The sequence below is a fragment of the Durio zibethinus genome, chromosome 6, assembly GCF_047325235.1.
Source record: "Durio zibethinus cultivar Kanyao isolate XHJ-2024 chromosome 6, ASM4732523v1, whole genome shotgun sequence".
Classification (NCBI taxonomy): domain Eukaryota; kingdom Viridiplantae; phylum Streptophyta; class Magnoliopsida; order Malvales; family Malvaceae; genus Durio; species Durio zibethinus.
In genome coordinates this window covers 7,003,348-7,068,387 of record NC_143167.1, presented here as the reverse complement: position 1 = coordinate 7,068,387, position 65,040 = coordinate 7,003,348, and the positions used below count along the sequence as shown (strand labels likewise).

Below are 65,040 nucleotides of genomic sequence, written 5' to 3'. Positions count from 1 at the left end.
TTATATATCTTATATATACATGTATTTCGTGTTAAAAAATTAAAATAATAATATTTATTTTCATTCCAAGTTAATTTTTTATTAGATGAAAATGAATGTTATCGGTTAATCAATTTTAATTTAATAAAAATTTAATTGATAAAAAATTAAAAATAAATATTTAAAATTCTAATTGATTATTATAAAATAAAAAAATTAAATAATTATTGAATTTTATTTCTGAAACTTTTTAACCATTTTGCCATACTTTATTGTACTATATTTTGTAAACATGCTGCGTGACGATAAGCCTTTTTAATTGGAAGTGTGCAGTTGGATGGCCTACCGATTTTTTCTGGAGGATCCAATGCTATCGATTTTGTTTGAGAAGTCCTTGTAGTACGAAGAAGTTATTTCATTTTATTATTTCTATATATTTTAAGTTAAAATTATCAAAAATTGATTAATATTAATATATCACAAAATTATTAATCGAAAAAGTTGTTTTGACAACTGACTAATATAAATTATAATGGTAAAAATGTAAAATGTATATGTTATGAGAAAACAAATTTCATTTTTACATATTTATAACTCAAAATTAAACAATGAAATTTATATACCAAATAAAAATAAAATTATTATTCTACACATCAACGAAAAAAGTTTTTAATTGTAAATTTCTATAATTGTCACCTATTTATTCAATAATAAATACTCTTTCCTTCTTTTTTTTTTTTTTTTTAATCTTTTTGTAGATGTTTCAAAAAAATTTTTGAACGTTTAAAATTTTTATTTTTTATATTTTAGAATTACTTTTATGATTTTTTTATTTTTTGATATTAAAAATCATGAAATTTTAATTTTATAAAAATTTAAATTTTAATATTAAATACATTAAAATCAACTTTTTTTTTTAATTTCTTAAAAATTAATAACAACCGAACAATTTGAGAGGGAAAGAGTAATTTATTAATATACCTAAATAAACATGGTGACAACTCTTTAAAAATTTCATTGAAAATGTGTATTGGATGGTAATCCAATAAAATCATCTATTTGTATGGTCAGATAAAAAAAAATTGTGAATAATTCTTCCATCAATTTCACATCACAAAAAAATTAATTAAATATTGAACATGATAATCATAAGATAACAAGAAATTTGATGTATTTTTAATTTAATTTAATTAATTTATATAATTATCTAACAATTTTAATTTTTTTTTATTTTTAAGTTACTCTCTTTTATAAAAGAAATAGTAATGATCAAGAACAGCTAAAAAGGTCAAATGGAGATAACTTTGTCTCAATCGTTAGATATTTGATTTTGGTGGGAAAAGTAATAAGAGGAAGATGAACAGCTAAAGTCCTTCTCATAAAAGCAGGACACGTTGCTTCTTTCACATATTGGCAGAATGAATTTTCAACTTCAAATCATGGTTACACAAAAACCCAATTAACTGGAATCATTTCATATAATTTTCTATTATAATTTTATAATTAATCAATTATATTAAAAAATTATATAATAATTCATCACTTATAAATATAAATTTTATATAAAATTTTTATAAATCTTATATAATTTTAAATTAGTATTAATTAATTATATTATAATGATTATAAGTAATATGCTCTCAATCAACAAACATTAACTCAATTGTATCCTACCTTTTCTTTGTTATTTACATTTTTATGAAATACGATGAATTAGATATTAATATTAATGTCAAACATTTAATTATTATATGCTTTCTACATAATATCTAAAGTAATATTAAAGTGTTTGATTGGGTTGGTGTCGACACTAATTCAATTGGGAAAATTATAAAATAACCCAAATTAGTTATAATAAAATAAAATTAAAGATATTTATATTTTATTTTTAAAATTTATTATTCACTGACAGATCACTCTAATTTTTTTACATGTTTTTCTTTTAAAATACAATATTTTAATAGAAAATTATAAAGTTATAAATTAAAGTGGCATTCCAATTAACCAGTCTAACTCTGTCGCTATATGTTAACATGATATATCAAAATGGTGAATAAAGCATGTGAAAATAGCTATAATACGTGTTGTTTAAACCAATAAAAAAAAGCCGATTAATGAGAGTAATAGCTTTGATTACATTATTAAATCTCGTAGAATTTTGCACCGAACAATGATTAATGTGAACCTATGCTAACTTTTAGAAAAGAAGTTAAGTCTTCTTATTTTGAGATTAATTATCAAAATAATAATGCACTTCTAAAAGGTAACTCACTGTCAATCATGCAAGCAGGTGGGCTACTAATTAGGGCTGTGCAAACGGTTGAATAAGTTTTTGAAAATCAACTTAGTTGATTTAATATTTAATGATAACCGAATTGACCAATCATAATAAAATAATTAAAATTAATCGAATTGATTTATTTTTATCGATTTAATTTTTAAGTTGCATAAAATTTTAAACAAAAAAAGCAATCCACCTGAATCAAGACAACAATGATTGACAAGAAAAATCAGAGACATCCACAAGAGTCCAAACCCAAACCGAGAGACATAAAAAGCATTCAAAATAAAACACGATACTTTAGAGCTTGATTCCACTTTCCACTCAAAAATCTTTTTTTTTTTTTTTTTTGCTAATTAACAAATGTAAGAGTCCATATGCTAATTCAAGGCTAAGCGGTAAGCACACATGCAAATAAAACGAATTCTGCAGTGATTTAAAAGCCAATAAATAAAGCAAATAAAACAAAATTGTTGTTTAATTCACAACTTTTGATGGTCGGATGCAGTGATGCTTGCCTCTTGGTGCTGGATCCATCGTTTGGCTCTACTACTCTTCACTAGTGTCGCACTTACTGATGGAGGAAGAAAATATTACCGTCAATGGTGGTAGAGTAGTTTTTAGATTTGTGACTGTTGTCTGTCATGGCTATTGGGTGACTTAGAGAAACTGAAAAAGAGAAAATAGAAGAAGAAGGGCAAAAGGCTGGTGGTGTTATGGGCTGGTCACTGGTAGGATTGGGTGGTTGGTGGCTGCCCATTGTGAGATGAGACGAGAAGTGGAGACTGACAAATTAATCGGAGGAAATTAAAGGATGGACTAGGTTTTCAGTAAACAAAAGCCAAAAGGGGTGAACTAAAAAATATAAAACATATTATTAATATTTCAAAAATTAGTTTTTGGGTTGGCTCGATTTTAAATTCTAAAATAAAAAACCAATCAATTAAACTGTTTAAATTATGAGCCTAACCAAAATAATCTTATAATTCGATTGATCCGACTCGATTTTCTTTAAAATTTTGACCTTGGTCAATTTTTTTTTTCAATTTTAACCGAATTTTGCTATACCTTAAGCATCTTCAACATGTGACCCACCTATAGTATCTATTCATGCATAACTTTATATAAAACTTTGTTTATTAATCAAATACTGTTCAAGTATTAAATTTATGATTTAATTTAATTGATTTGCATAATTATTTTTAAAATATCACATTTAATAGGTTTAGTGTTTAAATTTTAATATTTATAATTTTTTTTTCTATATTCAAAATACAATCTCTTTAATAAAAAATCTCAATCATTAATTAATTATTAATTAAATAAAAATATGAAATCAACCATTAATTACATATTTTTTAAATATTATCTTAATCAGTGTCTAATACATTGATTAATATTTCTTTATTAAAATATAAAAATCTCGAATCCTAATTCTAAAATTAAAAACATAAAATAAAAAATTAAAACATACAAGTTTATATTGACGGGTGTTAACTGTCAATAAAAAAGTATAACGGTGAAACATATAACAGATGCTATATAACAGATATATATTTACTAACTGTCTTGAACCGTAAGTATATCTTTATAGACTATTTGGACACCTTAAAAACTATCAGTATAAATTTAAATCAACAAAGAATATATTGACGGTTAAAATTTATCAAAATACATATTTTAACCATCGGTGTATGGTTTATTATGTTATACTGACATATTTTGGGTTTTACCAATTTTTTTTAAGCATCATTATATGTCAGATTTTTTGTAGTGCAAGAATTATATGTATTGAAAAGGGATATAAATTGGAAGATTTTTTTAATTAGAGATTATGCTAGTAGACAAATTCAGGGTTCTAAAATACACACTTAATTTTTTTTTAAAGTAGTTTTCATTTTTTTTTTAAAATTTTGAGATAGTTAAAAATTAAAGTTGATTATTATCTTTCTAATAATATGACAAAGCGATGAGTACCCAAGATTCTTTGGTCTTTTTATCGATATTAATGTAATGTGGAATTGTTTTTTCTCTTCTCAAAATAGAAGCACAACTTCTTGGTATGACACTTGCAAATGCAAAGCAGAATTTAGTCTCTTTAAACTTTATATATATATATATATATATATATATATATATATATATAAAGAACGCAAGATCATATAGGTATAAAATTAATTTAATTTTACATTATTTTATAATTTTTATATAGTTTATATTTATTTAATTTAATCGTTCTATTTATATAAATAATGCATGTCAAATTTTTAATTATTTGTTGATATAAAAATTTCATCCATTAACTATGTTGTAAAATTTAACTATCAATTTTTAAAATAAAATCAATATTAAATTCAAAACAAAGTCTATAATTGAAAAGAAACATATCAACAATTTGAATTTTGAGATTTTATGTTCAAATTTTGTATTCAAATCTTAAAAAAGACATTATAAAATTTATCGAAAGAATTACTTTCAATCATATTATTATATAGCTTAAAGCCATCGTGTTCCAAATGAAAAGACTATTTTAAAGAACGTGTGAAAATTTTTTTTTACCAACGGTGCGTGTTATTTATAAGTAAAATGTTGAATCCAATCTATCACGGTATCAAATACGAAAACAGAAAGTGCCTTTTGAGCTTGCAATTTGCCCAAACAGGAAATGGAGCGTGAACATACATAAAGCTTGTAAAATGGTCACAGCCGTCACAGTAGAGGAAAAAGTCAGTACAACAAGAGGTCACAACCATGTGTAACCCTAACAATAGCTTTAATTAATTAGCTTTCAAACAAAATAAAAACAAAAATGAAAAATACTACCACTACTGTACTAGTAATAAAAAGGTGAAGATTCTACGTGCATGGAGGGCCCAAACACTGCCATTTCTGTTTCTCTTCAGTCTCTTACACAACGCATTCCAGTGGCCCCCCCCCCCTCCCCCTTTCTCATTCACAAAACTCCCCTTCCCAGAGTTCACTCGCTGCCGCTTCAATTCTTCCGAGTACTAACTCACCACTAATCTCCATTTTTGCTAGCTACAGCTCCTAATTTTCTTAAACATGCGAGCCTACTTAATTTAATAATGTAATTGCCCTCAAAGGCTAGCATGCAGCTTAATTATGCACTTTGAACTTGCTCTCCACCACGCTAAAGTGTAATCAACTCCATGGATGAACTGAACCCATTGATGCAAACTTGGCAAGCTCTTGTTGCAAGAATGGTTTGCTCGATTCGACTCCCACACCAAGAAAATCCCTGGTTAAGCTTGCTTCGACTTCATTTGAATTGCTGTTCAACTTTGATAGGACAGTTTGGCCACCTTGTTTTCCATTACCTTGCATCATCAGATTGTCCGCATTATTCTTGGTGGTATTACTGACAAATGAGCTCGAGTTTAAATCATCTAATGTAGACCCATCTTTCATAATGGCAGCTGCTTGAGTTGAAGACAATGAACTCACCAGTTCGTTTATGTTCTTGTAAACTTCATTCTTGTTCTGATAATAAGCATTGGAACTCGATATAGTTGTGGCGGATGAGCACATTAACCCAAAGCCGCTGTTATTGAAAGCTGGGCTGCTTCTTGTTGGTCCCATTTGGGCTGCTTTTTGCAGGAGTGCAGTGGCTGACATGTGAGTGTGGCTTTGTTGGAGATTATTCCGGGTATTGTTCGAATACAAAGATGTTATGGATTCAGACAAATCTTCCTTGTTCTCTTCTTCTTCTTTTGGCCCTCGTGGCAATGCTGACATATTGAGGTTGGCAACTGGAAATGATGCTTCTGGGTACTTGCTTAGCCATTGTGTCTGTAATAGTGATCCAAACATGTTCATTGGTGCTATTCCTAGGTCAGTCAAGCATGCAGATTTTGGTGCTAAGGAAGCGTTAGCATCACTTGGAACACCAACTGGGTTAAGTGGAGAATTAGCTGGGTCGAGCCATAATTGTAGCCTTGGCTTTTGCCCATTTGAATTCAGATTGTCGACGAGCTCTGAACCAGCAAACTCTGGCTTAAAGCCTGATGAAAACTGGTGCATCCCTGTGGGTTGAGCATTGTTATTGGCCCCATTTATCAAATCATGTCTAAAGGTTGCTGGATTCATAGTCGTTGAAACCGAAGTGAATCTGTCACTTTCTTCAGCTAAAGCATCGCAGAAAGCTCTATGAGTGATGAAGCTATCCTTTCTGTATGATAAAAAGAAAAAAGAAAGAAATACAAACCCATTTCAACTTGTTAATTGAGAGCTGATATATAGACCTTTTGGGTCAGACCTCATTAAATTTAAATGTTAAATCTATCACGAATGGCCTCAATATTGTTAGCATTTAGTTCTTCAACAAATTAATAATATGAAGTAGAAATAGATATAGTAATTAATTCAAACCAACAGAGATGCATAAACTATATATATTGAATTTGCATTACCTGGAAAAGAGAGTTCCACAGTCACATCTATACTCTCTAGTGCCACAAATCTTGCTATGAGCTTTCCAATCCGACTGGACTGCATACTTCTTTGAACATTTCTCACACTTCCATTTCTTTTCACCATGTTTCCGGCTAAAATGTTTCTTTATTCCTGTGAGATCTCCTAGTGCTCTCGATGGGTCATGGTGGACGCAGGTCCTTTCAGGGCAGATGTAAACCTTTTTTCTAACTTCTTTGTTTGTTCTTTGCTTGAGCTTCCAAGGCAGATTGTGACCTCTCCTATGGAGTTGTAAGTTCTGGTCCCTTTGAAAACCCTTGTTGCAGATTTCGCAGAGGAATCTGTTGGTTGCCATGAGAGATTTTGGGGACAAAGCTATCACTTCTGCATCTGGATCTGCTTAATTGAATTTAAAAAAAGCCATAAAAACAACAATTAAAGAAGATATAAGTTAACGGAGAAAATTAATAATATATAGACTTGCCTGGTGTCCCTGGCAAATTTCTTTTCTTCTTAACTGGATTAGCGGTAGGGTTAGGGTTTGGTTCTTGAGCTAACCCTGGGATAGTTGAGGGAATAGAAAGCCCGTCCTGAGACATCATTTCTGCTACTTTGACGAATTCAACTACTGTTCTATCCTAAAGTAGCTAAACATTATAAACCAACTCCCCAAACTGAATCAGCGTTGGGCAAACTATTACTTCAAAACTGATGATGATGATACTACAAACATAAGTTTTTGCAACAAAGAAAACGCAACCCAACAAATCTCTCTCTCTCTTCCTTTTTTTTTTTTAATTTTGAAACAAAAATACGATTGATTTTGAACTTGTTCTAACTCAGGGAAACAAATTTTTTTGGGGTTTGGCTGAAGAGCTTGTTCAGTTTTGGCTTAAAACCCAGAAGAAAGCACCAAAAAGAAAGGTAGCTGGAGAGAATATTTTCTTTCCCATCTCTTTCTCTCTCCTTATCTTACACGGCTTCTCTCTCGAAGTCAGTCAGCCATAGACTCAGCTGGACCACCTTTATATACAAAAGCTACTAATACTTCTATATATTTCTATATATTTGTTGTACTTGTATTAAAATGCTATGTGTAAGAGCAAGAAAAGGGATTAGATGGGGAGAAAAAAAAAGTGGGAACTACTAAAAACCAAAGGTTGAATAATGAGGCATGGGGAAAACCTGAAGCTAGGCTTGCATTATTATTTAAAGAAAGAGAAGAGAATTATCTAGAAAAGAATGTTTAGTAATGTAGAAAAGAGAGAAGTTGAAAAAGATTGAATCAAATTGATTTGAAAAGGGAGTGGTTGAGAGAGAGAGAGAGAGAGAGAGAGAGAGAGAGAGAGAGAGAGAGGGTGAAAGAAAAGTGAGTTGCCTTTACTGCCAGCCAGTTTGATAAGGTAAAAATGATTGTGCTATAATTGTAGCAAGAACCATGAAGATTTTCCTATCAAGAAAAAAAAAGATAAAGGTAAAAAGATCGAGAGGGGGGTGCGGCCCGTGAGAGGTGAGTGGGCAATGGCCAATGGCCAATGGGGAAGGGACCCACAAAAGAAAAGACATTGTCAGTGGGAAAGAAGATAGATACAAAGATAAGAGACATAGAGCAGCACACTCTCTCACTCACAATTTACTCTCTTGATATTCGCTACCTCACTTGCTGCCTAAGCCAAGCTTTGGGCTTTGGCTGCCAAAAAAATAATTGAGAGAATCTTGTACGAGTTGACTCGGTAATCCAGTTCATCCATTAAACTAGTTGGAGTAGTTGTTGTGGTACATAGTGTACGAGGATAAATATCCGTGTTTCTTTTTGGGATTTATATAAATTTAGATGTAATTTTTTATTGAATAAAATAATTTAAAAATATTTATTTTGAAATTTATATAATCTAATAAATGAATATCGTAATTTAAAAAAATATATAATCTATTTAATTTAGATATAATTTTTTTAAATAAACAAGATAATTGAAAAAAATCTTTGTGTTACATGTATTATTATGAAATACTTTATCATCATCAAAAAATAATTTCAATATCTTAAAGATATAAATAAAGAAAACTTTACTTTTTGTTCAAATCACTTTAAAATTAAAAAGGCGAATATATTAATTCATTTCACTTAATAGTTAGATTTCTCTCTTATTTCACAATTTGTCTTTCCATAATATGTAAATTATCCCATCATTTCAAAAATTTTCTAACATCAAATTTTAACTTATTAAGATTTCATTTGGATGAATAATAAGATTAATTTTAATTATATTAAAAAAAATAATAAAATTTATTGTAATTACGATTGAAAAAAATATTATAATTATGATTAAAAAATTTTAATAAAAAATTTATATTAATTTAATTTCATTAAAATTAATATTTAAATTTAATTAAAGATATAATAAATTTAATCGTACTGCACAAAAAATGCAATAGGATCTAAACAGCTACTAAATCATGTATACAACATTCATTTAATGGTTAGAGGTTAGATTAGATGTTACTTGACTCGTTTACTTTGGCTCACCTTTTGGCTGTGAAACACTGCTACTTACTCGATTTTACAAGTTACAACCTTGTTCATGTGTGTCTATCTCAAATGATTGAACAGATTTAATTACACTCAGCTAATCAACGAGTAGGGTCGGTTAATAAATTCCTTTGTCTCCACAATAAATGATTTCCTGTTCGTGTTTACATCGATGATACTTAATTTGTCTGATTAATATCGTAAAATATTTAATATAATAATAAAAATTTGAATTATAAATATGTTAATTAATATAATTCTTGTTTTTAATGTAATTAATTTTAAATGATAACAAATGATAAATAAACAACATTTCAAATATCTCATTAACAAATTAATAGTTTATATATCATAATAGAAAATTTTGAATTTTAAGTACCATATTAAAGATTTCAATATAATTTAGAAATCATTCATAAATTATCCATAATTTATTCATCATGTCTTAAAAGCCTAAGCAGTTCATCTATATCTGCTTTTTTTCTAAATTTTTGTTCACAATGAATTAAATTTTGGGTTAATTTAAGAATGTTGGCAAGCTTTTGTTGTTTTGTTTATATACTTGAATATTGTTGATGTAATTTATGATTTGATGAGAGTGGAGCTTGCTAAAAGTTGAATTAAAAAAAGCATTAAATCTATCACAAAAAATAAAATCAGAGAGCGTTTAGCATTTTGAGTTGCATTTAAATGCTCTCGTTAGCATGTGTTTTAAGAGGAAGGAAGCAAAGGTAGCATAGGGAACTAGAGAGACTGTAGAGTTGAGAATGTTGCTTGCTTGTTGCTAGGTGTGATTTTTCATTTATATCTCATGGATGACGATGTAGTTGAACTATCAATTTATCATAATAAATCAAGCTTTTAGAAAATTAGCTCCCAAATCAACCCTCCATAAATTGTGGTATTTCTTAGGTTTATTATCACTTGCATAGCAGCTATAAAATTAAAGGGAAATTATATTGTAAACAAACTCGACAAAAATATTACTCTTGGTCTTTTTAAGAGACAAATGGGGGGGCGAGAGAGAAGCTTCCTTTGCTAGCAAAAGTAGGCTTTGAATTTTAAATTTTCGAATGGGGAAAAATTGCTTTCAAACTTTATATAACAATGTTTCCTACGAGCTATAGCAAGAGGATTCAAATTTTCAAAAATGGTTTGTTTTTTATTCACATGCAGAATCCAACCAAATGTACTAACTATTCATATATGGATAGATGCTCTTTGCTGTAGAAAAAGCTTTTTTTCTCTGTTTGAATTATGGATTTTAGCCTATTTGCATGTGAATTGAAATCATCTCACTTTTTAACGTGGCCAACGAACCTTCCCATTTGCCAATGTTCATACTGTCTGCAACAAAATTTTTTAAGTGTGAAATAGACCTGAAACTGCAATTTGAAATGGCAGTTTAATTACCAGCTAATTAAAGACTAATCATAGAAAAAAATTTCTACGGAATGCCTTAACAGCATTTTTTAAAGCTACCATATAAAATAATAAGTTCAAAAAATCATCAACAATATTATCAATTATTACATTTAATACAAAATTATTATTATAAATAATATATTAAAATTTAAAGAGTGCCTAAAGGCACTCACAAAACCCGTTATATAATTGCATAAATATTATAGTTCTTATTACCGGAAGATGTAGTTTTTTTTTTTTTCTTCTTAAATTAAAAGTGCGAAATGGAATAATTGATACTAAAAAACCTATAGCTTGTTAAATTTTCCGATGAAACCTTGTCTTAATAATATTGTAAGTTGTAAAATATTTAAGTCTCACATATATATATATATATATATATATATTGTTAAAAATATTTTTAGCAACATTTTTGTATAGTTTTCACAGCACTTCTTTTTGTAGATTTGATTGAACTAAACAAATTTGTGGCAGCACTATGAATCAAATGCAATCATAGAAGTTGCATATTGTTGTTTACTTTTTTAAGATAAATTGTGTTGTTGTTAAATGCGAAGAAATGCAACCGAAATAGTTGTTCGTTTTAAGCTTTCTTTACATAAAAACAATAAGTGCAATTAAAACCCAAATTTGTTGCAGTTTATCATACTCTTTTTAATTATATCTATACTAATATTAAAGTGGTTTATTGAACCGAAAACTTATCTAAATTTATTTATACAATTATTTTTGAAATGTGACATCTAACAAGTTTGAAATTCAAATTTTAATACTTATAATTTTTTTATTTTTATACTTTTTTATTCAAAAAAAAGTATCTTTTATATAAAAAAAAATGATTAACTAAGTGTCATGAGTTAAACGGACCTCAACTCAATTTGTAAGTTTAATTAAAAGTTAAATTAAAGTTATGATAATATGGTCCTTTCCCTTTTGGTTTAATGGTTAAGGGGGCTTTATGAGATCATAAAGTTCTTAGTTTCGAGTTAGGATCTCTTCTCATTTTCCCCCTTGTAAAAGCTATGCCCTTTCTAAACAAAAAAAAAAGGAAAAAAAACCCTGAAAATAAAAGTTACCATAATATAGATTTAAAAGGTATTAATGTCTTTTACATTTTTAAAAAAACTACTCATATATATCAAATAACTTTTTCTTTTAATTCACTTTTTTCATTTTAAAAAATAAAATATTAGAGGTGTTCATGAATTGTAACAAACATACTTGATAACTCAATATGCTTGTCCAAAATCTAGGTCCGTTTCGACCATTAAAATTCAATTAGGTCATTTTAATTTTAATTTATCATTAGAATATGAATATAATATTTTTATACTAATATTGTATATTAAAATTAAATATAAAACACTTATTTAAAAATAACATATATTCATGGGCCAATTGATCGAGCCTAAAAAGCATCTTTCGTCGTGGACAAGTATGATATATGTTAGAATGTTACACCTATTTTGCTGAGGGATTATTTTAATTATTATAAAAATAATTTTAGAAATTTTATCTTTTTCAATTCTTAGATTTTTAAGATTTAAAGAAAAAAAGAATTTAAAAATCTCATATCTAAAGTTTTTTATACGGTGTTTGTCTTGATTGGTTGTAGTTAATTTTTTTTTTGACATTTTTAGAAAAACCTCAAATCTAATGGTCTTTAGTTTTTAATTTTAAAATTTGTTTTTAGTGTTAGAAAAATGGGGTTCAGCCTCATGTAAGTGATTTTAGATCAAGTAAAAGTCATGAGCATTGATTTTTCATTTTACACAGAGCCCTAGCTACTTAATAAAAAAGAGGTGGGGTTACTTTAAATGTGTGTCGAAAATCAAGTAGAGAAAGAAGAAAAGCTAGAAAAAGTAGAAAGAAAAAGGAGAAGGGAGAGTTAGTTGAACAGAGTCAATCCGTGGTCCAATTGAGTTGAAACCTTGTCATAAAGTTTATGATTCAGAGTTCTACATTCTAAACGGTGAAGATCGGGTTTGAAGCTCTCTAGAAACAAATCCAGGGTGTATTTGTTGAGTCACTTATTTTGTGAGATTTCTTTAATTGTTTCTCTAGTTGTTGATTAGTTCTAGTTTTAGCTAGAGAAGAACTTTGTATACCTATTATTTGAGAGTGAAGATTTTTCTGGTGATTTGTGATTTTTTTCCTCTACACTTGGGGATTTTTCACGTAAATCTTAGTGTGCTTTATTTTTTCTACGTTTTTTATTATTGATTGTTGTCTATTGCTTCTGTATTGTTGTGATTATTGCTTTAGGAGTAACAAATGGTATCAGAGCCAGCCCTAAACTGTTTGATCCATGTCAAGCGCCTTGAGGGAGGTAGGCAGGGTGGCTAGCCTCCGTGATAATGGCGTCACGAGGTTGGGTGAGAGAGAATGTCACGGACCTAAAGAGGAGTCCTGAATCTCACATCGCACATAATAGGAGGGTCATTGGGGTATAAAAGGGTTTACACCACCTCTTCCTTGTGAGGCACCTTTTATAAGACAAAACCGTGAGGTCAGAGGGGCCAGAGCGGACAATACCTCGTAAGGGTGTGAACCGTGCTGGTCAGACTGATCTGAGACACTGGAAGGGTAAATGCCCGAGTCTCTGAGTTGCACAGGTTGAGAGCTTAAGTCTCGACCCGTGATAAGTAGTATCAGAGCCAAGGTTATTTTGAGACATCAATACAGAAGCAACCCAGATAGAAGTAAATTTTGCTTGATCATGGAGGGTGATATAGGTTTCATGATAAAATTGACAGCATCGAATTATTCAATTTGAAAGCCTATGATGGAGGATCGTCTATACTGCAAAGATTTGTATGAGCCAGTATTGGGTGATTTGGCTAAACTAGCAGATATGAAAGATGAAAGCTGGAAGAAGGTAGGTAGAAAGACGCTGGCTACAATAAAAAAATGAGTTGATATCAACGTGTTCCATCATGTAACGTAGAAGTCAGATGCTCATATTGTTTGAAAAAAATTGACAGCATTGTATGAGAGAAAAACAGGTATGAATAAAGTTATGCTTGTTAAAAAGCTTGTAACTTTACAGTACAGCGATGGACGATCTGTTACAGAGCACTTGAGTGATTTTTAAGATATATTTAATCGGATGACTACTATAAAGCTTAAGATGGATGATGAAATGAAGGCGTTATTTCTTTTGGGTTCATTGTCAGACAGCTGAAATACTCTAGTTGTGACTGTTCTTAATTCAGCTCCTGATTATAAGGTGACATTAGAGATGGTAAAAAATAGTATGCTTAGTGAAGAAGCAAGGCGAAAAGATGTAGACCGTGAGAATCAAGCTCTGGTCACAAAGAATAGGGGTAGAAACATCGACAGAGGTCAGGACTCAAAAGATCATGGTAAGTCTAAACATAGATCCAAGTCTAAAGGTAAAGTGAAGTATTTTTATTATGGTAAGGTGGGTCATATAAAATGAAACTATAAAATCTTGAAGCAAGAGCAAAAAGATGAGAAAGGTAAGAGTTCAGATGATGGTAAGTTGCAACAGTAAATTCAGATAGTGATTTAGTTACTTTGATTTGTACACATGGTGATTATAATCATGTTAGTGATCTCGACATTGAGTGGATAGTTGACATAGAAGCGGCATATCATTGTGTTCCTAAAAGAGAGTTGTTTATAACTTACAAAGTAGGAGACTTTGGTTGTACAAAGATGGGAAACAATAGTGTGTCATAGATTGTTGAGATTGGTGATATTATTGTTAAACTAGTACATGCTGCATATTGACTTTGAGGGATGTCAGACACATTTCAGATATGAGAATGAACTTGCTTGCTATTAATGTCCTTGATAAAAAGGGATATGAAAGTCGACAAAATAATGGACAGTGGAAGCTTCTCAAAGGATCTATGGTAGTTGCAAGGAAAAAATTATGCTGCACAATGTATAAGACATAGATGCAATTGAACGGTAATTGGGTAAATACCGTTGAAAATAATGCTTCAGCAAACTTGTGGCACAAGAGGCTGGCACAAATGAGTGAAAAGAGGTTACAAGTTTTGGTAAGGCAGTCTCTTATTCCCTTGACCAAAAGTATATCTCTTGATTCATGTGATTATTATTTGTTTGGTAAGCATCATAGAGTTTCTTTTCGTAAAAGTTCTCAAAGAAAAGAAAATAGATTGGAATTAATTTATTCTGACGTATGTGATCCCATTGAGGTTGAGTCATTAGGTGGTAACAGATATTTTGTTACTTTTATTGATGACGCTTCACGTAAGACTTGGGTGTATATGTTAAAATACAAAACTCAGGTATTACAATATTTTCAAAAATTTTATGCTATGGTTGAAAGGATGATAGGGTTACCCTTGAAGTGTATTCGAACTGATAATGGTGGGGAATACACATTTAAAGGCTTTGAAGAATATTGCTCAAAGCATGGAATCAGGCATGACATAACAGAACCTGGAACACCGCAACATAATGGTATAGCTGAAAGAATGAATCGCACCATTGTGAAAAAAGTCAGATATATATTGAGGATGGTAAAATTATCAAAGCCATTTTGGGGTGAAACAGTCAACACAGCTTGTTATTTACTTAACAGGTCACCATCAGTTTCTTTGGACTTTGACATTCCAGAAAGAGTGTAGACAGCGAAAAATACTTCATACTCTCATTTGAAATTTTTAGGTGTAAAGCATTCATGCATGTGCCAAAAGAGCAGAGATCAAAGCTTGACAGTAAAGCCACACAATGTGTGTTTGTAGGATATAGTGATGAAAAATTTGGTTACAGGGTATGAGATCCAGTAAAAAAAAAAGACAGTCAGAAGCAGAGATGTGGTCTTTCATGAAAAAAAAACCATAACAGACCTTGGAAAAAATGAGAAAACTACACGAGTTACTGTTGAGTGTGATGTTTCAACACCGACAAAGATTTCACAAGAAAGAGTCACAGATGGTGAAAATAAGCAAAAAATAAAACTTGAAGATATAAATGAGCCAACCACAGTAGGTGATGAGCCCGATGTAATTAGTTTTGAACAGGAGAAGCAATCTTCTCTACCTGAGAGTGTTGAGCAGGAAGAGCTACTTTCAGTATCAAGTGATGTAGAGTCTCAGCCCAAGAGATCTACTAGAGAGCACAAGCCATCTACCAGGTATCCAAGTTCAGATTTTATTTTAGTTACCAGCGAAGGAGAGCCAGAAAGCTTTCAAGATGTGCAAGTTACTCCGGATAAAGAGCACTGGTTAAAAGCAATGAAAGAAGAGATGAAGTTATTACGAAAGAATGGTACTTATGATCTTATTAAACTTCCAACAGAAAAGAGGCCATTAAAGAATAAATGGGTGTTCAAGTTGAAAAATGGTGATGACAAACTAGTGAGGTATAAAGCTCGATTGGTAGTAAAAGATTTTTCTCAGAAACCAGGCATCGATTTTGATGAGATTTTTGCTTCAATTGTAAAGATGAGTTCTATTCGAGTGGTATTGGGATTGGCAGCTAGTTTGAATCTTGAGCTTGAGCAACTTGATGTTAAAACTGTATTTTTGCATGATGATTTGCATGAAGATATTTATATGAATCAGCCTGAGGGTTTTGAAATGAAAGAGAAAGAGCACTTAGTTTGCAAATTGAAGAAAAACTTGTATGGCTTGAAACAAACTCCGTAACAGTGGTACAAAAAGTTTGATTCTTTTATGATGAGTCATAGCTATAAAAGAACAGCAGTAGATTCTTATGTGTATGTTAAACAATTCCCTAATGGTAACTTCATTATCCTATTATTATATGTTGATGATATGTTGATTATAGGACAAGATGCTAGTATGATTTGTAGGTTGAAAGAACAATTATCTAAGTCTTTTGATATGAAAGATTTAGGTCCAGTAAAGCAGATTCTTGGTATGGATATTATCTGGGATAAGAGAGCTGAAAAACTGTGATTGTCATAGGAAAAGTATGTTGAACGAGTGCTTAGTAGATTCAACATGAACATGTTAAATCAGTTAGTAATTCACTTACCAATCATTTTCATCTAAGTAAGAAATCTTGTCCAGTGTCTAAGAAAGAGCAACTAGCTATGTCTAGTATTCTTTATTCTTCTGTAGTCGATTTTTTAATGTATCTTATGATTTGTACAATGCCTGACATTATTCATGCAGTTGGTGTAATAAGCAGATTTCTTTCTATCTGGAAAAGGTTCACTGAGAAGTAGTGAAATAAATTTTAGATATTTGAAGGATACTTCAAAAATGTGCTTGACTTATGAAGTTTTACAACCCATTCTAGAAGGGTTTACTGATGCTGACATGACAGATGATCTTGATGGTAAAAAATCTACTTCAGGGTATTTGTTCACTTTTGCAGAAAAAGTTGTATCTTGACAATCTAAGTTACAGAAGTGTGTTGCTTTGTCAACTACAGAGGCTAAGTATATTGCAGCAATCGAAGCATGTAAAGAAATGCTTTGGATGAAACGTTTTCTTCTTGAATTGGAGTTGAATCAAAAAGAGTATGTTGTATTTTGTGATAGCCAGAGTGTTTTAGATTTGAGTAAGAATACCATGTACCATGCTAGAACAAAGCACATTGATGTTAGATATCATTGGTTACGTTCAGTGATTGAAAAATAGCATATGCTATTGAAGAAAATTCATATTGATAAGAATGTAGCAGATATGTTGACTAAGATATTTTTCAGGAAAAAGCTTGAGCTTTGCAGTAACTTAGTCGAAATGAGTTCCCTGGCCAAGGTAAGTTTCAAATAAAACTGCTATGGTGATGAATCTCCTCTTAATGGGGCTGGAGGGAGAGATTGTTAGAAAAATGAGATCCAGCCTCATGTAAGTGGTTTTGGACCAAGTAAAGGCCATGAGCCTTGATCTTTCATTTTACACAGAGCTCTAGCTACTTAATAAAAAAAAAGTGGGGTTACTTTAAGTGTGTGTCGAAAACCAAGTAGAGAAAGAAAAAAAGCCAAAAAAAGTAGAGAGAAAAAAGAGAAGGAAGAGTTGGTTGAACAGAAGTCGATCCGTAGTCCAATTGAGTTGAAACCTTGTCATGAGGTTTATGATTTAGAGTTCTACATTTTGAACGGTGAAGATCGGGTTTGAAGCTCTCTAGGAACAAATCCAAGGTATATTTGTTGATTCACTTATTTGGTGAGATTTTTTCAATTATTTCTCTAGTTGTTGATTAACTCTAGTTTTAGCTAGAGAAGAACTTTGTATACCTATTATTTGATAGTGAAGATTTTTCTGGTGGTTCGTAGTTTTTTTCCTCTACACTGGAGGGTTTTTCATGTAAATCTTGGTGTGCTTTATTTTTTTTACATTTTTTATTATTGATTGTTGTCTATTGCCTCTGTATTGTTGTGATTATTGCTTCAGGCGCAACATTTAGGATACATTATTTTTTTAAAAAAAAAATTTAATTCTAGAGCTAGTAAAATTTTAAGAATTTTTGGTTATTTTTGTTGATTTTTGTGTATGCTATTTTTTCAATTAATTATTGTTCTAGTTGTATTTTTTATGTCTTAATTAATAGGTGATTGAGATTTAATAATATATCAATTAGTCTTGGGATTTTTTAGGTTGATTTTTTCATTGATAAGTTGAATATATTTTAAGGATTTATTTTATTATCTTGGTGTTTGGTTTGATTTTTCGTTTTTGCAAAAAAATTAGTTTGTAATTGCCAACAACACTTCTTCCTCTCTTTACTCACCTTTTTTTTTTTTATTTCTATTATAATTATAATGAAACAAATAAAAATATTACTTTTGAAAAAAATTAAAATACCAGTAAAAAGCTCATCATATGTTAGCATACTAAACTTTTAGAATTTTTTTTGAAAAGAAGTTTTTTTTTAAAAGAATTTTTAAAAAAGAAATTACGCGTGGCAAGTTAAAAGTTTGCCGCATGTCACCACACTATTCCTTAAGGATAGTTTTAATCTATAGTTAGACTATAGATAATTATATTTATAATTAAGCAAATAAAGATATTTTTTTGGAAATTTAAAAGGAACTTAAAATGTCACATGACGAGCAAAAAGCTTATTACATGTTAATATATTAAAACTTTTAAAAAAAAATTTGAAAAAAAAGCTTTTTTAAAAAAATTAAAAACAAAAAAGATGACAAATGGCAAGCAAATGACTTGCCACGTGCCTTTTCACATGTTATCGCACTATTTTTTATGGGATAATTTTAATCTATAGTTATAGATTATGTATTTGCTACTTTGATACAAATTATATAGATTATGCTTATAAAATGTAATCTAAATAAAGTCAAACCCCACTTGTATTTTCTACATAATTATGAATCAAAATGATTCCTCCTTTGCTTATTTGAATTTGATTGTGAGAGAGGCAATTAAACATGTATAGGCTTTTTTTTTAACTGGTGGCGAATGAGTCGGTTTGAACGGGTTTAGATTGAATTGTTTTTGGATTTGGATATTTCAAATTAGGTTTTATTTTAGATTCGAATATTTTTCGGGTTTTTTCAGATTTGGATAATTTTATATTTGAATAATTTCGAGTTCGGATCATTTCGAATACAAGCTATTTTGGATTCGGATTATCTTAGAATTGATTCAATTTAAGTTGAAGAGACTTACTGTTTAGACAAAATCAAAATTTTTTTTAAAATTTATAAATTATAAACATATTTTTATAATTTCTAATTAAGGATTAATTTCATTTTTTATATAATTAAATTAAAATAATACAAAAATATTAATGTTAAAATTTAATAATATATTTTATATAAATTATATTATTTATTAATTTTGTCTTTAAATATTATCAATTATTTTTTAGTCCATTGTAAAAATTCAAGTAAAAACTAAAATATTCAAATTTCACACAATTGAATAATAGACATTATTAAAAAAAATAGTTGTGTTGTGGAAGATTGTAACAATGTTGAATTAGTTGTCTTGTGTAAGAGGACGAAGAATTTCTTATTATAATGTATGTTGATATTTTACTTTATAATAAATATTTTTGTTAACAAAAAATTGAGAACTTTTTATTAACAATAATTGTTTTGCTTTAATTATAATTTGCAAGGTCAAATTTTGGATGTTTGGGTGACTTAATCTTAATGATGATGCATTATTCTTAAGAATTTGAAAACTTTGGTTATTTAATTTAGAAATTGAAGAACATTTTTTATTTTATTATATTTTTTGGATATTATATTGTTTAATTTAATTATTTAACTTTTTTCATCTTTATATTTTAATTTTAAAATAATATATTTTAATTTATAAGATAATTTATTTTTATTTTGAAGTAAAATTAATGTTTTAATATAATACGTTTGAAACATTAAAAAGTATAATTTAAAGTTAATTTTTTTGGTTAATAATGGTATTAATGTTTTTCTCAAAATATCAAATTAAATCAAATATTAAAATTATGATATATTTTTTTATATTTGAATTATCAATATATTAAAATTAAGATTTAATTATATAGAATAAGTATAATGACTCAACAATATATCATAAATGAATATTTTATAATGAAATTAAATTTTAAATTAATGATAGTATTTTTTGTTTTATATTGATAATTATTGTAAATATAACGAGATGAGAGTATTAAAAATTATTAGATATTAATATTTAGTTCATTTCAAGTTAAATTTATTTTATAATTGAAATTAAAAATTTAACATTAATTTTGTTGAGTATTATTGATATAATTATGTAATAATTATAAACATTTTTAAAATTTAAAATTTTTAGTTAAGAAAAATATTTATTTTTATTTATTTAAAAAATCATATAATTATACTTTTGGTTTTTTTGGTTTATAATTTAATTTTTTACAAATTTTATATCAAATTAATCTCGAATTTGGATTATTACAGATTTAGATTGTATCGATTCAGAATTCTTTCGAAGTCAAATTATTTTGGGTTTAGATTTTTTCAAATTACATTCTTTTGGGTTTTGATCTTTAATTTTTTGTTATCAATTTGAATTTAGTTATAAATCGGTTCAGATGGATTTTCAAGTTCGAATCAACTTTGCCACCTCTACTTTCTTTTATGAAAAACATGTATAGACCTTAAAGGGGAGATTTTAAATGAAAGTTTTTAAGTAAAGTTTGTAAAATTTTTTTATTAAAAATGATTAAATAAAAAATTTAAATTGATAAATTAATATAATATGGTAAAAAAATTATTAAAAATGTAATTTATAATTAAATTTTGATAACAGTTCATTCAAAGGTAAATAGTTTGTAGAAAATTTTACTAAAAATATTTATTTAAAAATGTATTAATTTTTTTTTCAGAATTGACATATCTGATTATGCAATAAAACTTTTTAATTTATGATTTATAATTTATAATTTATAATTTTCAATTTTAATTTTTATTTAATTTCATTTTTATAAAAACCTTTATGAATTTCATGTAAAATTTTTTTCCTAAATCCGTCTCATATTTTAAATATACATTCTATTTAACAAAAGCCGCCTGATTTAATATTTACGTAGTAACACACATTGAATCCATCACCAATTTTTTGGTCGGTGAATCTTTATCCGTGGACCCAGCAATTTTTTTTCTTTAATTTTTTGTCCTTTTGCTCTAAGAATTTTAGGCTTGATTTTCGTCTTAAGAACTGGGTCTGGGCATTGAGTTCTCATGGGAAGAGCGAAGAGTTTCAACTCGAGTCGAAAGATTCGTTATGAGATCAAGCCAAGTAGCTAAGGTTTTTCAATCCTCTAATTCGAGACACAATGCCCATCAAATTTTTTTCATAACTTCCATTTTTTTTTATTAAATTTGTTTCAAAAAATATCAAAATCAAATGTATAATAACAAAATTCAATGAAATCAAAGTATATAAAATTCAATGCTAACATTTAATACAATGATAAATTTAACTTTTATTTGTTTAATTTGGGCATAGAATGGCCAGATGGTATGTGTGCTAATAGATTTCTAAAAGTTATAATCAAAAAAATTTAAAAGCATAATTTTTTTTTCAAGTTAAGAAAATAAAGGAATTAAAAAAAAAAGTGCGCATTGATAATAGGAATATTCCTTTCCTGATGGAAAACATTATAAAACTTTATATCTGAAAATTTCCAATCCTAAATGGGAATATTCCTTTCTTTTTCTTTTTTTTTTCACTTGCGGTTACCTCTAACACTAGTATTTTTAATAGATTGAAAACTTACGTTTTGTGTTGCTTTTATTTGATATTAAATTTGTGTAAAGTATTAAAATTATCGTGTCACAATTTATATTAATTGTCATAATGTATAAATTTATAAATTTATCTTTAAATACAGATTAAAAGAGTCACCACAAATATTTTGTTTTTTGTTTATGTGTTATTAGTCACCTGATCAAATATGATTTATGAAACCAAATTTTAGATTCAAGAGTATAGTTACATGTAGAAAAAGTTATAACACCTTTACAGCACCAATCCAAAAGATAGTATCAGTTTGATTTCAAATTATCCAAGTTTTGATCATATTTGTAGTTTACCAAATTATTTAGTATTAAAAAATAGTCTTAAATTTATCCCAATAGTTTGGTAGCAATTTAAGATAATTCCCTCACCTAAAGAATATTCATAAAAACTAGTGTCCCACTTTAAAAAAGCTTTATCGTCGGATTTATTAAAGTATTTTATTTTAAAAAATTAGTAAAGTCTCTCAATAGTTTGGTAGAATTTACTTTGAAGCAGATCTTCTAATAATTTGGTGAGATTTTATTATAAAAAAATTTGTAAAAATTTTTGTGATTTTTATTAAGTCTCCCAATAATTTGGTAGGACTTAATTTGAAAAATAATCTTCTAATAGTTTAAAGGATAAATATTATTTTTTATTTCTAATTTTTTTGAAAATCGATTTATGAAATTTTCCACTTGTTTGAAAAGATTTCTTCCTTTTTTTGGGCTTTTATCCTTTCTCCTTTTTTTATTTATTTGAAAAAGATTTTTTTTTAATTTTTGGCTTCTTTTGTTTTTTAAAAAGAAAAGATTTTTTTTTTTGCTTTTTTTTTAATATTAAATTATTAAATGCAGATAAATAAAACCAAATAATAAAAATAATAAAAACTTAAAATAATAAAAAAATTAAAATTGGAAAGTAAAATGAAAATGAAAAAAGGAAACCAATTATTCAGGTTGGGTCATAGCGTGGGTTAACGCATGAGTAAGCAAGTACCTGTGAATTCGAAAGCCTTCCAAAATGCTATTGTTTTGGGTCACTATATAAGCCAAATTCTAACATTTTTTTCTCAGAAACCCTCTGCTTTCTTCTTTCTAGCCTCAGTTCTCCCTGACTTCTCTTTAGAAACCTAAAAACGCCCACTAAAAACTTCAATCGAAAACTAGAAAATCCATCGATTTTTAGAAACGTCACCAAAAAATTTAACCAAAAACTGAAAAACCCACCGATTTTTGGAAAATCCCATCGAAATCCCACCAAAAAATTCAACTTCACCAAAAAATTCAACCAAAAACTTCAAACATTAATCCAAAACTTAGTTTTTTTATAAAAATATCAGAAAATTCCCAAATTCTTCAAATTCGGCCCAAATTCTTTTGGAAACCTCCCAGAAGCCTAAACCTAATCCCAGAAATTTAAATCTAAATCCAGAATCTTTCAAATGAACCCAAAATCAAAAATCAAAATCTCAGAAACTTTTATTCTCTTAGAAACTATTTCCTAAAACTGCAAAAATCAAGATTTTCCCCAATTTTCACTGTGTCTCCAAAATCCACTCTTTCCTAAAACTCAATTGTTTCCCTAAAAAATCCACCTTGTCTTCCCTGGAATTTTCTCCTTCAATTCATAGGCAGTCCTTAATCAATTTAAGGATAAGGCAAAATCTAGTCCTAAAATTCAAGCCTGGGTTGGTTCTGTTCAAGCATGATTTTTGGCTAATTCATTGTTGATTTGTCTGGATTAAAACTAAAAATGAATTAAAATCGAAAATGAGTTAAAACCTTTGACTATGTGAATTCAATTCCAATTTTCAGTTTCCTGGATCACCGATCATGAAGAAAGGAAAATGGAAAAAGAAAAAAATACAAATACAAATACAAATAATAATAATAATAATAATAATAATAATAATAATAATAATAATAATAATAATAATAATAATAATAAAGAATAATAATAGTAATAATGAAAATTGATCTCGGACACAGATGGGTGCTACAGCTGCCCTTTTTTACACATCTTTGTTAAATAAGGATGATACAAAGACCTAGACACCTACTCTCTTTTTGAGTCAAATCAGTGAGTGAAAATGATCGAGACTGAAGTGAGATCGGATGACTGAGACGATTTCATGAGTCTGAAAGTGACCAAGACCAAGTTGAGGTTGTAGATGAATGATCTAGATGATGCTGTGAGTCAGGAGAATGATCTGGACCAAGCCGAGATCGGATGACTAGGATGATGGTGCGAGTTTGAAAACGACCAAGACCGAGTCAAGATCGTAGATGAATGATTAAGACTGAATCACAGGTCGAAAAAATAAAGTTTAAATTTTCACTCTAAATCTAAAGATTCACAATTTAAATACTAAAAAATTTGTGAGGTTCCATAACAGAAGTTGAAAGATCCCAATATGCCAAGTATAGCAAAATTACAAAGATTTAAGATTTGTAAAGGTTTTCATATTCATAAGCATGAAAGATTCACAAGACTCCAAGTTTCACAAAGGTTCTAGATTCGCAAAGATCTTGGGTTTGTAAGGATTTTCAGATTCACAAGAAAGAAAGATTCTCAAGATTCAAAGTTTTGTAAAGGTTCTAGGTTCACAAAGATTTCAGGTTCGTAAGGACTTTCAAATTCGTAGGAAAGAAAAATTTTTAAGATTCCAAGTTCGCAAAGGTTCTAAATTCGTAAAGATTTCAGGTTTACAAAGACTTTCAGATTTACAAGAAAGAAAGATTCGTAAGATTTCAAGTTTTACAAAAGTTTTAGGTTCACAAAGATTCCAAGTTCACAAGCACTTTCAGATTTATAGGAAATAAATATTTGCAAGATTTCAAGTTTCACAAAGGTTAGAAAAAAATAATCTGGATCGAGTTTAGATCAAAATGAGTGATCAAAATTGAACTACGAGTCAGGAAAATAATATAAACTAAACTAAGATTGGATGATTGGGATGATGCCGTGAGTCTAAAAGTGATTAAGATCAAGTCGAGACTAAAGATGAATGATCGAAATAATGTTAGACTAAGCCGAGATAAAAAATAATTTAGACTAAGCCGAGATAAAAAATAAGTGATGATGATATTGCAACAATACAAATGCATGTCCCATCTATGATGCAAAATGAACATAATGTATATAATGCTAATATCATAAAATTTCAATTATGGTGACAAGGTTCTCAAGACTCCACCAGTCTTTCTTAGCTTCTTAGTATTAATAGTCTCAGAGTAAATTTTGTCAGCTGATTTATGTTATTCTTCTCATTTGGTCACAACTTACAGATCGTGTCACATAATCTATTACTAGATTCATTACTGGGTCACCTTGTTTGCCCCTATGTAAATCATTTTCTCATTCTTCTTTCATTTATCTTATATTAGGTTTCTTTCAAAAGAATGAAAAACTATTTATGAAAAAAGTCGTTCATTTATTTGCCATCATTCAAATTAGTGACAGACAAGATACATTTTCTTAGTTCATTCAGGAAATGCTTATTTGGTGAAGGCTAAGAAAATGAGACTTTATTATTAAAAGAATAAAAGGTAGGGTCAAAGTCAACTCATAGGTGAACAAAGGCAAGATGCTATGATTTATTCAAATAGGATATTAACATTCAAAATAATGATCGTTTAGATAATTTTGAACTCAAACTCAAGATCATATTTTGAAAACACATATCTTCAATCTTTGAGTCAATTATCATTTTCATTCTTGGGACCTTCACATGAATTCTTTTTAAGTCTTCATCTCTACTTAAACTGTCTTTTTGGGTTTTTAGTCTAAGTCTTTATTTTTTCTCTTTTTCTTATTTTTTCACTCTTTTTTTTTTTTTAATTTTTGCAATTTCTTCTCTTTTTTTTTTTGCAAACCTTTTTCCATTCATCATTTGATCCATCAATGACACTTCAATCAAAGCTTCAAACAATCCAATGGTAAACCCGCCTTAATTCAATTTATGATTCTCTAAATCGAGTATTCACATTCAATTAAAATAAACTTTCAAGGGACGTAATGTAGGCTAAGGTAAAGGTTGCCAAAGAAATGGATAAAACCAACCCAAATTGTACTTGTGGGATAATCAAACTAAGGATCATTTTTTCATGTGAAGCACATTGACATTTTGTCTCATCAATTTTTTCTTTTATTTTTCATTTTTTTTATTTTTTTTTTATTTTTTTCTCTTTTTTTTCATAATTTTTTAAGAAAAATTTAAACACCTCAGGGTTTTGCCCCTGAAATCTCTAAAGATAAATTAACTTTTCAGACTGTGCTCCCTAGTGTGGGGGTGATCCTTGGTTAAGGTTCCTTAAAAAAAATTTTCAACAAGCTCAAATATGGTAGCAAAAGATGATTTTACTTTTAAAATTTTTTTTTTATGGATAGAAGAAAGATGATCATTTCTCATTTCGAACATGAATACTCTCAATGAAGAATATTTATTGACTAAGAGCAGATTCATGAATGAACAGATACAAAGATCATGTGTTGTATCACTTTTGAAACTCTTTACCAAATTTGTCTTTTTTTTATTTAGCAGTTTCAATGAATTAATATACTCAATTTACTAAATAGATCATCAGGAATGACATTTTCAAAATCGAATCTTGACTTATTATCATGACTGTCTGATCATTCATTATTTGAAATTAAAAAAAATGAGAATATAAAAGTAAATAATGGTTATTCATACAAAAGAATAATGTTATAAAAATGCATCATATTTGTCACTTTTATTAAAATGATAAAAAATAAGATGAAATCCAAGTTCATAAAAAAAATCTATATTCTCAAGGAATCTTAAAATGATAATAAATTTCAATCAGCCTTCCCAAAGTCATGCCCTTAGATCATTAGGTCTTTGTGGATAATTAACTCCCCTGATTCATTAAAGTTCATCAAGCCTGCTCGAATCAAACTTTGCACCTTATGCTTGAAAGCTAGGCAAGTTTTTATAAAGTAACCCACATTCTCATTATGGTAGTCACATGTGGCATTAACATTATACCATTTAGGATAAGGTGACTTCAATGATTCCAAAAAGACTGAAAATATTAGGTCATTTTCTATCAATTCTAGAAATAGCTCAGTATAGGTTATGGGGATAAGATCAATATGAGCTCTTTTTTAATTGCCCTTGAATTTTTTAAACCACTCACTTAATTATTAGGCCTTAGAACTGGTGTAATAACAAGATTAGGCCCATATGCAGGTTGATGAGGACTTACAATGATATTGTTCATGGTTAAGAAATAAAGCTAGTAAAGAACTTGTGCAACATTGTTGGTTGCTAAGCAGTAAGTAGGATAAACATATGATGGATATGGAGTATAACTTCTAGATTGCTGCCTTTCAAAACTTATCGCTTGGGCTTCATCTTCTTCTTTGTTAGGCATTTTACCTTTCTTGGCATCGTTGGTCTTTCTCTCATCAAGCTTGCCATTATTGATGGCATTTTCAATAATTTCTTATGAGATTACCATATTAGCAAAGGTTTTTGTTGCGCTTTTTATCATATTTTGATAATAAAACGACTTTAGAGTGCTTACAAACAAAATCATTATTTTTTTTTAGTTAAGGGTTGCTGGACCTGAGCAACCATATTTCGTCACTTTTAGGCATATTCCTTGAAAAACTCATATGTTTTTTTTCTCTATTCTCTGTAATGAAAAGCGATCGAGAGCCATATCTATAATGTGGTGGTATTGATTGATGAAGGATCAAGTCAAATCTTTTCACGATTTAATATAGGTTCTGTCCAATTGAACATATCACCTTACGATAGATCTAGTTAAATTATCTAGAAACACATGCATTAGCAGTTTTTTATTGCTGGCATATGCTACCATTTTACGACAGTACATTGTGATATGTGTAATGAGGCACTTAGTACCATCATACTTTTTAAAGTTTGGTAACTTAAATTTTATAGAAATTACAATATTTAAAGCCAGATAAAGGTTTATAGCATCCATAGATCTATAGAAATCAATGCCTTTTACAGCTCATAATCTTTCCTCAATCTTGCTCATAGCTTGATTGATCTTGAAATCTTCTAAGGACACAGCTATCTGTAACTTCACTTTTTTTTTGTCTCATTCATTTTGGGAATTTGGATGATTCATCTATCTTTTCAATGAAAATAGGATTGGTATAACTCCAAACATTCCCTTGATTATAATTTGAGAAAGTGGTATGCTACTACTGAAAGCTTGGAATAGTTTAGGCTTGATACGGAGCAAAACTTAAAGGATACAATGGTTCAATATCTTCATGTGAGATGTCTTCTTCTATTGCTTTCCCTCCGTTTATCTTTTCTAAAGCTTCAAAGATCTTGCTTAGCTTCCCTTCAATTACTTTCTGGGCCTTTTCTAACCTTTCAAACTGGTCTGTATTGTCTTGCTCCATCTTTTTGACTCTAGCCCGAGTATAGTATTGGTATTGAGTTATCCTTGAACCTTGATTCCTACAATGTGTAACTTTAAAATGATGTCCATGGAACTCTCAAATTATACATGAGAATGAGCACTAAAACAAAATGTGTGAGTATAATAGAGAAAATTTATGACATAATACTTATTATAAAAGAAAATCTTCATTAAAGTCACTTTTATTACATCCATAAAAAGTCCAAAACTATTGGGAAAATAAACCTATGATCTGTTGATACTGGCTTTGAACTTCATCAAGGAAATCTATCAACTTTTGATCGTGTACTCCTGTAGACATCAGATTTTGTTCGGGTCTACATTTTTTAATAATAATATATTTTTTTAAATAATAATAATAATAATAATAATATTTGTTTAATTATAATTAAAAATTAATTAATTAAAAAATTAAAAAAAAAGAAGAAGACAAACAAAAAATTCAAACAGAAGAAGAAACAAACTGGAAAAGGTTAGTGCCAACAGGTGCCATGCACGGCACCACTGGCCACCTAGCCCTACCACTACCCCAGCCATCATACCACCCCCTCGTCCAGTCCCTTCACTCTATCAGTAGACGCAACCATCATTTTTAACCTTATAAAATATTTGATCTCCCTTCTCTAAAACTCTCAGACACCCCTCACTTGACAACACCAGAAATACGCACATTCCACCCCTATCAAAAACTCTCAGACACGAAAAAAAGTACAAACACCTCTCCAAATACCTAAACAAATCTACGAAAATACAAAAAAAAATAAAACACAATCCTCCCTGCAGGGAGGAACCCAACGTCGAGTCATCTACACTAAGAAAAAAGGGTATCAATTAGTTTTTGAAAAAAAAAAGAGAAAGAAAAGAATACCGAAAACTTTTACTCGATCTACGTGAATCAAGGTCATTTTCGGTGAAAGGAGCACCAGATCTGAGCTCAAGAGGTTGAACAAAACCTCCTGGTCAGTTTTGAAGTTTTTGGTCACCGGCGACCACCGTCGATGGTGAACCAAGCGACGGTCGGCGCGACGCTCCGACGACTGAACGGCGAGAGCTCGGAGCTCTTCCACAGAGCTCTCTCTCTCTTTTTTTCTCTGAAACGGAAGAAAATGAGTTGAACAAATTTTTTTTTTATATAGAAAGTTATCACCCAAAATGACGTCATTTAGGCCAAAGAGGATCCGCGTGTTGACCCGGATCCGACCCAAGATTCTCGCAATCTAACCCGTTGACCCGTTTTTTTCCACAGCTACTGACCGGTCCAATTGAGCCGGATCGAACTGCTCTCTAAACCGGTCCGAACCGTTCCTCAACCGATTCACCTGAACCCCGTGTCAAACCAACCCCTTTTCGATCCAACCGAATTGTCGTTGATCGGACCGTTAACCGGTTCGGTTCAGGTAAAAAATTTTTTTTTTTGAATTTTCTAATTTTTTTATATATTATTATTTTTATTATTTTAAGTTTTTTTTATATATTTATGCATGATAAGTTTTAAATTTGTTAGGATAAGTGTTTTAATTATTTTAATAAAATTAAAAATAAAAATAATAGATAATAATTAAAAATATATATTAAAAATGCTTAAAAAGTAATAATAATAATAAAATTATTATTATTATTTTTCGTGCCTAGATGTTGAAGGGAATAAAAAAATAAAAATATTTTCTTAAAAATAATTTTACCTAGATATTGAAGAATTATTATTATAAAAATACTAAACAAGTTAATAATTTTGATAATAAGTTTTCATAAAAAATGATTTTTAAAAAAAAAAACTTTTTAAAATATAAAAAAAATTTATGTTTCTTAAATTAATTTTTAAAAATTATTAAAATCGAACTTGCTCCGAAAATCTACCTAGATGTTGGAGATTTTTAGAAATGTTCATATTTTTTAAAAAATGAAACCTTAAACACTAATTTTTAATTTTCAAAACCCTAAGTTTCTAAAACCCCAAAAATCCAAAATCATAAAATCCGAAACTCCTAAAAATCTAAAATCCCTTAAATTCAAACCCTATAAAATCCAAAACCCCTAAAATCCAAAACCCCCCAAAATCTGAAATCCCAAACCTTTAAACTCTTAAATCCAAACCTCTAAAATTCAAACCCTTAAATTAAAACCCCAAACCTCAATTTTTAAAACCGAAACCCTAAAATCTTAAAACTCTAAAATTAAAACCCTAAACCTTCTATACCTTAAAACCAAACCCTAAAATCCTTAAAACTTAAATCCAAAACCTTCTAAAATTCGAAACTCCTAAAAATCCTAAGGACACGTGTGAAAATTTCATTTGAAGCAATTTGTTCCCGAATGTCGCCTAGATTATGGGGTATTTAAAAAATTTTACTTCGTTAAGTCTTTTCACATGATTTCTTAATTCACATTAATAATAAGATTAATAAATAAAAAGTATAATAGTAAATGGGGATATTAAATATAAACAGTCACACCTAAGTTTTGTCTAGATGTTAAAAAGTCGGGGTAGTCTCATTATACTTAAGAATCCAACTTTTAAATTACATTTATTTTACATGACATTCATTAGCATACATACATTAGCATGTTATCATCGATAATTGTCGGCATTATTCTCTCTTTAATTTACTGTTTGATGATAAAATATTTTACAATAAAAAAAAGAATAATGCTTTTAAAAAAAAGTTGTGATACTACAAAATAAAATAAAAATAACATTTCGAAACAAATAATTCTTTGTACTCTGCTTAGATGTTGGAGAGTCACTAACAATTATTTTTTATAAAGATTGTTATTTCATTTTAAGGATTATCGTGTTAAATCTTGAGTGAAAAGAGTTATTTTAAATTCTACCTAGATGTTGGAGAATTTTAAAATAATTCTTTAACTTTAAGATTTTTTTAATATTCTTAAATAAAGAGCTTTAACAAAAATGTATTTTTTCAAATGAAGGGAATTAGTGTTAAATTTCAAATTGAAACCATTTTTATCCAACACCGAATAGCGCATAATTAAATAGTACCAATTTATGGGCGTTGTAAGGGTGCTAATCCTTTCCCGCACGTAACCGACTCCTGAACCCAACTTGATTTTTCGTATATCAAAATTTATCTTTTTGATAAACTTTAAACTTGCTTTTATACTTTTATTAAAAAGATAAACTTTTGGGTGGCCAATCACACCCTAACAAATATTGGTGGCGACTCTCTATTTATTTCGATTTTAAAACTCTTTTATGTCTGACGGTCTCAAAATCATTACGATAACTCCTACTGGTGGCACCATTGCTTTCCACTTTTCAATCATGTCTACCATGTCTTTGGCTTTGTAAACAGCCACAATGATTCGGTCAAGCAAGGATTTTAACTGGTTATGTTTTTGCACATATGCTTCATTCACTTGCTCACATTTTTTAGTCATGGCCTTCATTTGCCCTTTGATTCCTATCACTACTCTATTAGCATTTGGATATGCTTTTGTGTTTCAAAGAGCATTGCGTCCTTTTCTTGCAGTTTCGCTTGCAATTATCTATTTTCTGCAAAAGTTGGGCCACTTTTTGGTGAATAGATGATCGTGTTCTGTTGAGGTCAATGCATAAACTCCTCCATCCATCCTTTTCTTACTTCAGTGTTTGGACTTCCATTTTAAGCCTTTTGTTTACAAGCTTCAACTCTTCAGACTCTCCTATTAGGCCAGCAGGGGATTTGCCTAGGTTTTCCATAGATGTAACTGAGATTTTCTTTGTTAAGAATATTTCATGTCAAATATTCCTTATGATAGATATGAATGCATAATAAATGAAAAGAGTTAGTAAAAATATAAATACAAAGATCGACATACAAGATTAGGTAAAAAAAAAAAAAGATAAAAATATAATAGACATTCAATCATATGTCCTATTTAGGGTTTTCTAACACAAAGGGAAGCATGATTCTACCTATGTTTAGGCTCTTAAAGTTGACTATATGTGGTTTAGATTAATTCTAAAACATTCTCAAATTATCCCTTACATCATTGTCTATCATAGACTAGTAAGGTACATTGATCCTTATCCATCATAGGCTTTTAACGAAAAGAGTTCAATTTGAGTGGGAGTGTTTCGTCGGCCTATGCAAAGACATGAAATCTCATGAAGGCTTAGGTACTTCACTCCCTCTTAAAGGTATAGCTCGGGTGAAGGGCTTTATATTATACACATGTAAATGAATGACAGATATATACAATAAATAAATGAGTAACTAAAATAAACATAAATACTGAAAAGAAATAAAAGAAAATAAATGTTAAATTTATTAGGCAAAGCTTGGATAATACGAAATCGTTTACTGGCTTGACTTTTGAAGTTTTCAGTGGAGTTTTCAAACTATTGTAACGTATAGATTTGCGGACCTATCGCTTGACATAAATTAGAGGAGTTACCACAATTTTCTTTTGCTTAGGTATGATTAGTCATTGATTGAATCTGATCTACGAAACCAAATTGTAAGTTTAGGAGTATGATTACGTGTGAGAAATGTTATAGTACCCCTACAGCGCCCATTCAAATAATGGTACCAGTTTGATTTTAGATTATCTAAGCCTTGATCATATTTGTATTTTACCAAATTATTTAGTATTGAAAATTAATTTTAAAATTGTCCCAATAGTTTGGTAGTAATTTAAGATAATTCTTTTACCTTAAAAGTATTCATAGAGATTAATGTCCCACTCTGAAAAGGCTCTAATGTCGGATTTATTAAAATAGTTTATTCTAAAAAATTAGTAAAGTCTCAATAGTTTGGTATAACTTATTTTGAAGCAGATCTCCCAATAGTTTGGTGAGATTTTATTGTTAAAAGATTTGTAAAAATTTTTGTAAATTTCATTAAGTCTTTCAATAGTTTTGTAGAATTTAATTTGAAAAAGATCTCATAATAATTTGGTGATATTTTATTGTAAAAAGATTTGTAAAATTTTTTGTGAATTTCATTAAGTTTTCTAATAGTTTGGTAGGATTTAATTTAAAAAATAATCATCCAATAGTTTCGAGGATAAAATTATTTTTTATTTTCTTTTTTTTTAAATTGATTTACGAAATTTCTCACTTGTTTGAAAAGATTTCTTCCTTTTTTTTTTTGGGTTTTTATCCTTTCTCTTTTTTTATTTATTTGAAAAAGATTTTTTTATTTTTATTTTTTGGCTTCTTCTATTTTTCAAAAAGAAAAGATTACTTTTTTGGTTTTTTTTTTTAATATTGAAATACTAAATGCAAATAAATAAAACTAGAAAAATAAAATAAAACAAAATAAAAACTTAAAATAATAAAAAAAATTAAAATCAAAAAATAAAATGAAAATGGAAAAGAAAAACCTACGATTCAGGTCGAGTCAGAGCGTGGGTCGATGCGCAGGTCAACGGGTCACGCACGAATTCGATGGCCTCCCAAAACGTTGTTGTTTTGAGTCGATATATAAGCCAAATTCTAGCGTTTTTTCTTAGAAACACTTTACTTTCTCTCTCTAGCCTCAATTCTCCCTGACTTCTCTCTAGAAACCTAAGAACATCCATTGAAAACTTTAACCAAAAATTGAAAAACCCACCAGTTTCTAGGAAAGTCATCAAAAAATTTAATAAAAAATTGAAAAGCCCATTGATTTATAGAAAATTACGCTAGAATTCCACTGAAAAATTTAACTTCATTGAATAATTCAACCGAAAACTTCAAACATTCATCCAAAACCTAATTTTTTCAAAAAAAATCCTAAAACATTTCCAATTTCTTCAAATTCTTTCAGAAACCTCCCAAAAGCCTAAACCTAATCCTAGAAACATAAATCTAAACCCAGAATCTTTCAAACAAACCCAAAATAAAAAATCAAAATCTCAAAAACTTCTATTCTACCCAGAAACTGTTTTCTTGAACTGTAACAACCAAGATTTTTCCCAATTTTCACTGTGTCTCAAAAATCCACTTTTTCCCAAAAATCAACTATTTTCCCAAAAAATCCACCTTGTTTTCCCTAAAATTTTCTCCTTTAATTTATAGGCAGTCTGTAATCAATTTAAAGATCAGACAGAATCCAATCTCAGGATTCAAGCTTGGGTTTGTTTTATCCGAACATAATTTTTAGCTAATTCCTTACTAATTTGTCTGGATTAAAACTAAAAATGAATTAAAACCTTTGACTTTGTGAATTCAATTCCAATTTTCAATTTCCTAGATCACGAGTCAAGAAGAAAGGAAAATGGAAGAAGAAAAAAAATAAAAACAATAATAATAATAATAATAATAACAATAATAATAATAATAATAACAACAACAACAACATACAATATAATACTATATTATAATGATACACTATACTATAATAATAATAATAATAATAATAATAATAATAATAATAATAATAAAAAGAATAACAATAGTAATAACAAAAATTGATCTTGCGCACAGATAGGTGTTTACATTAATGTAAACACTAGATTTTATCCGAATTTACCAAATGAAATCCTGTTTTTAAATTTTGTTAAAATTAATAATTAAATGTAATATTAAAAAAAAGAGGGGACAAGGTTAGGCATGGTGTTATGCACGGCACCAACCTACCCACCTACCCTTGCATAGCACCATACCCATGGAACCCATACCCAGAGCCCCTACACCTCATCTACCTAAACTACCCAGAGCCATTGGCCTTACTCTACCAAAGCACCTATACCTTGCCAAGCACCTACTCTACCCACCATCTTAGGCGCCCAACCCCATAAAGCACCCAGCTTTCTCCTTTTTATGGGCTCTCGGACGTATACCCTCTCTTGCGCATATACCAACACTTGCACCCAGAACCAAATCACTAGACTCTGAGCGCCTTAGCCAAGACACCATACTCAGCCCCTACAAAATGACTTTGAACCCAGCTAAAGGCCCAGGCCTCAGCACCAAACAACCCAGGCCTTCCACACCGATTTCTGCGCATGAGACCTAACCACTAACCAACAACAACCTCTCCTCTATTGCCCTGCTTTGGTCCAAAAAACCACAAAACCCCCACCTATTAGAAATCCAAAAAAAAACAAAAACAAAAAATAGCACATAAATAAAAAAAAAGGTCATCATCGTAAGAAAGAACCATCAACATCGAGTTACTTGCAAAAACAAAAAAATCATCAATTCTGGTTTAAAAAAAAGAACACTGAAACTTTAAACTCTGATTTATGCTAATCGGGGTTGTTTCCTACAAAAAAAAAGGGGCAAATTTAAGTTCAAAAGATCAAAAAGAGTTTTTAGATAAAATTTGGCATTTTTTGATCACTGACGACCATCAGTCGCAATCTCAAGTGGTAGCCGACTCTATTGTATGGTACCAAATTCTAATAGGCCAAAGTGGTTTTTGGAGTCAAAAATTTTTTTTTTTGAAGAAAGGATAAAATAAACTAATTTTTTTTTTACTTTTATGTAAAAAACAAAGAAGCAAAACGACGTTGTTTTATGAGGGGAGGATTCATGTGTGCTCGTGACTAGACTCGAGATTCACACAACCCGATCCGATAACCTGCTTCATCCAACCTTCGATCAGTTCAACCGAATCGCTCATCAAACTGGCTTTTTGCTTGTCTAGTTGAACTGATGCTGATTGATCTAGTTCAAGTAAAAAAATTTTTAATTTTTAATTTTTGATTTATTTATTTATATATATTATTTTTAATTGTTATTATTAGTTAAGCATGTTTAATTTTCTTGTTAAAGTAAATGTTTAGTGTTTTTTTTTTTTATATTAATGATATTAGTAAATAACAATAAATCTAAATCTTGATCTTTTTAAATTTCATTAAGAAAAACTAAAATAAACCTTATAAAATTATAAAATAACAATAATTAAGTAATAATAATAATAATAATAATAATAATAATAATAATAATAATGAAAAATGATTTCAAAATTTTTTATTCTTTTTTTTTAAATAATAAAAATAAAATAATAATAATAAAAAAGTATAATAATAACCAAAAAATGCTATAAAAAAAACAATAATCTAAAAAGTGATGAAAAATTTTTTTCCCTGCCTAAATGATGGAGGTAATTCTTTTAAAAATAATTTCACATAAATGTTAGGGAATTATAAAAAAGTATAAAAAGATAATAAATAATAAAATAGTAACAAAAATAAATAGATATTATTAATAATTATTTTTTATAAAAAAGGAAAACATATGAAAAAATATGATTAATTTTTGAAAATTATAAAAATCAAACTTACTTCCAAAATCTACCTAGATGTTGGAGATTTTTAGAGATGTTAGTGTTTTCTTTAAACCTTAAAACCCTCAAAACGTTAAAACTAAAACCCTAAACCCTTTAAACTTGAAAATCAAAACTCTAAACATTAAACTCTAAAATCAAAACCCTAAAACCCTCCAAACCCTAAAACTAAAATCCTAAACCCAAACCCTAAAATCAAAACCCTAGAACCCTTTCAACTTTAAAATCAAAACCCTAAACCCTCTAAACTCTAAAACTAAACCCTCTAAACTCCAAAATCTTGAAACCCTAATTTTAAAACCCTAAAGCAAGATCCTAAAACTTAAAAAATTGACCAAGACCCTAAATTTAACCTAAACCTTAAATTTGGCAAATGACCTCGAATCATTATTGAAAAATTATTCAAACTTTAAAATCTCAATCTAAGTTTTAACCAAAACCATCCCAAACTGCTAAGAATACGTGCGAAAATCTCACTTGAAATAATTTATTCTCGAATGTTGCCTAGATGACGGGATATTTAAGAAACTTTATTTCATTAAGTTTTTCTTGCCAGTTTTTAATTCACTTTAACAATGGGATTAAAATTAATAAATAAAAAAGTATAATAATAAAATGAGATCTTAAATATAAATAGTCGCACCTAAGTTTTACCTAGATATTAGAGAGTCAAAGTGGTCTCATTATATTTAAGAATCCAATTTTAAATTGCATTTCATCACCTTGCACAACATCCATTAGCATACATGCATCATCATGTTGTTATTGGCATTTGTTTTGCATTTCTCTGTCTTTAATTTTTATTTGCTACCCGATAATACTACCATTTACTTTATCATATAAAATGTTTTTACAAAAAAAGGAAATATGTATTTTAAATTTGTGATATTATAAAACAAAAACAACATTTCGAAAGAAATAATTCTTGATACTCTACCTAAATGTTGTAGAGTCACCAATGATTATCTTCTACAAAGAGTGTTATTTTTATTTTAAAGAATATTGCATTAAATCTCAAGTTAAAAGAGTTACTTTAAATTCTGCCCAAATATTGAAGAATTTTAAGATAATTCTTTAACTTAAAGATTTCCTTAATATTCCTAAATAAAGAGTTTTAGCAAAAATTTATTTTTTTAAATGAAGGGAGTTAGTATCAAATTTTAAATTAAAACCATTTTATCCAACACCGAAATAATGCATGATTAGTTGGTACCAATTTATGGGCATTGTAGGGATGCTAATCTTTTCCCACACGTAACCGACTCTTGAGCCCAACCTGATTTTTCATAGATTAAAATTTATTTTTTTGATAAACTTTAAAATCGCTTTTATAGTTTTATTAAAAAGATAAACTCTTAGGTGATCAATCACGCTCTAAAAAAATTAGTAACGTCTTCCCTCGTTTTTCTCGATTTTAAAATTTTTTACGTCTGACGATCCTAAAACTGTTACAACAATTGATTTTTTTATTTTACTTTTATTAAATTTATATAAAAATTTTACTAAAATTTTAAATTGCATTGCTTTTTTTTTTTTTAAACATAGGTATCACTATTATTTATTTAAAATTACCCCATCTAATTTTCAGTTATACTTTTTCCATTTTTGACTAAACATTAATTTCAGTTGCATTTTCCTCTTCTCTTACATGTTTTTGCTTACTTTGTTATTGTTATTTGGTTTTCAATTACTTTAGTCTTTAATGAAAAGCGAACATAATCCTAGTCGAAATTGAATAGAAGAAACTGCAAAACTTGAGACTTTAGATTTTTGTGGTTCCATCAAATTCAATTTATATTTTCAAAAAATGATTGCCTCTATGTTCAATTATGATATTTTTCCACTACTTGTTAAATAGTATGTAGTCTTGTGATCAATTGGAGCATGAAAGGCTAATTGGACAAATTAAGTTACAATCATTGCTTAATTCTTAATCATAAATCCAGATCCGATCGAAACACAACAAGGTATCCACCTAGGATTCGAAACAACAGAGAATGGCATAATTGAATCAAGTCAAACAAGGTTAATTTTTTTATATGACTTAACAACAGATAAAGTTCATGCATATGACCATGTAGTCTCCATTAACAAAGAAATGAGACCTAGGTGTCATCGATTTGTTGTCATCGAAAAGGAATTCAACAGCCTCATTTTCAAACTCCAATGCGAATAGGGGCATTTCGAATTAAGCTCTATAATGAAGATTTCAATCTCAGGCAAAAAGAGATATGTTAGGAAGAATAAAACATGTCTAACTACGTAGATTCAAAGCAAAAGATAGAGAAAAAGACACAAAGATCAAACGAGAAACCAGAGATTTGTTCTACTCGTATGGCTTTGTTATGTTTTTCCACAAAGCAACGACACTTGTACTTTTTCATGGACCATGGCTCGTGTAAAACTATGTTAAAGAAAGGAATGAAGACAAGAACAGCATCTTTCCTTCAGATCTTGCATCCAATTTTCTGCTAAATTATTTGAAAAGCAAGTCCATTCAATCCAGCACTACCTCTGGAAATCAATGAAGCAATAATATTTCCAACTTAGGCTGTTTCAACATTTCAGTTAAAACGTTATTTGTCAAAATCAATTCCAACTTTGACCTGAAAGAGAAATTTTCTTTTCGAGAAGCAGAGGGTATAACCCAATCCCTAATAGTGTTCTTCTCCTTCTTATTATCTGTTTAAGCAAATCATATTTTGCAGGTTTCTCATCTACGACTATCAAACAAAAATGATGGAAATATAAAAGCTTTAGAATATAAATAGAAGCAATCAAAACAAGCAATCTTCTATGAAGTGTTTATTTATGATGAGATACCCCAAAGAGACTACCAAAAGTTAGCTTAGCATTACTATTACTATTACGGTTGAAAAAGCCTAGTTGAGAAAAATAATGTTAGAAATCTTAAGTTTTTGATATTATTGTGACAAAATGTTGTGAGTAATTGAAATATATAAAAATATATACATAAAATAATAAAATATTATAAATGTAGGAATTATTTTTTTTTTCTCCAAACATACTTTTTCACCCCAAAAGTATATTTTGAGGAGTTTTTTTGTTTGAATTTAAAAACTAAACTTTTAGATTGAAAAGCCATTTTTTTTTTTTTATATTTAACATTGAAGTTGGATCATAAGTAGCTTTTAAACGTAAAAGTTACTTTCAACAACAATGATAAACTGGATCTAAAGCAATGTTGCTTCCAAGAGGCTTGTAAACGGTTATCACTTTCAAGCCTGGACAAGGTAAAGCCAAACAAGTTGTTTTACCGTTTCTTTAAACCTGCATCAAAATTAATTGTTTATTTCCTGTTTATTATCTTAAATGATGTCCCTATCTGTCTTAAGTTGCCCATATATAAAACCTTTGACACTGCTCTCTTTCGTAAATACAATTCTATTGATTCTTCGTTCCCTAGGTCTCTTCGTAGAAAGGCTACAAGAAGAACAAGGAAAAAACTATCTTCAATGGAGAGAGAAGGCACTTCAAATTTTCATTTTCCTCCGGGTTTTAGGTTCCATCCATCTGATGAGGAGCTCATTATTCATTACTTACAAAACAAAGTGACTTCACGTCCACTCCCAGCATTTGTAATTGCTGAAATAGATCTGTATAGATATAATCCATGGGAGCTACCCAGTCTGTCTTCTGCACTACCTAATAATCATATATTCACTTTCCATCAGCTCGTATTATCAAGTTACAATACTAACCTTTTTTTTTTTAATCATCCATTCAACAATCTTGATTTTTGCAGAGAAAGCTTTGTTTGGAGAAGATGAATGGTATTTCTTCAGTCCACGAGACAGAAAGTACCCAAATGGAGAAAGACCAAACAGAGCAGCAGCTTCAGGTTATTGGAAGGCTACCGGTACCGATAAGCCTATACTCACTTCTTCTGGAACAAAGAACATTGGAGTCAAGAAAGCACTTGTCTTTTACATAGGTAGACCCCCCAAGGGAGTTAAGACAGAGTGGATTATGAACGAGTACAGACTGTTGGACAGGATGATTAAGCCCTCAAGATTAAAAGGGTCCATGAGAGTAAGTGGGCTTGATGATCTGCATGACACTAATTACCAAACATTCAAGTTTTTAGAAACTGGAATATAGTATTTTCATACTGGAAAATAGCTTATGCTAAAGCATAGCTGGATGGCATAGATTAGAAGGTATACGTTCTACATTAAAAATTCTTTCTTAACTTTATTTCCATGAGGGTTAAAGATTCTGAAGGTAAACCATCTAAAACTTATCTCTGATAATCTAGGGAGCCAAACTATCTGCATATCATCTATAAAAAAGAACATAGGGAGATCAGGTTATGATGAGACACTCAAAGCAATATTCTCTTCAGGCAAAGCCAGAACATTCTAACCGTACTGTTCCTTTGTTTGCTTCCTTCTAAGGTGCTTCACTTCCAACATGCTTATAGAGAAGTTTATAGCTAGTGACTAGTGTAAATTTCAAAAGTATGAGCAATAGATTCCAACTCTTGAAATTGATTCTTCAGTTCTAGATCTTAATACTGGGAAAAGTTATCTAGAGATGTCAAAAGTTGCCTCCAAAATTATAAATTTACTGCGACTATAAAAAACATTTATAAAACTTTTGACACAATCCTCTAAAACATTTTAAAATCAGGGCAAACAAATTTTTGAGGTTTCTCTGACTCCAAATGATTGAACTTAGAAAATTAGCCTGGTCAATCAAATATAAAATATGGCACTTTCGTGTATAACTATTTCTCAAGAATCAGGGTATTCAATAGTAGAGAGAAATGGGACCTAGGCTAGATATGAGTTTGGAACCATGATGATGACAGGGTATTTCTCCCCCACCGTCCCCACTTTTCCCCAACCAAACACGCCAGATTCAACTGTTTTCCATTTCACGTTCATCCATCTCAGATCTCCAAACTATAATGTAGACCAATTTTGCAAAGGCTAATCCAAGTAAATGCATGAAAAAAATTTATTTTGTTTCTACAGTTGGATGATTGGGTGCTATGTCGGGTTCGGAAAAAAGGCAACATGTCAATGAACACATTAGAAGTTAAAGACAGCTGCAGCACAGAATTGATGAGGTTCTCACCGGCAAATGCGAAGATGCAACCTACATTTACACACTGTAGAACCGACATGATAACAGATTGTCTAAACCAAGATTGCCAAGTATTAGCTTTGATACTTGCTGGACATGATTTATCTCCTATCGAGACGAATTCAACTGCCACATTCAAAGAAGGTTCTGACAAAGTGAATTTGCCTTTGTTAGTTCCATCCTTGGGCACTTGTTTCACCCCACAGAAAAGAAAACTTGGTTTCGGAAATAGGCAAGAGTATCTCATTCCATCTGACAAGCCGAACAATGACGAAACAAATGAGGAATTTCTGCCTATGAAGATGCTTCCCAAAAAGGATTTGAACTACTGCAGCCAAAACCAATCTCAACACGGGATCTACAACGTCCATCCAACAGATTCCATTATTGAATTCCATGAACTTAATAGTTTGTCTTCACATATATATGCTTAAGGTAATGAACACTTCAAAAAGGCCTTGATTCATCACTGAATTGATGCCATCAGGAACCTAAATTTCAGATTATGTACTAAAAAAAATGTAGATACAGGCACATGGAAGGGGCTCACCATATTGGTTGCTGGCAATGTGTAAATCTATCAGCAGACTATGTATTATGTGCTGTTTTGAGATGTGAAGGTGAATATATTTAGTAGTGGTATATTTTTTAGCTTTCTGACTTGAAACTGCAGTGAAATTGACTAATATTATTGCTACAAATAGAAAGTGCCCCCTAGAAAGTAAAACACACTGAAATGTAAAAAGATACATTTTTTGGTATACCAAGCAATGCTACAAAGCAATGACATATTATTGAAGGACTAAAAGATCAAGTCCTGTTACAGTAACATAAACAATTTAGCAGTCAATAAAAGAATCTGATTCAAATAGTTTCCAGAGGGCAGTACAATACATGAATAACAGAATGCATGCTAAATCAATACATGAAAACCCCCGAGTGATGAAGAATTTTGTACTATACACCATTGTGATCAAAGAAACTGTGGCAGAAGCCTCTAAAATCAATTCATTGAAGTATACTGCAACAGCGAAAGGTCTCATTAGAAAATTTTCTGAGTACAAAGCACAGCAAACTAAAAGATGATCAAGAACTAATATATACAATTCTCAGTTTTATCAGCTTCTAGAATTATTAAGTAGGTCTACAATGAAGCAAGCACAAAATCCAGTACAATTGATTCAGTGCACATAGCTATCAATTCTGTACACATGATGGGAAAATAGTATTTCTGACCATTTAAACTAGGAAGTACTGGCAAAAGCATAAAAGGGAAAACTTTTACCTCAAAAACTAAAACTGTTTTAAATTGACTAATCTCATAATAGCAGGTAACATTGATGAAATTAAAAAGAGCTGGTGGGAGACTGAAAATTGAATTGATACAACATAAAGAGAGATATTGGATTTAGTTCCCTAAATAAAAAAGGTTGAAAGCAAAGATGAGGGGTTCTGACAAGCTCCAGATTTTTTTAGTTAATTTTTTAATATATGCAGTTCCCAGAAAATGGTCTTGGCATCTTGCCTATCACATTATTCACTACATTCAACTTCAAAAAACTGGATACAATTTCACAATATGGATGCTAATATTTAATCATCTTTCTTCGCTAATGGTTTTGCACTGCAAACTTCATAATTTGATAATGGAAGCTAATAAATAGTAAGCAGGTTCAACTGTTTCGTATTTGGTCAAAAAGCAGAAAATAAAATTATTTGTGCTGAAATAAGTAAAGTTGAGGGCTGGTGGCAAAAGCATTTAAAATTTGCATCTTGAAACATGATCTTAAGATCAGAAAGAAAAAAGAATAAGATAGGAAGCTTACTTGTACAAGTAGGAAGCAATTCCTAGAATAACACACAGCAGAATAATGTCAATGCAGAAATTTCGGCTGGATCTCATCTGCAACAAAAGCAAAAATGCTAATTATAGGAACTGTTTGGCTTCTCTAGAAAAAAAATGTATAATGAATCCAGGTAAATTATATGGGAAGAATTTGACAATTGAAACAATCATTTGCATGAACTACCTCGGTAATAGTTTTCTTGAGTTTAACATTAGTCCTTTTAATATCAGATGTTGCCTTGTCCACCTGTAAAATCACCATAGTAACATTAAGTGATGCATTTATGAATCTTGTCCATGGTTGTTTGAGTAATTGATTCTAAGGCCAAACTAAGGAAACATGAAAAGTAACACAATTCTCACCTTTGAATCAATTTCGTCCATCAGAGGAACTTGTCTATCTATTTCCTGAACATATTGAAACAAATAATTAATCTCCTGTTGCTCATAATATCATATGACCAAACCAAAATTATACACATAATACCAAACCTCATTCATGTCAAGAGCTATATTTTTCAGTGTTTCCAATCCTTCTGATATCATATCAAGACCTTCATCCTGCAAGCATGTTAAATATAATCAAATGATAGTGCATATAGATAGCTGCGACTACTTTGGATTGCAGAATAGATATTAAAGGCATTGCCAAAAAGATAAAATATCAGAAAACTTACATGCCTGTTTCATTTTTCTCATTTCATATTCTTCTCTAAATTGATTTGACTCTTCAGTTTGTTGGAAAAAATCACTATCTAAGCGCTCCTCTGAAGGTTTGATTGGCAAGTAAAAATCCATGATCAATTTAAAAATTCATTTAAGATAACTGTAACTCGAGGAAGAAGCATTACCCTCAATTACCTGATGAGTCAAATTTGATATTTTTGTTAGATGATGAAGCTCCCCATCCACCAGTCTGGAATGCAGCAGTAGTACACCCATCTGGAATGGCTTTAATCCTTTCGGGTAGTGCAAGAACCAGATCCAAACGAGTTTCTTGATCTTCTTTGGAAATTCCCTTGACCTGTAATTAGATACCAATACCATTTTCAATAGAAAGAGTCCGCTGTCAACCTCTTGAGATTGCATAATCAATCAAGACAAAGCTGAAAATTTTGAACATAGGCAAATCAAAGCCTAACTTTCTTTTTCCAGTAATCTTTCTCTAATTCATGCCTCCTGATATATAAATTTTTACTAAAAAATCATTATTAAAGCAAAAGATGAAATTTTAACAAATTAAAATACCCAAAGTTTTTGTCTTTGGATTGCAGCAGAAAATCCAAATGCTATTTGATAATTTTGATTACGCAAAAGGCTAAAATTAAACATTGTTTGGCGCTTACAAAAAAAGGGTAAGAAAATAGAATTAGACCTTCTTTTTGGCCAATTTTTGAAGCTTAGGCAATTCCTCTATCAATCGAGCCTTTATCCGACGAACCTCAGCGCTCAATGCCACCGCCGCTGCTCTATTCTTCTCCACCGAAACCATCTCAGATTTCTGCATTTATTCCAAAAACATAAAAAAAAAAAAAAAAGAAACATTAACGCTTGGAAAGAGACCAATAGAACAAAGGGGTGAGGAAAAGGAAACGGACATGGAGAGCCTTATCAATGTCGGCCTCCATGAGAGCGTAGAGGCGAGAGAAGGCATCGTCGCAGAATGCATTGAGTTCGCGATGCTTCTCGGGATCGTACTTTTCATATTTCTTGCAGATTTCATCGACTCGAAAGAGGATGTCAATCACCGTCATTTTTCAACTTCGGTTTCAGAAAGTGGCAAAAGGGACTGGAATGATAGAGAAAGGAGAAAAAAAGCCAATTTTTTTCTCGGTTTGATTCTGCTTCCATGGCCTTCGTATTTGGGTATTGCTTCTAAGTTTAGGGGGTTGGAAAATGAAGGGCGGAGCGGATAAATTGGTAGGGGAGCTGGAAACTGAAACAACAGCGTGGACACCGCTCCCCCAAGTCTTCTGTTTTTTATTTGGCAAGGGATTTGTTTTCACTTTCGTTCGCCGGCGGAATTGGGTTGGCCGATTATAACCTTCACCCTCATTTTTTTTAGGTACGGACCACCGACCGTTTCAAACTGTAGTTCTTACAAGTAAAATGAAACGTTGGGGAATGCAGTGAAATGATTATCATTATTAAACTTCCATTTGTGATTTATTTATGAAATAATAAAATCCCATTATTTCATTTTTAACAGCCGAGAGGATTCTCTACATAAAATTTGTTTTGGTTATAATATTAACGGTAAATTTATAGGCAAGATCAATTAATAATATCATGATATATGGTTCATTTTTCTTATCAGTATTTTAATTAATAAATTAATAAATGATGTAAAATAAAATAAAATCTATTTTTTTTTATAAATATCACATCATTAAAAGTTATGTAATTCAAAAATTAAATTATGTATGTTCAAAGACCGAGCAGTGTGGGAATTTGTTTACTCTTTATTCTTGTATTAAACAAGTTGAAAAACTTAACATCATCCTCTCTGGCTTTTTTCCAACAAGGAAACAAACACAAAGATGGGCTTGGTTACTAGATTTCAACTCATCGTTACTATAACCCAAAATGCAAAAGATAGCCGGTGGTGGGTTAGGCCATGTTCTGTCTTAGTTTCTGTAAGAACCGATGAAGTTAAAAAAAAAAAAAGAGAAAAAACCCCTTTCGTTCCTTATAAATAAATATAATCTTTAAATCCATTCTACAACAAAGTAAATCATTTTCCATGCGCAAATGATTCAAGAAACAAAGCTTATTAATTTATCAAACATCCAAACAGCTGTGTATGTGTTTGCTAAAATCTGGTTCCAACAAGACCGAAGAGGTACAACTTTTCAAATTTCAATCAAAGGTGGTAAAAGGATGAGGCAAGCCCATTTCTGGGACTTTAAACGAAAGGGTACAAGAAAAAAAAAAAAACAAATTCATTGGAAAAATTCACCGCATTAAAAACACTAGATAATTACAAGCTTGCAATACATCATTTACACAGTTAAATCCAAAACGGTCAAACGAAAAAAGAGTAGAATCCAGTTATTGATTCAAGAACCGGTCAGAGATCAAGAAAAAGATCGGGTTCGGGTCACGACTCACGGTCCAGCTCCGGCTTTGGCGCGGTAGAGCTTGCCGAAAACGTGGAGAGCGGTGACGAAGCCTATGAAGCAAAGACTCATGACGAGGACAACGGTAGGGGAGATCTTTAAGCCTGGAGCATCGTCGGTGTAGAATCGGAGCATGTTGCTTCCCGAACCAGATCCGACGGAGCCTGAGGCGGAAGCAGAGGTGGAGCCTCCGACAATCCTGCGGCGACGCATACCGGCTGCAGCTGCAGCTGAGCCACGGGGGGCCATGACGCCGGGACGGGATGTGGTGGAGGAACTGGAGGACTGCGACTGAGAGGAACCTCTTGCCATGGTTTGGGAGACACAAAGGGGAATGTTTTTCCTTTTTTCTTTTCTTTTCCAATTTTTCTGCGAGACGGATGGAGATGCAAGCGAAGAGTGAATCGAAGAGGGCAAAAGGGTAATAATATGGACGAAGGAATTGTTTTGCTTTGACTAAAAATGGTAGCTAAGCTACTTCAACTCCAACATTTACTCAACCCGCCTTATTACTTTTATTGCCTCATTTGATATTCACCATACGTCACACTCAAACTAAAATTTACCAAAACACCAGAACGCCTTATCCCTCACACTGCACCTCCTCTTTCTTTCTTTTCAAATTTAAACCTTAAAAATTTGAAACTAAATTCAAAAGAAAATTCGTCAATTTGAAGTTACAAAACATATAATTAGAGGTAAATTATTTGTTTTTTATATTTTTTATTTTATTTTATGTTTAGTTTCATAAAATTTAAGATTTAAGTATTTTAATACGATTTGAATGAAATTTTATTTTTAAAAATGAATTTTCGAAAGTTGTTAAAATTTTAAAAAATGATTGTTCAAATGCTTTTAAGAGTTTTTGAAAATATATTTTTAAAAAATTTTAAAGATTCTAAGACATCCATTTCGAAAATCAATTTACTCGATCGTCATATCCAAATATTTATTATTATAATTATTTCTTTCACGTTCACTTTTTATTTTGATAGTATATAAGATATTACAAAATTTGATTGTGAATTTTGACAATAATATGATTTGTTACTAGAAAGAAAAAGAAAAAAAAACTACTGGTAGTCTAGGAAAGAGAAAAAAAAAAAAGAATAAAGTGTGAAGAATAAAAAATAATTGATTAATAAATATTTAAATAATTTTATTAAAAGTTAAATTAGTAATAAATTTTTTAGAGTGTATTGAGTAATTCTGGAGGTACAAATAAAACTCCTCTTGACTAAATTCATGAAGGAAGCTTTTAAATGCATATTGTTTTTCAAAGGCTTAGAAATGCAACTCACATTTTACACTTCATATCTCCTTTTTTTTTTTTTTGTCAATAAAATTATTTAATTATCTTTCTCATAAATTTTTAGGTATTTGCATACGATAAATTTTATAATTTACAAAAAATAAATTTATAACTTATTGAAATTTCGAAAAGTTATAAAATTTTTCAAAAATTCATTTCCCTAAAGAAAGTTTATAAAATTTTTTAAAAAATTACAAAAAAAGGGAATTTTATTAAAGATTTTTATTAATTTATATAATAAAAATTAAAATTGAAAAAATAATAAATTTTAAAATTACTAAAAAGAAGTTGGTTTTACTATTTTAACTTTAGAGAAAGAATAAAATCTTATAAGACCTTAATTAAATATTTCATATCTTGATTTTACAAGGGATAATGAAAGAACCACAAATTTGATTAATATTTGAAAGTTGAAATTCTTTAAAGCTATATAAGTAATATTACTGAATACTACATAATTTTGTCAAAATATAATATATTAATTGAAAAAACCCATTATAATAAGTAATGGAGATATCTTTTTCAAAAATTTTAGTTTTTGAAAATTGATTTTTGAGTATTAAAACCTTAAGAAAAATTACTAAAAAGAAAATTTTATTATAAATTTTTATTAATTGGTGTAATAAAAAATTATTATTGAAAAAAAATCATAAATTTTAAAATTAATAGAAAAAAGTTAGTTTTACTATTTTGATCTTAGAGAATGAATAAAATCTTTTAAAGTCCTAAATAAACTAAGGATAAAATAGTAAATACAATTATTTTATAAATTTAAAATTCATTTCTTTTTTAATAAATATGTTTTTCTTGGTATCAATTATTGAATTTTATAATAGCTTTAATTAAATTGAACTCTTTGGAGAAGTCTCTCATTCCATTTATCACGATGAGTTTCTCTAATTAACATTAGATTTTGACAAAATTATATAGTATTCAATAGTATTACTTATATAGCTTATAAGAGTTTCAACTTTTAAATGTAGATCAGATTTAGTAGTTCTTTCATCATCTTTTGTAATATTAAGAGATAAAATATTTGATTAGATTCACATAAGATTTTATTATTTCTCTAATATCATAATAGTATAATCAACTTTTTTTATTAAATTTAAAATTTATGATTTTTTAATAATATTTTTTATTACATTAATTAATAAAATTTTTTAATAAAATCTCCTTTTTTTTTAATTTTTCTTAAAAAGTTTGTAAACTTTCTATTTGGAATTGAATTTCCAAAAAGTTATATAGATATTTGGAAAAGTTATAGGAAGGTAATTGAATAATTTCACTTATAAAAACTTTGAAAAAAGATGGAGTGTGAAGAGCAAAAAAACTAAGGTACATTCAGAATCACCCATTCATGAACATTGATGATTGCTAGATCAAAAGTTGTTGAGAAAAGTGTGTAAACATCTTATTTTGTCCAATCAATTTGAGTTTATTTGATTTTCACACATGATTTAAACATTTTAATTTAAGTCAATTTAAGTGTTTTAATTAGACTCATTTGAATTTGATCAAGATCGTTCATTTTTGGGTTGTTTTTGTATGTGCCAAGCTCAATCCAATTTAATTTTGATTAATTTAAAATTAAGTTATATGGGCTCAAAAGCTCAAATTTCAAGATTGAATTTAAAACCTAAAACTTACAAATTTAATATTTAATTGTAAGGCCCACATTTATTTATTTATATATATTTATATTTTTTAAATTCAATTATTTTTATTAATTGATAAATTACAAAAATAAAAAATAAAAACAAAAAAAAAGGAAAGCCCAAAGCTGGTTTGGCATGACAACCACTTTTCCCCACTCCCAATAACAAGCATCATTTCCTGCTTTTCCATTTTCACCTCCGTTTTTACCCCCTGACCCCTTTCTAATTGATCAACATCTTAATGCCCAAAAAAATTAAGCATAAAGCCAATCACTAATTTATAGTAAGCTTTTGCTGGTTGTTTCTTAATAAAAAAAAGAAGCTAAAGAACTAGAAAAAGGGAGCACCAATCGACACCACTAAGGACGCCTCTTATTCCCATTTTTTTATTTCTGCAAGGCCCTTCACCTTCACATTTTCGACCACCACCCATTTTCAGTCCTTATACAAAACAACTGAGCCCCTTCACCTCAACTGAAATCCAACCTAAGCTACCACCTACCATCCAAGTATTGCATAAAACACCAAGCCACCATCATAAACAACCAGCAGCCCTTCCTCACCATCCCCAAACCACAACCGAAACCCATCCTTACTAGAAGCCCACGGCCACCATACGCCCCTCATGGACCACCACCACCTAATCCAACCACCAACAGCCCATAGTATCCTTCTAGTCCACCACCCATCCTAACTCTGCCTAGAACTAACCATAGACCATCAAATCACCAACAACCCACCCATCACCTCACTGTCGAAAGTCGACCAATCGAGACCTTTTCGTCACCACACCGCTGCCAGCAAATATAACTAAACTAAATCTACCTTCAGACCACCCAAACCTATGACATCCCAAAGAGCCCTAAAAAAATCGTCAAACATATCATCTGGAGCGGTGAATAGTAGTGCCAGAATAATAAAAAAAAAGGAAAAAAAAGTGGTCTCGATTCGGGGAGGTTTTAGATATGGCGCGTCTTGGTTTCTTGGTGTTTTGAGAAGGGCTAATCTTGGTTTGTAAGAAAAGAGGGAAGAGCTCGGCTCGGGGTTGAAACGACAAAAGGGAGGTCGATACTGGCAATTCGAGTTGACTCACAATAGCATTTTTTGGACAATTTGGACTGGTGAAAACGAGGAAGGAGACATAGTTTGGTTTGGGATAGATTAGACAGTGGGAGAGGAATTTTTGGCCTTGGCTTAGATCTGGAGTTTTTTAGGGCTATTTTAGGAAAAACAAAGGTTGGATATATGAACAGAACGAAGAGAGGAAGCCATGGACAGGCGGTGTCATTTGCGATGGGGTAGTAACTAGAGGTGTAATCGAATCGAGTAGAATCGATACAGAAAAAAATTTTGAGTTCGAGTTCGACTCATAATTTAGGGTTCGATACTCGACTCGAACTCGAATTCGATCGAGTTTTATTTTTTAAGCTCGAGTTCGATTCGTGATCGAATTTGAGCTACTCGAGTTTGTTCGATTAAGCTCGATTAATATGTAAAAATAAGTTCGATTCGTATACTCAACAAAAGTTCAATTATTTATACTCGGATTCGGACTTGAAATATTTTATTAATTAAAATAATAAAAATATATTTAAATATAAAAGTTCGATTAGGCTTGCGAGCTACTCGAATCGGATATAAGAATACTTGAATTCGGTTCGATCGATAAATCGAACTACTTGAGTTCGAGCTCGACTCGATAATAATCAAATCGAATTCAAGTTTTCTTCGAATCGAATCTGAGTAGCTTGCGAGTACTAATATATTATTTATACCTCTAGTAGCAACGATTCACTGGCTGCTAACTAGGCTTTAGTTTATTGAAAAAGATCAAAGACTTTTGAAGAAAAGGAAAATAGAATAAGTTTTAAAAAAAAGTCTTGGGACTTTATAATGTAGCAAAAAAAAAAATTAATAAGTCCCAACCCATGACTTATCTTTTCTAGATCAGGTCTGTTCATCAGATCTAGCCTACTTACTCTGTTCAAGCCTGTTCCAAATTCACCAAATTAGGCTCCCTTCTTATTTTGGATCATATAAACCTAATAGACTATTTTGATATATTTTTTGCTCTCATTTTATTTTATTGTGATATTCCATGTATTTATTTGATGTTACATACCCTTAAAAATAAACCTATTTGTGGATGATTAGCTTGATAAAAAAAATTCTATATAAATTCTTAAATAAAAATAAATTGAACTAATTTTGCACTTTTTAAATATATTTTGAAAAATGAAATTTTAGGAATAAAATAGAATAATATTTATACAAAATAATTTTTTTAAAAAAATTGATTTTGAAAATCATGCCTAAATGTTGAAAGGAATTCAAAATCATATTTTAAAAAATTAATTCGGCCTAGATGTTAGGAAATTAAAAAAATTAAGTTAAGTTAAATTAAATTAGAATTTTAAATATAAAGTAAAAATTTTCACAAGTAAATTAAATAACAAATAAATTTTATTTCACATTTACTTTTTAGAAACAAATGGTAAAAAGCAAATAGGAATAAAATATATGAAAAATTGATTAAATTGGTTGTTTTAACTTTTAGCTTTCATTTGCATAATTTATTTGCTTAGTGTTACATCAAAATAAAAGTTGTCAGAGAAAAATGAGAATTATGAAAATCAAACTTGTTTAAAAAATTCACCTAAATGTTATGGATAATTGAAAGTGCTCGGGTTATTGATCATTCCCATTTTTCTCATAAGAAAAATTTTAAAAACCTAAAACCTCAACCCTAAACCCCAAAACACTAAACCTTAAAATACTAAACCTTAAAACCTTGAAACTTTAAAATCTCGAAACCTTAAAACCCTAAACCTTAAAACCTTGAAACCTTAAAATCCAAAACTTTAAAACCCAAAGCCTTAAAGCCTTGAAACTCTAAAACAAGATCATAAATTCTAAAAATCCACCAAAACCCTAAATTTAACCTAAATCCTAAATTCGACTTGCAATCTTAAATCATCACCTAAAAATCATTCAAATCCTAAAAACCTTGACCTAAACCCACACCTAAAACATATTAAAATTTTAAGGATACATATGAAAATCTCAAATGAAGTAGTCTTTTCTCGAATACCACCTAGAAGATAGGGTATTTAGGAAATTTTATTTCATTTAATTTTTTGCACACTTTCTTAACCCAAAATAATAATAAGATTAAATGAAAAAAGCAAAGAAATATCACTAAAATGAGATCTTAAATATAAATAATTACACATAAACTTTGCCTAGATGTTGGAGAGTCAAAGTAGTTTCATTATATCCAAGAACCCATGTCAAAATTGTATTTCATCATCATGCATAGCATCTATTGGCATACATGTATCTATTTATTATTGTTTGTAATCGTTTCGCACGTTTATGCCTTTAATTATTGTTTGCTACTTATAGTACCATCATTAGTTTTTTGGCATAAAATGATTTAAAAAATTTGTGATTTAAAAATGTGAAATTATAATATAAAACAAAAATAATATTATGAGGGAAATAATCTTGGTACTCTACCTAGGTGTCAGAGAATCACCAATAATTATCTTCTACAAAAAATGTTATTTTCATTTTCAAGAAATGTCATAGTGAATTTTAGGCGAAAAGAGTTATCTTTAAAGTTCTGCCTAGATGTTGGAGGATTTTAAGGTAATTCATTAACCTAAAATTTTATGCAATATTCCTAAATAAAGAACTAATAAAATTGATTTTCCTTTTTTTCAAAAAATGGATGGAATTACCAATTTTCATGGGCACTGTGGGGATGCTAGTCTTTTCCCACATGTAACTGACTCCTGAACTCAATTTTGTTTTCGTAGATCAAAATTATCTTTTAGATAAACTTTAAACTCATTTTACTGTTTTATTAAAAAGATAAACCTTTTAAATGACCAATCACCCTAACAGAAAAGATTAGTGGCAATTTTCTATGTATTTCTTGATTTTAAAATTTTACATCTAACAGTCCCAAAACCATTATGATAGGGTGTCAACAAAAATAGTTTTTCACAAATCGTTCATGTTTATATTCAATTTTTATTTGTTTATCTTTGTTTATTTAGCTTAACAAATGATTATAAATAATATTTTTATATTCATTTATTAAACGAACTAAATATAAACAAAAGTCTATTTGATTCATTTATGTACACAAATAAATTTGTTTTCGTTTAGAACTCATTCATTTAGGGTTCATTTATCTTCGTTTATTATTCAATAATAATTAATAATAACAAAATTACATTTTTATCTTTAATCATAATATTGTTATCCTAATATTTTTACTCTTTTAATCTATTTTCTAATTCGTCACAAATAAGTGTACATTTTCAACCTATTTATTGTGTAAATTTGTTTGGTAATGGTTTGTTTATTATTCATTAACATATTTGTTTATCATTTATGAACATATTCGTCTATATATATTTGTGAACATGTTAGTTTAATGTTTACGAACAAATTCATTTAACTTAAATAAGCCGAACAAAAATATCCTACGATTTAACTAATCATGCTCGAAAGTACTGAACAATTTGCTTATTGAACATGAATTGATTTTGAACATCTCTAAAAACAAACAAATAAATCACGAATCACTGTAAGAAAATGAAAGATTAGTGATAGTTTTGTAGTGGCGTTTTACTTACAAATGTCGTTAGCTTTCGTGTTTTTATAAAACTTAAGGTTTTTATTATCAAAACGCCACTATATATTCAAATAACGACATTGTTACTTATAAACGCCACCCAAGACTTGATATTAGCGGTGTTTATAGGCTAAAACACCTTGAATAATCTTATCTTAAAAATTTGAGTGAATACTAAAGGCATTTTTTACAGAAAACGACTTGATTAATCCCGTTAAAAAAATAATAAAAAATTACTGAATGTGTTTTTGACAGATAACGCCTTTAATAATCCCATCATAAAAAAATGTATGCTATTATTGAAGGTGTTTTTAATAAGAAATGCTTTAATAATGTCACTAAAAAATTTCACAAGCTTATTGAAGGCTTTTTTAATAAAAAATGCCTTCAATAAATATCATATCAAAAATTTAAGATCGTACGGATGTTAACCATAAACGGTAGGTTCAATCCCTCCTTTTATCCTTTTTTAGATTTTTACAAAAATTATTTGTAATTGATTATTCTAAGAATTTTCTAGACAAAAATACCTTCACCAATTATTTTAAAAAATTTTGGAGAGAATATTGAAGGTATTTTTTGTAGAGAAACGCCTTTAATAATCCATAAGATAAATATTGAACCAATTCTTGAAGGTATTTTTGGTCGAACTCGCCTTTAGAAATTCAATCAATAAATTTTTAGTTTGGATTATTAAAGGTAATTTTTTGTCAAAAATGCCTTCAATAACCCATACACAAAAGTTGGAACGAATTCTTGAAAGCATTTTTTGCTCAAAACGTCTTTAATATTCCACACAATGAATTTGAATGGTTAGATTATTAAAGGTGATTTTTTTCAAAAACGCCCTCAATAACATTTTGTTAGGGATTATTCAAGCCGTTTTAGACAGAAAGCCACTTTTAATAATTTATACAAAAAATATGAAACAAATTATTAAAGGCGTTTTTAGCAGAAAATGCCTTCAGTAATCCACTCAATTAATGTTTAGTTGGCATTATTGAAGGCAATTTTTTTTTAAAATGCCTTCAATAATCTATACAAAAAAGTTGAAATGAATTCTTGAAGGCATTTTTTGTCCAAAATACCTTTAACATTCCATATAATAAATTTTTAGGAGGGATTATTGAAGGCGATTTTGGTAAAAAAATGTCTTCAATAACATTTTGTTATAGATGGTTCAATGTGTTTTCTTGCTAAAAACACCGTCATTAACCCATCAAAAAAACATTTTTGGTATTGCATATGTAAAGTCAATTGTAGCTTTATATCCAAAAAATATTTGAAGTCGATTGTATATTTATGCCTAGAAAATATTTGGTTTATATATATGATACTACGAATTACATTTTGAAATTTACATAATGAATATTGTTGTATTTCAATAAATTGACCATACGTCCGAATTTAAAATTGATAACGTTGTCATATTAATATATTTTTTTGAAATAATTGTACTCAATAATTTATTAAATACACATAATGTATTCATATTAAGTATACCAATAATATTAAAACAATACCCCAATCTATAAACTTAAATTTTCTATTCAACATGGCATGTTAAAAATATTATAATAATTCGTTCCTTATATATTTACATGCAACCAACAATGTCAAACCTCAAGGTTTATCAACATTGATAAATGATAATACATACTCATACTATTCTTTACAGATTTCATCCATTCCTCTACCGTGAAACTTTTTTTACTATTTTATTAAAAAAATATTAGAAGTAAATGTTAATAAATGAGAATATAATTTAGCTTTTAATTATTTTTTAAGATATAACGAGTTTATAAAATTTATACTAACTTTGAATGGTGTAGTCATAAAATCATATAAAATTATCTCTCACATAAAATGAAAGACATAATATCCACATTCAGTATTACTGGGTTGACGAGGTACCTGAAAATTAAATTAAGTGGGTTTAGGAAACATTTATCTACACAAACTCAGTATAAAAGAATAAATTTCACATTTACTATTAATGACACCAATTTTGGTTTCTTTGTCTTCTTATCAAATGCAGATATTATCCTAAATTGAAAAGAAAAAAATTACTTAATACATACATAAAATTACTTATGAAGAAATAGAAGTTATATAATAAAATAAAATGTAATACCTATTTATAAAAGTTTGAATATCGAGATTAGGCATCGCCGTTGGATTAACTGAATTAAGTAAGTATGACGTTAAGGATTTGGTGTCAATCATAATAAGCACCTAATGGCGATTGTATAATAACAATGATATACTCAGATTACACATCAGATCAGATTTGTGTAAGGTTAGAATAATTAAGGTTGGAATATAACTTACTGCGCATTATACGAAAGTAAATAATAATCAGTCGATCTTTTCATGCATTCAATCACATGATTAGCACGATAAGTGACTATGCCACTCTGATCACTAATGAAGTTGGGGTCAACGAATTTAAATCTGTTGGTCATCTGTTTCCCATTGAGCTTTCTGTATAGGAAGCTACACGATAATAATCAACAATACTAGTTAGTATTACACTGTAATATAGATTAATACATATTGAATGAGCATATTTATATTTATAAGCTAACATCATATAAGCAACAATATCAACAGTTGATAATTCATCCAGTTCACAAAATTTTTTAACCTCCTCCACACCAATGAAAAAAAATGATGGTTTATCAAATAACCCTTCCTTAGACTCAATGATTATGAAGTTTCCTTTAGATAAATGCTTTAACGAATAATTAGATAACTCATCCATGGTAGCTTAAGCAAGGGTCATACTCTAAGTCCCAGCATTTTGCTATAATATTTAATGAAATATAAGTATTAAAACCAAATCAATAAATATAATAAACAAATTAATATTGAACTTATAAACAAAATCATAATTCATAGGTGGTAACGGAGGATGGGTTCGTTGCCTGACTTGCAATGGAAGCTTGTTCTACATGGACGATGCTATCAGATTGGCCTACTGGCATGCTATGCTACATTGCTACCAAGATGTCCTCCAAAGCAATGAATCTTTGCTATTGCTTATTGAGACGTTGCTCCTATCATCAATTTGTTGCTATTGTTGCTCAATGATTGCTTTATATTGTGTATTTATCATTCTGAGATTTTAGGTTGATAACTAAAAAACTTTAATGGCAAGATAAATTTACCAACCCTACGAATATGACCAGGCCTTTTTTTAGTGCCTAATGCTAAAGATAATGGATTTTTGCCATATTGGATTGTCAGTTCACCAGATTTGACTTTGACAGCATAATCATCCTGAAAGATAATAATAAGTGGGCTGTAACAATAAATCTATACAAACTAGTATACAGTCATGCATACAACCACAATGCCAATCATACATGATATTAAAAAAGTAGTTATACTTACAATCTTTTTTGTCATTTCTTCGATGATTTTATCTGTAAAAGATCCATCTTTTCATAGATGTTTTTGTTTCCAGACATCCTATCTGGAAATTTCAATGCCAGATCTCATTGATTCCTATTAATTTACAATAATATAAGAGTCAGAATGTATGAAATGAATGTTCATAAATATTCATTAATAAGTATAAAATATGTGTGTGAATACATACAAGCTTATACTTCACATTTGCATACCCCTTTCTTGCTGTCCGATGGTGATATTGTTGTTTGACCCGAATGTTTCGTTGGTTTTTTTTTTATTTTCTACAAAAGAAAAAAATTACATCAATCACATACAAAGATCAGATGATATTTTACATAAAGACTTATAAATAATTTTTTTGGTAATGGGTGGCATACTGAAAAATCTTCTAAAAGTTGATATCGAACAAAATTTGTCCAATTTTTAACATTTATTACATCTGCATATGACGCAAGTGGAACAACCAATACATCACCTTGATCAGCCAATGGTAAAATATATTGGGTTGTAAACCTACTTTTAAAGTCTCTAAATGCTTTCACAGTAGATTGCAATATAATTTTTTTTACAGTCAATTAAGACGTTGAACCATTCGTAAGTAATTTAACACAATTAGTATGAACACATTGAATTTCAATTAAATGATCATTTAACAAATTTTATGAAATAGTTGAATAAACATACCACAACCAATTGGCATATATCATCTTTTAGATCATCAAGAACTCATTATCAATTGGTGTACGTAATTGAAATCCTACTATGGACGATGACTTCAATATGAGTAGCCAACTTGGTAGCTCATTTAGACACAGGCTATCCATTTTGATTGAAGTCAACTTGAATTTATGTGTCACTCACTTTAATTTGTTTATTTAGGCCCATTCCCTTTCTTTTTTGGCCTATAGGTGTGTTTTATGCATGTTTAATAGAAGGAGAATGATATTGTTTGGAGTCCATAATACATGTGATTTTAATCATAATTATACGAATTACTTAAAATGACCATATAAATTTAATACTGTACGTAATTAAATATAATCAATATCATACTACGTATAGAAACATCATTTAGTAAACCAATTAGCAATGTACTTAGACACATCTTTCAGCAAACCATTCAGAAACACTATTCAGTAAATCATTCAGTAAACCATTCAACATACGATTCAGTGTACGATTCAACATAGAATTCACTATACCAATATTATACATTACAATTCAATAAAATAATATCACACAATAAGGTTCAGCAAACCATAATATTTAAAGAAAATTACACAAAAACAGCATACATGCAATGAAATGTGCTTAGATGACTATGCTTATTGTAGACACACAATTGGGTCCAGGCCCAGATCAATTGGGCCTGGCCCAAATGGGTAAGCCCAATTCAATTTTATCTTGTATTTTTTTTTCTTTTCTTCTTCTTTTGTATTTTATGTATTGTATTATTTATTATTATTATTATGTATTAATATATGTATATATTTATTTATTTTTTTTTTGTTAATATTTATGTGTATTTTATTATTTATGTATTATTACTAATATGTATATATATATATATCTTTTTTTTATCTTTTTTATTTTATTCATTTTTGTATTTTTACTTATCTAATTATATATCTGCTATATTTTTTTTATTATTATTTTATTTATCCTATAATATCTGTTGATTTATCTTCTCTAATTATCTAATTTTTTTTTATTTTGATTTTTATTTTGGAGGGCTAGGATTGAAAGTTAAAGAATCCCACTAGGAGTGGGAATTCAATCAGAAGAGTTCAGACTGGATTCAAAGATTGAATTCCCGTCCAAAGGGGAATTGAGATTGATCAGAAACTCCTGATCAATCCCTATATAAAACACCTCCTGGAACAGAATGAAAGACAGAGAAAATAGTAAGCAAAGCTACTGATTTGAGAGAAAAGGAGGCGTATAGGAAGCTAAGAAAAGTTTAGGAGTATTCTGGGAGTGAGAAAAATTTTTTAAAAATTTTTGGCGAAAATTTTTTCTGGAAATTTCTGGGAAATTTCAAGATTCCGGTGAAAATTCCAGCGAAGTTTGAATTTTTCGACAAAAATTTCGGCAAACCTTGAAGTTTCTGGCGACCAACCCAGTTTCCGGTAAAGAATCCCAGAAACCGGTGATATTCCGGCCAACTTCCGGTGAAATTTCCAGATTCCGGTGACATTTTCCAGAATCCGGCATCGGTGTTCTTCAGTTTTTAGAGAGAAGGGAGAGGAAAAGGGAAGAAGAGAGAGAGAAAGAGAAGCGTTCTGTCAAAAAAACGAAGGGGAATACCTTTTATAGCCTCCTAAAACGACGTCGTTTTGGCTTTAAGTTAATCAGAGGATCCGCGCGTTTTATCGAAACCCGACCCGACCCGAGCTTCGACCCGATTCTGACCCACGCGTGCCTGCCCCCTCCGAGCTGAGCCGAGCCACCCCAAGCCGCCAAGCCGCCAAGCCGCTCCCCCCGAGTCGTTTTCTCTTCCTTGAGCCGAGCCGCGATCCGAGCCGCTCCAGGTTTTTTTTTTTTTTTTTTCTTTCTTTCTTTGAATTTTTTTTTATTTCTTTGTTTATTTGTTTATTTTATTTTTTATTTATTAGATTAGGTTTATGTAATATTCTTTTTATTTATTTTTATTTATTTTTTTATTATTTTATTTTCTTTAAATAAAAATAAAAAATTTCAAAAAAAAATATTTTTAGGGAAAAGTTGAAAGTATCAATTTTCCTTAGAAATAAATTTTCAAAAAATATTTTTGGGGAAAAGTTGAAAGTATCAATTTTTCTCAGAAATAAATTTCAAAAAAAAATATTTTTAGGGAAAAGTTGAAAGTATCAATTTTCCTTAAGAATAAATTTCCAAAAAATATTTTTAGGGAAAAGCTGAAAGTATCAATTTTCCTTAAAAGAAAAATAAATTTCCAAAAAAAATATTTTTGGGGAAAAGTTGAAAGTATCAATTTTCCTTGAAAATCGAAATTTGCAAAAAATATTTTTAGGAAAAAGTTGAAGGTATCAATTTTCCTTAAAAATAAATTTCTAAAAAATATTTTTGGGAAAAAGTTGAAAGTATCAATTTTTCCTAAAAAAAAAAAATCATTCTTTCCTTCCTTTCTATCTTAATTTTGATTTTGTTTTTTTTCATTAAATAATCCGACGACGGAGCCTCTGCAAGTGAAACAGTAGTTTTTCTTGCATACTCCTGAGGTGAGAGAATTTTCTCAATTTTTTGCTAAAAGTATTAGAGTCAATTGAGAATAATTTCCAATAATTAATTACTTGGTAAGATTTTAAGGCTTTATGGATAACACAAATTTAAGCTGGTACCATCTTTTGATGGGCGTTGTGAGGGTGCTATAACCTTCCTCACACGTAACCGAACTCTCGAACTCTGTTCTGGTTAGCAGACCTGAACCTATTCTTTTAGGGATCCTTAAACTTAGGTGTTCCCTAAAAGGACAGATTCCATAGGTGGCCAATCGCACCTAGATAAAAAAGATTGGTGGCGACTCCCCTAAAGTCAATGTCTAGCGATAGATCCCCGGATCTAGACATTACGACAGCTTGGCGACTCCGCTGGGGACCTTAAGAGTCAGGCCAGCAAATAATTTGTGTTATCCAAAAGCCAAATGAAATTGAACCTTGTTGTATATATGTGTTGTTATTCATTCATGTTTTAGTTACCTTGTTAATTATGTCATTCATATGCATGTGCATAACATGAGCTCTATACCCGAGCTTCGTCCCTCTAGGAGGGAGTAAAGTACCTATTGCTTTCGTGAGGTCTAATGCCTCCGTAGTGGCTAGCAAAATACTCCCACTCAAATTGAACCTTTTTCGCTTGTAGCCTGTAATGGGTGAGGATTAGGGTGCCTTACTAGTCTGTGATGGACAAGGATGTAAGGAGCAATTTGAGAACCTTTAGACTTTGACCTTAAACCACATATAGTGAACCTTAAGAGTGCCTAAACCTAGGATAGAGCACTTTCTACCCAATGATAGATATACCCTGAAATTAAGACACAAAAAGGGTGCTTATCTAATCATCTTGATTGTCTGACTTTGTGCATCATTTTCATTATCATATGTAACATTACGCATCAGCATCATTTTCATTTCATCTATGAAACTAATTGTATTGTTTGTCTGATTTTATGCATCTGTATTACTTTCATGATCATGTTTTAACACAATCATTTGCATCCATTTCATATTAGATTTCATTCAGAAAAATGTTCATTTCATTCGTGCATCAAAGCATCATACATAAAGCATAACATAACATTTTTAATCATAATTGTGGTGCTGGAGGTTCAAGGATAGCTCCACCAAATAACCCCACTCACCAATACAAGAGCTCAAGCTAGACTAATGGAACAAAAAAATTTCAGTCGTCTTGAGAGAATAGAGAAAGCTTAAGAAAAGTTAAAAGGGGAGTTGAATAAGATTTTAAGGGCAAACTGATTTAATATGGTGGTCCAAATTTTAAGTCAAATGTTACTCATCGACAGCGAGTGGAGAGAGCCTATTTTTTAAGAAGTGAATTTCAATTGAACAGAACATCGATCATATTCCAACAGCTACAGTTGAAGATGTGAAGCTTGTGGTGGTTACTGCTCAGAGAGCTTTTTCTAGAAACAAAAGCAAAGATTAGGCTTCAGCTTCTGACGCTGTTCATGCCAAGTATTTACGGGCCATCGTTTCCAAAACAACAAAGAAAAAATTTGAATTAGCAAAGCTTGAGCAATTGATTACGAGAAACCACTTGATGAGGCAACTTAAGACATTGATGATGTTGTTGGATATTTTGAGTACTATACGTACCTTGCCGAAAGTTTAGATGTGAAGTAAAAGGTTGCCATCTCTCTTTCTATTGAGACATTTAAGAGTTATGTGCTTAAGGAACCACTTGGGGTAATTGGATTGATTACTCTATGGAAGTATCCACTGTTGATGACAGCCTGAAAAGTAGCTCTTGCTTTGGCTGTAGATTATGCTGCAATATTGAAACCTTTCGAGTTGGTATCTATCACCTGTTTGGAGCTGGCTGACATGTGTAGGACGGTTGGTTTTCCTTCAGGTGTCTTGAACATTTTAACTGGATCGAGCCCGAAAGTTATGATTTCTTTGGCATCTCATCTCAATGTTGATAAGATTGCCTTTACCAGAAGCACTACAACAGGGAGCATGATAATGGAAGCAGCCACTCAAATGGTCAAGCTTGTATCTTTAGAACTTAGCAAGAAAAGCCCAATCATTTTGTTTGAGGATCAAGAATATGAAGAGTCACGATGAATCAATGGGGCGAGATAAAAATCCTTCACCTGGTTGCCCAGGGGCATGATTTTAAAGAGGATGTTAAAACTGATTGAATGCCACTTGTCATTCTAAGAGTTCTTTTAAAGTAATGTTAGGATTTCTTTTCTGCAATATGATTTCACTTGTTGTCATCTTAATAAGGGCAAGTTAATGCATTTCATTACATTTTCTCTTTCACTCGACCATTATTCCATGCCCTGTTACCTTTCATGACTTTACATTCCCATTTTCAAATTTCGGATGATGAATATTTAGACAATGGTAACAATAATTTTGAAATTTAATTTTGAGAACTCATTCACAGAAGAGATGATTTGAGCGAAAATAAAGAGGGTAAGCCATTACCAGAGATGAAAGAGATATATCTTGAAGGTGTGCAATCTTTTATACAAGTTCATGAGCTTTGTTCAATAGATGATGTTCAAGAAAGGTATTCACAATTGAGATGAAAAATGGCCATCTTTCTTTTACCATTTGAAAAATCATTTATTGTTACCCCTTTGAGCTTATCATTTTTTTGAAGAACCCCAACCAAGGATCACCCTCTACACTGGAGGGTAAATTTTGAAAAAAAAAAAAAAGAAAAAAAACACCACAAAAGGCCTCAAAAATGGAAAGAGAAAGAAAAGCAAAAGAAAAATAAAAGCCACACATGACTTGGGGCAAAGTAATGAGAATCTTTTATGTGAGGAAAGAAAAAATAGTGAAACGATGTGGGGGCAAAATGCCAAGTTGTATCAAATGATCCTTTGGTTTTGAACCTTTTTAATACATGTTTTGAGCCTATTATATCCTTTTTTTTATGACCCTTCACCTTGGCCTACATTACAACCTTGAAAAGTCCATTTGGATCAAATGTGAATACTCAACTTGAATGATCATAGGTTGAGCAAAGACATGCTCATGATGAAGCAATTGAATCATGCTACATGAAAGATATCAACAATGGATGAAAAATGAGAAAAGAGAAAAAAGAAAAAGAAAAAAAGAAAAAAAAAGGGGAAAAAATGAGAAAATGAAAAAATGAAAAAATGAAAAAAGAGATCCAAATTGAAAACTTGAAAGGGTGATTTTGGTACCAAAAAAAAAAAAGATCCAGGTCAAATGGCTCACATGAATGAAAGATCAAAGACATCTGAAGATCCCTCAAAGACTGGGGCAGAGTTCGCCAAGCTCAAGATGACTTCAACAGTAAATGGAATGAGTTTTTGAAAAAGAATCCTAGATTAATGTTGAAAATTATCTAAATATTCATCATTTGGACATACCATTCACCTCAATGACATCCAATTTATTTCCTTTCCCATTTATTTTCTACCAAAATAGATCTCCATTGATTATCTTTACCATAATTCACCTTCTGTTCTCTTATTGTTTCACCCCTAGAATGAATTGAGAAAATGCTTGATTGCATTATATTTGTCAAGAATTGAAATGATAATGAATGAATGAATATGTGTTTAAAAAAATCTTACATTCATTTGAAAAGAAATCTAAGATGATGAAAAAATGGTAGAAACCTAAAAGAGATGATTTAGAAGGATGTATGATGTGACCAAATAGAGAATATGATGGGGCAAATCTTGAAAAACGATACAACCAAGTGATGAGTACAAAGATGAATTGGTCGAATGGTGGGAACAATCAGTGGACAGAGTTTATTTTGGAATGGTTGATGCTGAGACAAGGACCCAGTGATGGTGGATGAAATTTGTCTTGAAATTTGCTAGTGCTGAGAAATTCATTGAATGATGGTCAAGGGATGATCGATCGATGAAGCTTATTCCAAAGTATTGAGAAACTGAACAAGGAAAGAATGTTAGTGGAAAGGACAATTGAGAGCTACACTGGTTCGATCTTAGAAGAGCAGTGCAATTGGATCCTTAAGGAATCAAAGGGCTTGACACCCGAGAAAGAAAAAAAGAGCTTGAGAAACTTGAGTACCATACATTGAACAGGAATTAATTAGCCAACATTTGCATAGCATGCATTGAAAATCATGCACATTGCATAGCATACACTACTTTCAGGAAAGTATAGTGTATAAATTCAAGAAGCAGGGGTGTTCCAACATCTCATATGGAGAAGACAAATATGAAGATATTTT

The 65,040-nt window shown here is 29.9% G+C and overlaps 4 protein-coding genes across 5 annotated transcripts; 1 reads left to right on the top strand and 3 right to left on the bottom strand.

Annotated features, from left to right (window-relative positions):
- Window positions 1-4,909: 4,909 nt before the first annotated feature.
- LOC111285275 (zinc finger protein GAI-ASSOCIATED FACTOR 1-like) lies at window positions 4,910-7,691 on the bottom strand. Its single transcript, XM_022874624.2, has 3 exons — window positions 7,176-7,691; window positions 6,691-7,087; window positions 4,910-6,449 (listed from the first exon to the last, which is right to left on the bottom strand). Exons 1-3 carry the CDS (start codon window positions 7,291-7,293, stop codon window positions 5,423-5,425), a joined length of 1,542 nt encoding a protein of 513 aa, XP_022730359.2. The 5' UTR covers window positions 7,294-7,691; the 3' UTR covers window positions 4,910-5,422.
- A 32,130-nt stretch (window positions 7,692-39,821) lies between these two features.
- Window positions 39,822-42,186, top strand: LOC111285129 (NAC transcription factor 32-like). The gene is made up of 3 exons (XM_089762004.1): window positions 39,822-40,136; window positions 40,261-40,541; window positions 41,489-42,186. The coding sequence occupies exons 1-3, from the start codon at window positions 39,965-39,967 to the stop codon at window positions 42,032-42,034; spliced, it is 999 nt and encodes a 332-aa protein (XP_089618130.1). The 5' UTR covers window positions 39,822-39,964; the 3' UTR covers window positions 42,035-42,186.
- Window positions 42,187-42,373: 187 nt separating this feature from the next.
- On the bottom strand, window positions 42,374-45,645 carry SYP72 (syntaxin of plants 72). 2 transcript variants are annotated; one of them, XM_089762003.1, is made up of 9 exons: window positions 45,045-45,629; window positions 44,822-44,947; window positions 44,308-44,470; window positions 44,128-44,213; window positions 43,939-44,007; window positions 43,810-43,854; window positions 43,631-43,693; window positions 43,427-43,503; window positions 42,374-42,621 (listed from the first exon to the last, which is right to left on the bottom strand). In XM_089762003.1, exons 1-9 carry the CDS (start codon window positions 45,198-45,200, stop codon window positions 42,609-42,611), a joined length of 798 nt encoding a protein of 265 aa, XP_089618129.1. In that variant the 5' UTR covers window positions 45,201-45,629; the 3' UTR covers window positions 42,374-42,608. The 2 variants fall into 2 exon arrangements, with proteins under 2 accessions (XP_089618129.1, XP_022730123.2); XM_022874388.2 differs by lacking the exon at window positions 42,374-42,621 and having other exon boundaries at window positions 43,423-43,503; window positions 45,045-45,645.
- Window positions 45,646-46,266: 621 nt separating this feature from the next.
- On the bottom strand, window positions 46,267-47,024 carry LOC111285429 (protein transport protein Sec61 subunit beta-like). Its single transcript, XM_022874881.2, has one exon. The coding sequence runs from the start codon at window positions 46,875-46,877 to the stop codon at window positions 46,554-46,556; it is 324 nt and encodes a 107-aa protein (XP_022730616.1). The 5' UTR covers window positions 46,878-47,024; the 3' UTR covers window positions 46,267-46,553.
- Window positions 47,025-65,040: the final 18,016 nt, after the last annotated feature.

Bases quoted from the DNA above. Each gene is read 5' to 3' on its own strand.
- LOC111285275 (XM_022874624.2), bottom strand. From the start codon at position 7,293: ATGATGTCTCAGGACGGGCTTTCTATTCCCTCAACTATCCCAGGGTTA. The intron at 7,088-7,175 runs GCAAGTCTATAT...TCAATTAAGCAG, and splicing joins AAATTTGCCAGGGACACCAG to ATCCAGATGCAGAAGTGATA. The intron at 6,450-6,690 runs GTAATGCAAATT...TTTATCATACAG, and splicing joins TGTGGAACTCTCTTTTCCAG to AAAGGATAGCTTCATCACTC.
- LOC111285129 (XM_089762004.1), top strand. From the start codon at position 39,965: ATGGAGAGAGAAGGCACTTCAAATTTTCATTTTCCTCCGGGTTTTAGG. The intron at 40,137-40,260 runs GTCTGTCTTCTG...TTGCAGAGAAAG, and splicing joins TAATCCATGGGAGCTACCCA to CTTTGTTTGGAGAAGATGAA. The intron at 40,542-41,488 runs GTAAGTGGGCTT...TTGTTTCTACAG, and splicing joins GATTAAAAGGGTCCATGAGA to TTGGATGATTGGGTGCTATG.
- SYP72 (XM_089762003.1), bottom strand. From the start codon at position 45,200: ATGACGGTGATTGACATCCTCTTTCGAGTCGATGAAATCTGCAAGAAA. The intron at 44,948-45,044 runs GTCCGTTTCCTT...GAATAAATGCAG, and splicing joins ACATTGATAAGGCTCTCCAT to AAATCTGAGATGGTTTCGGT. The intron at 43,694-43,809 runs GTGAGAATTGTG...GTGATTTTACAG, and splicing joins TGGACGAAATTGATTCAAAG to GTGGACAAGGCAACATCTGA.
- LOC111285429 (XM_022874881.2), bottom strand. From the start codon at position 46,877: ATGGCAAGAGGTTCCTCTCAGTCGCAGTCCTCCAGTTCCTCCACCACA.